This window comes from Schistocerca cancellata, chromosome 10 (genome assembly GCF_023864275.1).
Source record: "Schistocerca cancellata isolate TAMUIC-IGC-003103 chromosome 10, iqSchCanc2.1, whole genome shotgun sequence".
In the NCBI taxonomy this organism is placed as follows: Eukaryota; Metazoa; Arthropoda; class Insecta; order Orthoptera; family Acrididae; genus Schistocerca; species Schistocerca cancellata.
The window spans coordinates 23,419,431-23,491,519 of record NC_064635.1 but is presented as its reverse complement, the minus strand read 5'-3'; the positions used below and the strand labels follow the sequence as shown (position 1 = coordinate 23,491,519).

At 46.0% G+C, this 72,089-nt stretch overlaps 1 non-coding gene and 1 pseudogene across 1 annotated transcript; one reads left to right on the top strand and one right to left on the bottom strand.

The window, feature by feature from the left end:
- Positions 1–25,571: 25,571 nt before the first annotated feature.
- Positions 25,572–25,645, bottom strand: Trnat-ugu (transfer RNA threonine (anticodon UGU)). The gene has a single exon. It is a non-coding gene; the product is annotated as a tRNA-Thr (tRNA).
- A 22,392-nt stretch (positions 25,646–48,037) lies between these two features.
- On the top strand, positions 48,038–48,155 carry LOC126107166 (5S ribosomal RNA; annotated as a pseudogene).
- Positions 48,156–72,089: the final 23,934 nt, after the last annotated feature.

The following is a 72,089-nucleotide window of genomic DNA, read 5'->3' as shown; positions in this document are numbered from 1 at the left end:
TTACCTAGTATTTCGTTTGAGAAAGATTGCACGGCATCTTCTTCGATTCTGCCATCGCAGCGCATCGCCGACTGGACAAAAGTTTTGAAACAATGTCGGTCTCCCCTTCCGAAAAAAACGAATGAACTCCCCCCTGCGCTTTGGATGAAGACTGGTCTCTATACATCGTCCACTGTAACCCGTGCAGACTTTCCCTATATAACTTACACCTCGATGTTAAAGCAGCGAAAAATTGAGTCTTGAAAACTTACCACAAGATTGAAACTGTATGCCAGGTTGGATTCGAACTGCATTGGCAGGGAGTGCTCTTTTGTTGTTGCTATTGTTGTTGTTGTCGTTATGCTCTTCAGACCTAAGCCTGCTCTGATGCAGTGCCCTATGCTAGTCTCTTCATCTCTGCTTAACTATTGCAACTCACACTGACTTACCAAACGTCGTGGGATAGGCAGTTAATATCGCCTGGTGCCTCCTCTGACCCTGTGAACTGCAGTGAGATGCCATGGAAGTAAGTCTACAAGTACCTGGTACACCTCTGGAAGCAGATGACACCAAATCGTTGGCTGACCAGTAGGCAATTCTGCTCTGTCCACTTATGCAGGATCCAGGGAACGAAGCCTGCGTCCATGTTATCCGACGTATGCTGTATTGAGTTCAAAACTGGACTCTGGGGTAGCTGTCTCAGTCTTTTGGACCTTCCCTGCACGTTACTGCAACCTTTCGTGGAGACGTGGGAATGATGTGGAATCGCATCATCATCTTGAAACACAGCAAACCATCAGGGTCTTGGAAGGCCAAAAATGGGTGAAGATGGTCCTCGACCGGCTCAGCACACTAGGAGTCCCTTTGAAACGTCCCCTTGGAAAAATTTATACAAGACTGTGCTTAAACTGACACACAATATTTTTAGCGCTACGCAATCTGACTTTCAGAAATCCGTACAAAGCAATGGCCCTGATTAACATTAACCTGTACCTTTCACAAATCACTTACCTCACAAAAATCTTCGTTACTTGAACTACTGCAATACAGCGAGCGCCACTACTGCCAGCTAAATAAAAGATTCACACTACGGAAGGCACTAACTACTAATAGGGATAGTTAGCAAATGAAAGATTTTAATAGAGAACAAACAATGTATTTACCTTAATATCATCAAAAGTCATAATATATGTAATTTCAAAACTCCGCCATTTCCTTCCACACATCCACCACTGCTGGCGGCTCACCTCCAACTGCGCAACGCTACGCGCTGTTCACATCCAGCTGCCGCTGCCCAACACTACAATGGCAGACAACAATGCAAACTAGCCACAGACTGCACATAGCACAGCCAGTGATTTTCATACAGAGCGCTACGTAACGTTGCCAATAAGAAAACATAAACAGCCTACTTACATATCCCCCATGCTCCCCACAAAAAATTTTACAAATTATTTTGGGCAGTGGCCAATAATGATTTGATAAAATTTTTCATAATTACAATAACAAAGATATCAAATACACACACTTATTTATACAATGTTGGTCAAAAGCTAAAATTTTCTCACAGTCCATAAAGAAAGTCCAGATTGTTCATCACAGTAAAATTTCAGTGTTTTTTTTTTTTTTAAAGTCTGAGCAGTAAAAGACAATGCACACGGAAGTAGTGGATTTCCATGCAGTCTTGAAGAAGTAGTGTTGTCCTTCCAACTGAAAGACAGTGCTGACACTTGACATGCTGACAGGTAATGGGCCACAACAGAGCAAACCCACAGCAGAGTCATTCGACGTTTTGAAGAATATTGGTAGGAAGGTCATCACAGAGTAGACCCACTGTAGTCCTGGTAGAGATTACTGCAATGCAGCGAGCGCCACTACTGCCAGCTAAATAAAAGAAGCAAACTACGGAAGGCACTAACTACTAATAGGGATAGTTAGCAAATGAAAGATTTTAATAGAGAACAAACAATGTATTTACCTTAATATCATCAAAAGTCATAATATATGTAATTTCAAAACTCCGCCATTTCCTTCCACACATCCACCACTGCTGGCGGCTCACCTCCAACTGCGCAACGCTACGCGCTGTTCACACCCAGCTGCCGCTGCCCAACACTACAATGGCAGACAACAATGCAAGCTACCCACAGACTGCACACAGCACAGCCAGTGATTTTAATACAGAGCGCTACGTAACGTTGCCAATAAGAAAACATAAAAAGCCTACTTACACCTTCCATAACAAATGGGGGGTACATTTCATACCAAGAAAATGCGCCCCACACTGTAACAGAGACACCACTGTCTAGTAATACCTCTTCTTGGTTGGCAGGATCCAACGATTCGTGTGGCCTGCACCACACACAGTGCTTGCCACAGGCATGATGCAGTTGAATTCGTGGTTCGTCCGACTACATCATTGTTCCAGTATCCATCCGTGGCGCTGGTGCCCGTCTTCCGACGTGTCTAGCACATCGTGTGTTCGGATTGTGCTGTGATTTGCTGCGCTGTTGGCCTTCTGTCACTACTGACGATCCGTCTCAGATGTCGCCGATCACAGTTATCGTGGATGGCTGGTCGGCCTGTAGTACATCTGTTATGGACTGTGACACCCTCATGAAACCAATCAGGACACACCCCTGATATGGCTGAGCGTGTGAAGCTGAATTTGTGCGCCATTGCCGAAAGCAGAATTCCTATCCATTGGACACTGACAACCATACCCCATCCGAATGGTGTCAGTCCATGACGACGTTGCATGTTGCACAAATCACTTGCACAACCACCTCTCTGAAGGTCTCCTACACAATTGCAGCTGGCTCATCGGGCGTGTGGTGTGCATTCAACACAACTGCGCCATCTGTGCCGCATAATCCCGTGACATTTGCCAAGTCAGTGTACTTCCACTTGAGCCTCCTCACTGTATTCAAGCCTAGATCTTGCACTACTATATTTCTGCTCTCTCCCACTGATACATACTTCATTCCAACATCAAACTACCGATAGAGGTGGCGCACTGGTTAGCACACTGGACTCACGTTCGGGAGGACGATGGTTCAAACCTGCGTCCAGGAATTCTGATTTAGGCTTTGCGTGATTTCCCTAAATAAGTTGAGGCAAATGCCAGAATGTTTCCCTCCAGAGGGAATGGCTGACTTCCTTCCCCATCCTTCCTCAATCCGATGGGATCGATGACCTTGCTCATTGGTGTCCTCCCCCAAATCAAGCAACCAACCAACAATCATCAAACTGACGATTCCTTGATCTCTCTGGATTTGTCCTGTCAGCTATCACTTGATGTGGTCAAATTGTGCCATTAATATCGTCTTTCCCCAATTTGTTTCAGTATCTCTTCGCTATTTATCGTACCTACATATCCAACCTTCAGCGTGCTTGTATGGCAGGTCATTTCAGAATTTGCCATCCTCTCCTTTTGTGAACTGTTCACATACCCCAGAAAACCCCTAATTTATTGTTATATTAGAGGTATGACAAATTCTTCTTTTTGAGAAGCGCTTTTCTGTGTATTGGTTGACTGCATTTTAAACCTTCAATACATCGGCCTTCACGACTTTACAGATAATTTTAAAGCTGGAGCAATAACAGTGAAAATAGTTATACATGATTGTTTGACAATTCAAACAGTGAACAGTTTTTACAAAATACGTGTGTCAAAACTATTAAAATGTAACTGAATGAAACGTCCAATGGTCCGCTGTAGCTGTATTATCTATAAGAGGCATTTGGTTGCTTGACATAGGCCGACAAGAGCATATTTTAATCGGAAAGTGTACGGTTCGCGACTTAACACAGACATGAATTTCGCCATTGACAATGGTGTTTTTATCAATTGAGGGGGGCTGAAAACTACATAGCCACACCAACCTTAACTCTGCGCCATTCTGTGACGTATGGTTGGTTGGTTGACTGGTTGGTTGACGGGGAAGGGTACCAAACAGCAATGTCATCAGTCCCATCGGATTTGGGAAGTCTGGAACCGCGCGACCGCTGCGGTCGCAGGTTCCAATCCTGAAATTAATTACTTACAAGAAAAGCCTTTTTTCTGACAACTAAGAAAGAAGGTGAAGGACATGAAACCAATATTTCCTTTTCTAGTTAATAAAGTAAATTGCTCGGGCTACACACTCACGACTCGCCTTGACAGCCTTACTTCAGCTAGCAGTTCATCGCCTGCCTTCTAACCTTCACGCAACCTTCTCCTGCATACCTTGCGAGACCAGAACTCCTGTAGTGGAGACACGGCTTAGTCCAGAGGCTGGGGGGTCCAGTGTCTGCAGTCAGTGCTCCAGTCTGCGGCGGAATATCGCTTTCGCTTGTCAGTAGAAAGAGCTCGATCAGTCAGTGGGAACACTGACAGAGGACTTAATGGTCCTCAACTCATACTTCGGAAAATGGAGACTGAAGCCTAGTAGCAGTAACAGCGAGATTTGTGCATTTCACCTCAACAACAAACAATCTAACACTGACCTCAAGGTGCAATTTGATGCCAGTATTCTCCGTCGCAAAATGTACGCCGGGTATCTTGACACTCGACTGCACTGTGTCTTGTAACAAACATCTGGAAAACACGTCGCAGCCAAAATTAAAATTCGCAACAACATGATTCGTAGACTATCTGCTCGATCGTGTTGAAAGATGCAATCGCTATTCCCCGAATTGCTCTTCAACAGTGGGAAGCAAGAAGTTGCTTAAAACATCAGTGTAAGTCTGTGATCTGATAGTGCCACGTAAAACAACAACGGGTGCAAGCCCCCTCCATGAAAAACACGATGTAACATTATGTGATTGCCTTATCATTTTAAATCATTCACTAATCGAGCAGTCGCTCGGCAACAGCTACAGTTAGCAAATAATGTTGCGAGAATGTAAAAGGTGAACGACCTGTGACGTAACTTGTTTACTGTCGAAGCGCCGTCAGAGATGCAGTGAGTTATTGACTTTGAAAACCGCGGCGCGAAAAACGGACAGAAGAAGAACACTTTAACACATTTCTTTTTGAGGTACGAGATCTTCTCGATGAACAGTTACTCATTCTTCTCTTGTCTCTTGTAACTTGTGTCGGACGCGCATGTCTTGCCGCCGTGTTATTATCGTTAAAAATAATATTGTTTTAGTGTAAAGTAAATGTGTAATAATAAAAGTGCCTAGCAGTAGATTTATTGTGCGACGTGTATGTGAAAACGTCGAAGGAATTATTTTCATTACGAGAAGAGAAGTGCCAGTCAAAACGGCATCCATGTTAAATCCTTCATTGCAGTGTAAGTTCGTCTATTAATTGCCATAAATTCAGACTTAAATGGAACTGGTGTATGGACTATTTATTTAATATGGAATCTATGTCTCACTCCTTATTTAATTTTCTTTATGTTTCTGCCAAATAGAGAGTTCACAGTCACGAATTCTTTCGTCGAGTTCGGACGGAAGTTGCATGCGGCGAAATATTTTCTCCGTGCCATATTCTACTGGTAAATGCATGATAAACTACGGTCCCTTAGGAAATTCATGTTGAGCTATCCAAAAATAATTATATTTTAAATAGGCATTTACTCTCCTCTGCAATGCAACTTCCGACTGATCAGACGATCAAACAAGAAACAGCCGCACACGGTCGGCGTTCGCAAATATGTTTCCACCGCTGATTATAGCTATATGTTACAGCACAAAAGTAAACATATTGTTATAATTAGAGACTACGAACGGGTACATTTATAACTGTATGTTTATGTATACACATTACGTAAACATATCGTTATAACGACCACACCAAAACACCACCGCCTCCGGATTTTACTGTTGGCACTGCACACGCTGGCAGACGACGTTCACCGGGCATTCGTCATACTCGCACCCTACAGTCTGATCACCACAATGTGTACCGTAATTCGTCACTCCACACAACGTTTTCCACTGTTCAGTCGTCCAATGTCTACGCTCCTTACACCAAGCAAAGCGGCGTTTGGCATTTACCGGCGTCATGTGTGGCTTATGAGCAGCTGCTCGACCATGAAATCCAAGTTTTCTCACCTCCCACCTAACTGTCATAGTACTTGCAGTGAACTCTAGTACAGTTTGGAATTCCTGTGTGATGGTCTGGATAGATGTCTGCCTATTACACATTACGACCCTTTTCAACTGTCGGCTGTGTCTGTCAGTCAACAGACGAGGTCGGCCTGTACGCTTTTGTGCTGTACGTGTCCCTTCACTTTTCCACTACACTTTCACATCGGAAACAGTGGACCTAGGGATGTTTAGGAGTGTGGCAATTTCGCGTACAGACGTATGGGAAAAGTGACGCCCAATCACCTACCACATTCGAAGTCCGTGTGTTCCGCGGACCGCCCCATTCTGCTGTGGTGTCACCGCCAGACACCACACTTGCTAGGTGGTAGCTTTAAATCGGCCGCGGTCCATTAGTAGATGTCGGACCCGCGTGTCGCCACTGTCAGTAATTGCAGACCGAGCGCCACCACACGGCAGGTCTAGAGAGACGTACTAGGACTCGCCCCAGTTGTACGACGACTTTGCTAGCGACTACACTGACGAAGCCTTTCACTCATTTGCCGAGAGATAGTTAGAATAGCCTTCAGCTAAGTCCATGGCTACGACCTAGCAAAGCGCCATTAACCATTTCTAGAGAGAGTCTCACTTGTATCATCAAGAATGCTGTATACAAATGATGGATTAAAGTTAAGTATTCCAGCAGCTACGTACTTTTCTTTATAGCATTCATTACGTATCCTGTTTCAGACCTAACGCCAGCCGGCGTGTGTAAACGCGTGCCTTTCGGTTACCCGTCACTGTGGACTGGCTGTCTTGTCAGTCCACAACATCTGCTCTCTCAAGATGTATAATGACTACTGAGGTCTCTGATATGGAGTACCTGGCAGTAAGTGGCAGCACAATGCACATAATATGAAAGACGTATGTTTTTGGTTGTGTCCGGATACTTTTGATCACAAAGTCAGCAACTGGAACCAGTTAATTCCATAAATTATCTGAGAGTACGCATTAGGAGTGATTTAAAATGGAATGATCATATAAAGTTGATCGTCGATAAGGCAGATGTCAGACTGAGATTCATTGGAAGAATCCTAAGGAAATGCAATCCGAAAACAAAGGAAGTAGATTACAGTACTCTTGTTCGCCCACTGCTTGAATACTGCTCAGCAGTGTGGGATCCGTACCAGATAGGGTTCACAGAAGATATAGAGAAGATCCAACGGAGAGCAGCGCGCTTCGTGATAGATAAACTCCAGTGGAAGAATCTGCAGGAGAGACGCTCAGTAGCTCGGTACGGGCTTTTGTTGAAGTTTCGAGAACATACCTTAACCCGAGGAATCAAGAAGTATATTGCTCCCTCCTACGTATATCTCGCGAAGAGAGCATGAGAATAAAATCAGAGACATTAGAGCCCACACAGAAGCATACCGACAATCCTTCTTTTCACGAACAATACGAGACTGCAATAGAAGGGAAAGCCGATAGAGGTACTCAAGGTACCCTCCGCCACACAACGTCAGGTGGCTTGCGGAGTATGGATGTAGATGTAGATGTAGATGGTGTATTCTTACTACATGACTCCTCTAACCAGTGTATAGAATGGCAATTGTGGAGACTATAGAAGGAGAAAGTTAATAAATTTGTGTACATACTGAAGCGCCAAAGAAACTGGTATAAGCATGGTTATTCAAATACAGACAAACAGGCAGAACACGACGCTGCTGTCGTGTTGGCTAAGCCTATAGAAGACATCAAGTGTCTGGCGCAGTTGTTAGATCGGTTACTGCTGCTACAATGGCAGTTTATCAAGACTTGAGTGAGTTTGAACGTGGTGTTATAGTCGGCGCACGAGCGATGGGACACAGTATCTTCGAGGTAGTGATGAAGTGGGGGATTTTTCCATACGACCATTTCACAAGTGTACCGTGAATATCAGGAATCCGGTAAAACATCAAATCTGCAACATCGCTGCGGCCGGAAAAAGATCCTGCAGGAGCGGAACCAATGGAAAAGGATCGTTCAGCGTGACAGTAGTGCAACCCTTCCGTCTGTTTCCCAAACGGGAAGGTTTCACAGCACTGCTGAGAAATGTCAGTATATGCGGGAACGTCCCCTGTCTCGCATACAGACTTGAATCCCTCGTGTCACACCAGCGATGAGATCATCAAGCAAGGTGCAAGTTGCAAGCCTGGTGCCAGTTGTCCCATCCTTCAACAGAGATTATGGAGAAGGAACGCCAGAGCACGCGGTTGGGTCGACGTCCGATAATAGCGCGTTTCAGCAACACCGACTCAAAGGAAGGCCTCGGCGCTGGTTGGTGACGTCACGTCAGCTAGGCACGGCGAACGCCAGGTCTGTTGCAGGCGGAAACGCCTGGCCGTGCTTATCACTATGAATCTCTTATTTTTGGACAAACTGTTTGCTATTGTTTTGCATTCTGCAGTTTTATTTAGATGAAAGATTTTCTTACTACCGTAAAGCTACAAATGAGGATCATACTTCTGTATTACTGAATCCTGTCGAAACAAACGTAGAAAAATATGAGAAGATGCTTTGCCCCATTGCAAGCTTCGGAAATTTTACATTCAAATAACTATATTTACTTGATCCATTTTGCTATCGAAACTTACCCCAGCCCCATTACAATGAACTCGTTTGTTTTATTTATTTATTTATTTTCGTTTGACATCGTCACTGGAAATGTGAACTAATTTACATGTCGAACTGTTGCCAGTCATTAGATTACAGTCGTTTTCAGTGAAAGGAAACAAGATATCTTCATACATCGAAAATACTGCTGAGCTTAAACTTTTTTAAACATACACATTAGAAAAGATAAATATTCCCCTCTTACAACTGAAAGGAGAAACTTTATAAGATAAAAAAATTTTATTTGATAAAACAAGTATCTCTCTTTTGCCTCTTCTTCTGTCCCCCACCCCCTCCCCCAACGTGTACAATCGCAAGATATTTCATTAACATTCAGTGCTCCTCACCCCATAGTCAACCAAGATACCTAAAGAAGAGCACCAGTATGTTCACAGTTTCTTGTAAAAGCAACCCAGTACAAACGTAACTTCCTCAGATTTACAAAGAAGGTAAAGAAGCACGAATTCTGTTGCTGCTGGACCATGAAGTTGTTTTTGTATGTCAATCCTTAAAACAGGTGGAAATTTAAGTTCAGGAGTACACTATTTGTTAAGAAGTGTAATGAACTGCACAATTAATTGATTGCAGAAATCTCTCAGAACGTGTGTTGGTCAACTACCGCCAATAGTTTCACGTTTTCCTGTGTCAGAGAGGGAGACACCACCATTATGAGTACACTCAGTCGCAAAAGTATTCGGACAGCACGTAACGGCGCATAATTTTGCAGTTTCCCGCATGAACAAATACAGATTTTGTACTTTCTAATGTATTTGGGACTCTGGGAACGATGTCGCGACGTGAAACACGCGTCAAATACGAAGAATTGTTGTTGGACATGTGTCTGTTACGTAATATTTCCTGAAAACGGCATGGGAAGGTGCAACAAAAGTATTCGGACAAAGGCGGACAACGTGAGGGAATAGTTCATTCCGAGACGCACGGAGGGTGAAGCGACTGCAGTGTGTCCGACATTTCCGCGAGACGTTAAGCCGTCGGCACACGGACCGTGCCGTCGAACGTTAACGTTGAGCGTGCCAAGTTCAACGTGCTGCTGAACGCTCAGGAACGATGCGACTCCTCCATACGGTACGTGACCCCCAAGTGGTATACACGATCACAACGCACTCCAGCGGCAGTTGAGGGATGTTTCTAGTTCGCAAATCACACTGTTTACTCAACGGGCGCGCGTAAAATTCCCACGTTAGCTCTATTAAAACGCACATTTCCTCCATCGTCCACGAAAAGGAAAGTACTATGTCCAATCAATAAGGAAACAGGTTTATAAAAGTTCCATTACAAACAGTGTGGTACAAATTTGGAATACTTCTGCGCATAACATAAACATTATTTCATCATTCCCACATTTTAGTAAAACCCCAAGGTCAGTCTTACTTGATCAGTGTTCCTAACCAGTAGCAGAATCTTTGCAATACGTGATTTACGAAGCGAAAAAGAAAAAGGAGCAAAATATCTTTATACAAGTAACGCAAGCTGTCCTGTAGATTAAGCCAATCGAACAGTCGCCCCTCAAAAAAAGGTGAACTTATATTTACATAACATCAAATATTATAGTATATACTTATATTAAACTAATAATAAAGTATCAGAAGATAATAAAAACGCGAATGTTATGAAAAAAATTTGGAAGTGGCAAGACGCGAACCACCGCCCCATCAAAATAATCTTTCGGCAGTGACGCTAGGCACTACGCTACAACAACAACAACAACACACTGTAAATGACTATTCATAGCATCTTACCTCGTGCAGGAAACCTTAATTGTAGATATGTTACTAATTGAAGTTTAATTATAAAAAATTGTACCGAGAACAATGCCTTTTGGGTAGATCTTCAGTGTGTCGCTGGCTTCAAATACCCTACTCTCATAATACGCAAGTTACAATAATTCTTTTGTCACGAATATGATGTTTCTCATTATTTTATTGGAACGAATCACACAGTTAACAACGGTTTTTTTTAGTGATTCTCAATTTGCTGTTGCTCATAAACGGCATATATACATATAGGCTTGAAATGAATGCCAATATGGCGCCTCAAAACTCTGTACTGAAGGGAGGCGGCGTGCGTGTGACGTAGGTGGCGTTGTGTCATCTCATCGGTCAACGCTCAGACGCACGCTCAGAATATCTGACATGCCAGATATTGCTCTGCACGTTCGGAAAGACTCCCGAACGTGCTATTCCACGCTATGACGTCAGAAACTCGGCACGCTCAACGCTCAACGTTCGGATGCACGGTCCGTGTGCCGAGGGCTTTAGCGATGACTCGTAAACACGTATCGCGAGCCGGTGCAGGTCGACGATGGGACGCAGAGGGAAGCGTCCTACGTTCGAGCAAAGGCAACTTGTCGTTTACCATCACGCGAAGGGGAAACCTGCAGGGGAATTGCCGCAATAGTGAACGTATAGAAAAGTACAGCTCACGACATTATTAAACGGTTCGAGAAAGAAGACCGATTGGAATTCCGTTGCAGCACAAGACGGCCACGGACATTTTCACGTGTGATTGTGCAAAACGTACAACAGAATCCGAAAATACCGAGCGAGGTGTCGCAGTGGTTAGCACACTGGACTCGCATTCGGGAGGACGACGGTTCAATCCCGTCTCCAGCCATCCTGATTTAGGTTTTCCGTGATTTCCCTAAATCGTTTCAGGCAAATGCCGGGATGGTTCCTTTGAAAGGGCACGGCCGATATCCTTCCCAGTCCTTCCCTAACCCGAGCTTGCGCTCCGTCACTAATGACCTCGTTGTCGACGGGACGTTAATCACTAACCACCACCCCCCAGAATCCGAAAATATCTGCCATACGATTTGCAAGTGAGGTGGAGGGAGACCTCGGTATAAAAGTTCATCCCGAAGCCGTGCGGAGAGTACTACGACGATCGCAGTACCGTGGTCGAGTGGCACGGCGAAGGCGATTCATAAATGCAGGGAACCAGGAGAAACGTATGCAGTTTGCGAGGGAATACGCCGAATACGATCAGGCTTGGTGGAATCGGGTGATATCTTGCGACGAATGTAAATTTACACTATGGCAAAGCGACGAAAAGGCAAACGTGTGGCGAAAGACCATTGAAGAGCTGAATCCCAGGAACCTCAAACCAACAGTAAAGTTTGGAGGTGGGAGCACTATGGTGTGCGGATGCATGTCCGGCAATGGTGTGGGTGATTTAGTGTTCATTGATGATACGATGAACAAGGAAGCGTATTTGAATATACTGCGAGGACATTTGCAGGAGAGTGCACGACAACTAGGTATTTCGAACAACTTTCATTTTTATCAGGATAATGATCCCAAGCATACCGCGCATGTTGTTCAAATGTGGTTGCTCTTCAATTGCCCGAAAGTATTGCACCCCCCTCCCCAATCACCAGACCTTAACCCAACCGAACATTTGTGGGATAAATTGAAACGAACCCTCCGCGCGGACAACATCTATACGAAGGAGACCTTGAAAGAGAAACTGCGCCAAGTATGGGCAGATATAGGCGCAGATTTCACGAAAAAACTCGTGGAAAGTATGCCTAGTAGATTGGAGGAGGTATTGAAAATGAAAGGAGGACCCAGAAGGTATCGTCGTACAACTTATGGGCGTTTATTGGACAGTGTCCGAATACTTTTGTAGCAGCAGGGTGTGCAGGATGTTACATTTTTGTTGTTAATTTTTCTGTTATTTATGTTTTGGAAACGAAATAATACAATAATTCTTTTGTTATTAATGTTGTTACTCATATATAATTCTAATAAATACAGTTTGTTTAAAAAATGACCGGTATATTTGAAACGGCAATAAAAACTAAACGAGCAGCGATAGAAATACACCGTTTGTTGCAATATGCTTGGGACAACAGTACATTTTCAGGCAGACAAACTTTCGAAATTACAGTAGTTACAATTTTCAACAACGGATGGCGCTGCGGTCTGGGAAACTCTATAGTACGATATTTTCCACATATCCACCATGCGTAGCAATAATATGGCGTAGTCTCTGAATGAAATTACCCGATACCTTTGACAACGTGTCTGGCGGAATGGCTTCACATGCAATGAGATGTACTGCTTCAGCTGTTCAATTGTTTCTGGATTCTGGCGGTACACCTGGTCTTTCAAGTGTCCCCACAGAAAGAAGTCACAGGGGTTCATGTCTGGCGAATAGGGAGGCCAATCCACGCCGCCTCCTGTATGTTTCGGATAGCCCAAAGCAATCACACGATCATCGAAATATTCATTCAGGAAATTAAAGACGTCGGCCGTGCGATGTGGCCGGGCACCATCTTGCATAAACCACGAGGTGTTCGCAGTTTGTACCGCCACAAATTCACGAAGAATGTCCAGATAGCGTGATCCAGTAATCGTTTCGGATCTGAAAAATGGGCCAATGATTCCTTTGGAAGAAATGGCGGCCCAGACCAGTACTTTTTGAGGATGCAGGGACGATGGGACTGCAACATGGGGCTTTTCGGTTTCCCATATGCGCCAGTTCTGTTTATTGACGAAGCCGTCCACGTAAAAATAAGCTTCGTCAGTAAACCAAAAGCTGCCCACAGGCATATGGCCGTCATCAATCCTGTGCACTATATCGTTAGCGAATGTCTCTCGTGCAGCAATGGTAGCGGCGCTGAGGGGTTGCCGCGTTTGAATTTTGTACGGATAGAGGTGTAAACTCTGGCGAATGAGACGATACGTGGACGTTGGCGTCATTTGGACCGCAGCTGCAACACGGCGAACGGAAACCCGTGGCCGCTTTCTGATCACCTGCTGCACTAGCTGCGTGTTGCCCTCTGTGGTTGCCGTACGCGGTCGCCCTACCTTTCCAGCACGTTCATCCGTCACGTTCCCAGTCCGTTGAAATTTTTCTAACAGATCCTTTATTGTATGGCTTTTCGGTCCTTTGGTTACATTAAACCTCCGTTGAAAACTTCGTCTTGTTGCAACAACACTGTGTTCTAGGCGGTGGAATTCCAACACCAGAAACGTCCTCTGTTCTAAGGAATAAACCATGTTGTCCACAGCACACTTGCACGTTGTGAACAGCACACGCTTACAGCAGAAAGACGACGTACAGAATGGCGCACCCACAGACTGCGTTGTCTTCTATATCTTTCACATCACTTGCAGCGCTATCTGTTGTTGGAAATTGTAACTACTGTAATTTCGAAAGTTTGTCCGCCTGAAAATGTACTGTTGTCCCAAGCATATTGCAACAAACGGTGTATTTCTATCGCTGCTCGTTTAGTTTTTATTGCCGTTTCAAATATACCGGTCATTTTTGAAACACCCTGTAGTTATACATGATTGTTTGACAATTCAAACAGTGAACAGTTTTTACAAAATACGCGTGTCAAAACTATTAAAATGTAACTGAATGAAACGTCCAATGGTCCGCTGTAGCTGTATTATCTATAAGAGGCATTTGGTTGCTTGACATAGGCCGACAAGAGCATATTTTAATCGGAAAGTGTACGGTTCGCGACTTAACACAGACATGAATTTCGCTATTGACAATGGTGTTTTTATCAACTGAGGAGGGCTGAAAACTACCTAGCCACACCAACCTTAACTCTGCGCCATTCTGTGACGTATGGTTGGTTGGTTGACTCGTTGGTTGACGGGGAAGGGTACCAAACAGCAATGTCATCAGTCCCATCGGATTTGGGAAGTCTGGAACCGCGCGACCGCTGCGGCCGCAGGTTCCAATCCTGAAATTAATTACTTACAAGAAAAGCCTTTTTTCTGACAACTAAGAAAGAAGGTGAAGGACATGAAACCAATATTTCCTTTTCTAGTTAATAAAGTAAATTGCTCGGGCTACACACTCACGACTCGCCTTGACAACCTTACTTCAGCTAGCAGTTCATCGCCTGCCTTCTAACCTTCACGTAACCTTCTTCTGCATACCTTGCGAGACCAGAACTCCTGTAGTGGAGACACGGCTTAGTCCAGAGGTAGGGGGTCCAGTATCTGCAATCAGTGCTCCAGTCTGCGGCGGAATATCGCTTTGATTAAATCTGTGAAATGGCCAGTGTTTGGCTCACAAAATAATTTCATTTTTTGTTCTGAAGAAGATTCCATTACTGGAATCGAAACCTAAGTAAACGAGTAAAATTACCTTGCAACTGAAGGCGGAAAAAATTGTTTATTTGCTGTACATTTCACAGTTGCTGACACGCTGCAATATGTTAAAGATTTGTAAACTGGTATAAGCATGGTTATTCAAATACAGACAAACAGGCAGAACACGACGCTGCTGTCGGCTAAGCCTATAGAAGACATCAAGTGTCCGGCGCAGTTGTTAGATCGGTTACTGCTGCTACGATGGCAGTTTATCAAGACTTAAGTGAGTTTGAACGTGGTGTTATAGTCGGCGCACGAGCGATGGGACACAGTATCTTCGAGGTAGTGATGAATTGGGTGATTTTTCCATACGACCATTTCACAAGTGTACCGTGAATATCAGGAATCCGGTAAAACATCAAATCTGCAACATCGCTGCGGCCGGAAAAAGATCCCGCAGGAGCGGAACCAATGGAAAAGAATCGTTCAACGTCACAGTAGTGCAACCCTTCCGTCTGTTTCCCAAACGGGAAGGTTTCACAGCACTGCTGAGAAATGTCAGTATATGCGGGAACGTCCCCTCTCTCGGATACAGACTTGAATCCGTCGTGTCACACCAGCGATGAGATCATCAAGCAAGGTGCAAGTTGCAAGCCTGGTGCAAGTTGTCCCATCCTTCAACAGAGATTATGGAGAAGTAACGCCAGAGCACGTGGTTGGGTCGACGTCCGGTAATAGCGCGTTTCAGCAACACCGACTCAAAGGAAGGCCTCGGCGCTGGTTGGTGACGTCACGTCAGCTAGGCACGGCGAACGCCAGGTCTGTTGCAGGCGGAAACGCCTGGCCGTGCTTATCACTATGAATCTCTTATTTTTGGACAAAATGTTTGGTATTGTTTTGGATTCTGCAGTTTTATTCAGATGAAAGATTTTCTTACTACCGTAAAGCTACAAATGAGGATCATACTTCTGTATTACTGAATCCTGCCGAAACAAACGTAGAAAAATATGAGAAGATGCTTTGCCCCATTGTAAGCTTCGGAAATTTTACATTCAAATAACTATATTTACTTGATCCATTTTGTTATCGAAACTTACCCCAGCCCCCTTACAATGAACTCGTTTCTTTTATTTATTTATTTATTTTCGTTTGACATCGTCACTGGAAATGTGAACTAATTTACATGTCCAACTGTTGCCAGTCATTAGATTACAGTCGTTTTCAATGAAAGGAAACAAGATATCTTCATACATCGAAAATACTGCTGAGCTTAAACTTTTTTAAACATACACATTAGAAAAGATAAATATTCCCCTCTTACAACTGAAAGGAGAAACTTTAGAAGATAAAAAATTTTATTTGATAAAACAAGTATCTCTCTTTTGCCTCTTCTTCTGTCCCCCACCCCCTCCCCCAACGTGTACAATCGCAAGATATTTCATTAACATTCAGTGCTCCTCACCCCATAGTCAACCAAGATACCTAAAGAAGAGCACCAATATGTTCACAGTTTCTTGTAAAAGAAACCCAGTACAAACGCAACTTCCTCAGATTTACAAATAAGGTAAAGAAGCACGAATTCTGTTGCTGCTAGACCATGAAGTTGTTTTTGTATGTCAATCGTTAAAACAGGTGGAAATTTAAGTTCAGGAGTACACTATTTGTTAAGAAGTGTAATGACTTGCACAATTAATTGATTGCAGAAATCTTTCAGAACGTGTGTTGGTCAACTACCGCCAATAGTTTCACATTTTCCTGTGTCAGAGAGGGAGACACCACCTTTATGAGTACGCCTGCAACAGACCTGGCGTTCGCCGTGCCTAGCTGACGTGACGTCACCAACAAGCGCCGAGGCCTTCCTTTGAGTCGGTGTTGCCTTCAGTCGACCCCACTGTTCCCGGGAACAGGTAGCAAGGTGATGGCCGTAGCAAGGTGACGGAACGTGTTCACGAGAACAGCGCATCTGCAAGCGGCTTATCATCCATTACTGTACCACATCACTTTGAATCAGGTGTACATGTCGATGAGCTTCCCTGGTTGACAAGCTGTCTGCGTGTAACGTTATGATGCGGACCTAATTATTCGCTGCTGCTGTCCTTCGTGCCATGATGGATGTTCACTCCAATGTTCCACAGATATCTCTAGTTCTTCCTTACTTATATTTCATTTCAACTGAAATGTTGCGATCTCTTCGAGAGTGGTGTTCTACATGCAAGCAGTGCTCATGGTACCTGTGTGTGTGTGTGTGTGTGTGTGTTTACAGTCGTCAGAGGACACCTTCCGCCCGCTACAGGAACAGCCACAATAGCAACACACCTGCGCGGCGTTTTTGTTTCTGTGTATACATTTATGTGACCCACTGTTAGTACCGTTCAGCACCTGGAGTCATCCATCAGCCTCCTCTTTTGCGCCGTCGTTCTGTGCCTGCATCATCTCGTCTCACCACCCACGCCGGTGCTTTCGTTCAACACCCTCGTTGCCTTCTGGCTCGTCGTCGACGCCTTTCATCACTCACCTCGCCACTGTTATTTTTTCTCAGCGCTTGTGGCGGCTCCAGCCTTCGCCGTATAACACTCCTGTTTGCTACTGTTATACCATAACCTCAAAACTGGAGGCAATTTGCAAAACAGAATTATTTTGTTGGATTAATAATGGTATAAAGCAACAGGGCAGTGTTACCCTCTGACAGTAATTTTGCTAGGTTGACCGTGTTGTTCCTAACGGAGGTGGCTTATCGGAAATGAAAGTCAGAATTACGTAAATATTTGAATAGTAACAAACAAAATTTTGCCTAGCTATACTGTTTATAGAATAAGGGAAACGGTCGCCAGCCTAATTAGGCAAGAGAAAGATTAACGTTCTCGTTTAAGAAAGTAGATATAAGTAACTATAATGGACAAACACAACCTAGACTTAGCCACACGCGAGTGCAATGAACTCTGACACACACATATGTTTTAAGATTGAAGCTAACAGTTAGAGCAGCACAAACTATTTGCAAAATTATAACATATACCGAAACACACTATTACTTTCAGGGCTTACACAAAGTGAATGGTCTTTATAACATTACTATTAATATGCACTTCTAATACACAAGAGAGACAAACACTTAGCAATCATGAACATATAGTTTTCTACTATTGCAGTTTCCCACTTTTACTACAGCGAAACACAATGTTGACAAAATTGCGAGAAACTGACTCACCTTTTAGAATTTACTACAGAGAACAATGTGATCATTTACTTTATAAGCCTCAGTCTTAAGAACTTTTAATTTTGAAGTTGGCAACAGCACTTTAATAGGCAGTTTTAATAGGAATATTTTCAGCAAACAACATTTACTTTAACTCACTCTCTTGCCACATTAACTTTAACTTTCTTTTTACTATGTTGAAGAGGCATTAATGAGCAAAATACTGGGCTTTAATGTTCTTTTAGTAAGGACACTCGGATATCACTTTAGCTCAAACGGAGAGGAACCTGAGAGGTGTTATGATGAGAAAAAAATCAGGGTAGGTACATAAATTCAGATACAAATTACCTTATATTTGAGCACAATAACACATCCATTAAGCTGATACTTCACTGTACATCATTATAGTATTACGTTACAGTGACTGCGCAACGTGGTGGTAACTGCATGTTGGTAGGTGGATTCGCAGACAGAATTGCTGGACTCTGTCATTTCTTGGTGGCGACGACAGATACCAATTCCAGAATAGTTCCAGCTATTTATCCATCCATCCGAGGCATTGTAAAGCGGCAGGGAAAGCCTCTCTCGGAACCATCACGATATGCAACATTTACATGACAGTGCACAGTTTGGTAGCTCGTCTCCGACTCGTAGCTCGTCTCCGACTCGTAGCTCGTCTCCGACTGGCTATCAGTTCCACCTTTTCTACCTACCTAGGCCAACCACAATTTGTGCGCGCTACACAGTTCCGTTCCCGAGGGGAACCACTACACCTTTTACATACAGAATAACTAAGAACCCTAAGTGAAGGTCAGCAGTTTACATAACAGCAAACAAACACATTAAATAAAACAGAACATTTTCACATATTGACACTTCTACAAAAAATTATTCACACAAAATTACAATCATATACAGTAAGTTTTGTCCCCTCCAAATGGGACAAAGAATTTAAATTACAGATACACTACTTTCCATAGAATCAAATCACGACATCAAAGGTTTGACAAAGAAAAGAGTATACAATTTTTTGTTATCTGTTCAGTCAAACACATTTACAGATACTCAGTGTTATAACATTAAATAAAACAAAAGCAAAATAAATCTGTACAGCAGAAGAGGTATGGTGTTACAGCCGGTGAACTGCTACAGGCATTGTTCTCCATCGTGGAAAGAGCAAGGACCATCCCCAGCGCAGTCATCCTCGATTCTCCTTCAGCCGCACAGTCGCCACAATGGACTCTGCTCTTCCAGAACGATACGAAAGTCGAAAACGTTAAGAATCTTGCGCTAGAGGATGACAGTAAACTGAAAACGTGGCCAGTCACTGTAAACGACTCTGCCCACAAAGAAGAATTGCGTTTTCTGTACCCAAATTACTGACCGACTAAAGAAAATGGTCACTCGGTCATTCAGCTACTGCAGCACGCCACCTATCTAAGGCCTTCCAGGAGCAACAGAAATTTGATTCTCAGCATTTAATACACAGTAATTATTGACCGAATTCAAATATTTAAAGAGCTGTAGTAATCTACTCACTTGGAGGTATAATCTTAAGATAAAGGTTTAACCCAATAAGTCAAGTAAAATAGTTACCAGTAGTAATACGCTAATGTCGGAGCGCAAAAAGGGAGAATATATGTTTTTCTACAAGACTGAGAGAGAAGTAGAGAACCAGCTGCCTCTGTCCTCATTCCAACCTCCTCAATAACCGCGCGGAATTAGCCGAGCGGTCTGGGGCGCTGCAGTCATGGACTGTGCGGCTGGTCCCGGCGGAGGTTCGAGTCCTGCCTCGGGCATGGGTGAGAGTGTTTGTCCTTGGAATAATTTAGGTTAAGTAGTGTGTAAGCTTAGGGAGTGATGACCATAGCAGTTAAGTCCCATAAGATTTCGCACACATTTGAACATTTCCTCCTCACCAAAAATGTTGGCATGCGAACACATTGGCGCTCTTTTATCACATAAAATTTTAGATGTCTCCAACTGTCTCCCTTTTCTCCGGCTGATTTACAGTAACCCCATAGCCATGCCTCCTCCCCTCTCACTTTACACTGTCTCCTTTTATCTTTCTTTCCCATTGCCACTGTTTCCACCTTAATTCGGCGGCTCAAGTATTCTGGAGGTAACTTATATATACTTTCCGCTTTACCCAAATGTTTAAAACTTCTGTCGATAATGTGCCCTCTCCTGTATCTACGTATTTAAGTTCGCTGGTCGGAGAGCGCCCAGACCCTCAAGCCTATGTATCGCCTCTCCTCATCAGTATTTTTCATTCCCACAATTTCCTCTCGCTTTTGCTCTCATTGCTTCTATCTCTCTTCCTCTTCTAGTGCGACTCACTGACCATCAAAATCTTGTCCTTCTTTGGCTCCCTTTGCTTCTATGTTTCATTCTCTTACCCTCTCCCTTCACCCCCTTTCTCTCTCTCTCTGTATCCCTCTCTCTCTCTCTCTCTCTCTATCTCACCCTCTCTATCTCTCTATCTCCCTCCCTCTCTCTCTCTCTCTCTCTCTCTCACACACACACACACACACACACACACACCTTATCCCTCTCTCTCACCTTCCCTCTCTCACCATTCCTCTCTCGCTCTTTGCCACATTCTCTTTCCCACTTCCCACTACAACCGTCTCCTCTCTGACTTCCAATTTCACTGTCTCCTCTCTCTTCCTCCGTCACTGTTTCTCTGCTACTCTCTTTTACAACAAAACTGCGCGAATATGTTCAAATGGCAAAATGTTTGGTGAAGATGGTTCAAAATGTTCAAATGTGTCTGAAATCTCATGGGACTTAACTGCTAAGGTCATCAGTCCATAAGCTTACACACTACTTAACCTGAATCATCCTAAGCACAAACACACACACACACACACGCATGCCCGACGTAGGACTCGAACCTCCGCCGGGACAAGCCGTACAGTCCACCACTGCAGCGCCCTAGACCGCTGGCCGAATCCCGCGCGGCGGTGAAGATGGTGGAATGAGGACTGAGACAGCTGGTTTTCCCTGCTACAGACGGTTATGCTGCTTATACAAAAGCGAACTCTCAAGAGCCCCTTTCATGTAGAGTTTTAAGCAGGATCCCCCGTTTCATTTAGCGCTGAGGTGCTATTCGAATACAAGTGGCTCAAATGGCTCTGAGCACTACGGGACTCAACTTCTGAGGTCATCAGCCCCCTAGAACTTAGAACTACTTAAACCTAACTAACCTAAGGACATCACACACATCCATGCCCGAGGCAGGATTCGAACCTGCGACCGTAGCGGTCTCCCGGTTCCAGACTGCAGCGCCTAGAACCGCACGGCCGTACACTGCGAAGGCTTGTGCCCACTCCATGTGCTGCCCGTGCAAGAGCTGCAGCCAGGTGACTCAGTAGCACTCCGTCTTCGAGGCCGCAAGTGGCCCGTCGGGACCATCCGACCGCCGTGTCATCCTCAGATAAGGATGCGGATTGGAGGGGCGTGTGGTCAGCACACCGCTCTCCCGGTCGTTACGATGGTTTTCTTTGACCGGAGCCGCTACTGTTCGGTCGAGTAGCTCCTCAATTGGCATCACGAGACTGAGTGCACCCCGAAAAATGGCAACAGCGCATGGCGGCCTGGATGGTCACCCATCCAAGTGGCCGACCACGCCCGTCAGCGCTTAACTTCGGTGATCTCACGGGAACCGGTGTATCCACTGCGGCGAGGCCGTTGCCAGGTGACTCAGTAAGCAGACAATAATTTTGTGAACGGGTAGTTGTACACAGAGACGTCGTACAGACGGACAATAATTGATGTAGAAAAAGACCTAAATTAATTACAAATTACTTCATTCAACCCTTAAACGTCGTTACTGATATTCGAATTTAGGTTCTGACGTGTTCTATATGCGTGCCATCATTTGTAATGATTTGATGCATACGAATAGTAAAATTCCGCATGAGCCGCTGAAGTGTCGGAATATCGATTTTGTTGATGACCTCCGAATGGCTGTTTTCAGCTCAGTAATGGTTCTAGCATTTGTAGACTTAGAGAAAGTATCCATAATATGCGATGTGGCCGGGCACCATCTTGCATAAACCACGAGGTGTTCGCAGTGTCGTCTAAGGCAGTTCGTACCGCCACAAATTCACGAAGAATGTCCAGATAGCGAGATGCAGTAATCGTTTCGGATCTGAAAAATGGGCCAATGATTCATTTGGAAGAAATGGCGGCCCAGACCAGTACTTTTTGAGGATGCAGGGACGATGGGACTGCAACATGGGGCTTTTCGGATCCCCATATGCGCCAGTTCTGTTTATTGACGAAGCCGTCCAGGTAAAAATAAGCTTCGTCAGTAAACCAAATGCTGCCCACATGCATATCGCCGTCATCAATCCTGTGCACTATATCGTTAGCGAATGTCTCTCGTGCAGCAATGGTAGCGGCGGTCAGCGGTTGCCGCGTTTGAATTTTGTATGGATAGAGGTTGAAACGTCCCCTTAGAACAATTTATACACAACTGTGCTTAACCTGACACACAATATTATTTAGCGCAACGCAATCTGACTTTCAAAAATCCCTACAAAAGAATGGCCCTGACTAACCTTTCACAAATCACTTACCTCACAAAAATCTTCGTTACTGGAACTACTGCAATACAGCGAGCGCCACTACTGCCAGCTAAATAAAAGATTCAAACTACGGAAGGCACTAACTACTAGTAGGCATAGTTAGCAAATGAAAGATATTAATAGAGAACAAACAATGTATTTACCTTAATAGTCATAATATATATAGCAGTTCATGACAAATTACAAAACTCCGCCATCTCTCTCCCCACATCCACCACTGCTGGCGGCTCACCTCTAACTGCGCAACGCTACGCGCTGTTCACATCCAGCTGCCGCTGCCCAACACTACAATGGCAGACAACAATGCAAACTAGCCACAGGCTGCATACAGCACAGACAGTGATTTTCATACAGAGCGCTACGTAACGTTGCCAATAAGAAAATATAAACAGTTTACTTACAAGGTGTAAACTCTGGCGCATGAGACGATACGTGGACGTTGGCGTCATTTGGACCGGAGCTGCAACACAGCGAACGGAAACCCGAGGCCGCTGTCGGATCACCTGCTGCACTAGCTGCGCGTTGCCCTCTGTGGTTGCCGTACGCGGTCGCCTTACCTTTCCAGCACGTTCATCCGTCACGTTCCCAGTCCGTTGAAATTTTTCAAACAGATCCTTTATTGTATCGCTTTTCGGTCCTTTGGTTACATTAAACCTCGGTTGCAACAACACTGTGTTCTAGGCGGTGGAATTCCAACACCAGAAAAATCCTCTGTTCCAAGGAATGAACCATGTTGTCCACAGCACACTTGCACGTTGTGAACAGCACACGCTTACAGCAGAAAGACGACGTACAGAATGGCGCACCCACAGACTGCGTTGTCTTCTATATCTTTCACATCACTTGCAGCGCCATCTGTTGTTGAAAATTGTAACTACTGTAATTTCGAAAGTTTGTCCGCCTGAAAATGTACTGTTGTCCCAAGCATATTGCAACAAACGGTGTATTTCTATCGCTGCTCGTTTAGTTTTTATTGCCGTTTCAAATATACCGGCCATTTTTGAAACACCCTGTATCTTGCGATTTAACAGGAACAGAGACTCTGTAACGATATCTTCAATGATATCATAACAGACGTTGACTGAGAACCTAACTAGGAATCTTGTTTCCCAAGTGTCATGTGAGTTCTCCATCGCCCATGTATGACAACTGCAGGCCTTCACGATACCATTGCTTGTAAATGTAGCCTCATCAGCTAATAAAGTGTATTTTACTGGTTGACAGTTATTAAACTATACGAAATAAAAGCGTCGTAACTTGTGAACCATTTGCGTGAGCACGTTCAAAGTGCAAGGTTGGCCGCAGGGCATGATGGGAATTAGTATGCGCATGTACGGTTTGGCTTAGCGACGAAGCCCGCTTTCATTTGGGTGGGTTTGTTAATAAGCAAAATTGGCAAATTTGGGGGACTGAGAATCCTCATTTCGCGATCGAGAAGACTCTTCACCCTCGACGGTTGACTGTGTGGTGTGCAGTGTCCAGTCACGGAATAATCAGTGCGGTATTCCTAGATGGCACGGTGGCTACCAAAAGGTACGTGACGGTTTTGGAAGATGATTTCTCCCCATTATTCAAAATGACCATGATGTGGCTCATTCAAGACGGAGCTCAACCCCATCGAAGCAGCAGAGTGTTTGATGTCCTGGAGGAGCACTTTGGGGACCGCATTCTGGCTCTGGGGTACCCAGAGGCCACTGACATGGGCCTCGATTGGCCGCCATATTCTCCGGATCTGAAGACATACGACTCCTTCTCATAGGGCTGTATTAAAGACAAGGTGTACAGCAATAACCCCAGAACCATTGTTGTTGTTGTTGTGGTCTTCAGTCCTGAGACTGGTTTGATGCAGCTCTCCATGCTACTCTATCCTGTGCAAGCTTCTTCATCTCCCAGTACCTACTGCATCCTACATCCTTCTGAATCTGCTTAGTGTATTCATCTCTTGGTCTCCCCCTACGATTTTTACCCTCCACGCTGCCCTCCAATACTAAATTGGTGATCCCTTGATGCCTCAGAACATGTCCTACCAACCGATCCCTTCTTCTGGTCAAATTGTGCCACAAACTCCTCTTCTCCCCAATCCTATTCAATACTTCCTCATTAGTTACGTGATCTACCCATCTAATCTTCAGCATTCTTCTGTAGCACCACATTTCGAAAGCTTCTATTCTCTTCTTGTCCAAACTATTTATCGTCCATGTTTCGCTTCCATACACTCCATACAAATACTTTCAGAAATGACTTCCTGACACTTAAATCTATACTCGATGTTAACAAATTTCTCTTCTTCAGAAACGCTTTCCTCGCCATTGCCAGTCTACATTTTATATCCTCTCTACTTCGACCATCATCAGTTATTTTGCTCCCCAAATAGCAAAACTCCTTTACTACTTTAAGTGTCTCATTTCCTAATCTAATACCCTCAACATCACCCGACTTAATTCGACTACATTCCATTATCCTCGTTTTGCTTTTGTTGATGTTCATCTTATATCCTCCTTTCAAGACACTGTCCATTCCGCCATATTATTGCTACGTATGGTGGATATGTGGAAAATATCGTACTATAGTGTTTCCCAGACCGCAGCGCCATCTGTTGTTGAAACTTGTAACTACTGTAATTTCGAAAGTTTGTCTGCCTGAAAATGTACTGTTGTCCCAAGCATATTGCAACAAACGGTGTATTTCTATCGCTGCTCGTTTAGTTTGTATTGTCGTTTCAAATATACCAGTCATTTTTGAAACACCCTGTAGCTACAGAATATGCACGTTTCCTGATACAAGCCCTACCTGCAATTTTGGAAGACATGACATTGGAGCAACGACGGCAAATGTAACTGCAACATGATGGAGCACAGATTTACGGTACCAGACAACTATTTCAGTTTATGAACCACACATTTCCTCAACGGTGGATTGGCAGTGAAGGACCCATTAACAGGCCTGCCAGATCACGCGACGTAACCCCAATAGACTTTAAATGATAATTAATTGAAACCCTCAGCTGACGACAAGTGTTGTTGATATACCGTGAATGGGACAGCTGAAAATGTGTGCCCCGACCGGGACTCGAACCCAGGATCTCCTGCTTACATGGCAGACGCTCTATCCATCTGAGCCACCGAGGACACAGATGAATAGCGCGACTGCAGGGACTTATCCCTTGCACGCTTCCCGTGAGACCCACATTCCCAACTGTCCACAATCTACATACGTAATGTTTCTAAAAGATAGTTTGCCCATCCACTCGTTACTCGCGCCCACTTAAGTTGACGATTCCCGTAAGAGTGCGGGCAACCTGTGCGCACTCGCAGTCGCGCTATTCATCTGTGTCCTCGGTGGCTCAGATGGATAGAGCGTCTGGCATGTAAGCAGGAGATCCCGGGTTTGAGTCCCGGTCGGGGCACAAATTTTCAGCTGTCCCCATCGAGGTATGTCAACAACACCTGTCGGCAGCTGAGGGTTTCAATTAATTATCATTTATTCTAGAGAAGCTGGACGGTCATCAATGGTATCTGTTCTTTGGAGAACAGTTCCTATCTTCATACCAGTAGACTTCTATTTATAGGGGTGGTTTAAAGGTGGACGTGTGTGCCACGGAGGTGGGCACACGTGAACAACTTGTAGCTCGTATCACCGATGCCGTTTGTCCGCACTGTAGCACACCTTGACGACGTTCGAGATGCAACACAACACACTCTCCAATGCGTTGACAAATGTACTGTGTCGTCTGGGGGACTTTTTGAACTCCCCCTCCCCATGAACCATGGACCTTGCCGTTTGTGGGGAGGCCTGCGTGCCTCAACGATACAGACAGCCGTACCGTAAGTGCAACCACAACGGAGGGGTATCTGTTGAGAGGCCAGACAAACGTATGGTTCCCGAAGAAGGGCAGCCTTTTCAGTTGTTCCAGGGGCAACAGTCCGGATGATTGACTGATCTGGCCTTGTAACACTAACCAAAACGGCCTTGCTGTGCTGGTACTGCGAACGGCTGAAAGCAAGGGGAAACTACAGACGTAATTTTTCCCGAGGGCATGCAGCTTTACTGTATGGTTAAATGATGATGGCGTCCTCTTGGGTAAAATATTCCGGAGGTAAAATAGTCCCCCATTCGGATCTCCGGGCGGGGACTACTCAGGAGGACGTTGTTATCAGGAGAAAGAAAACTGGCGTTCTACGGATCGGAGCGTGGAATGTCAGATCCCTTAATCGGGCAGGTAGGTTAGAAAATTTAAAAAGGGAAATGGATAGGTTAAAGTTAGATATAGTGGGAATTACTGAAGTTCGGTGGCAGGAGGAACAAGACTTTTGGTCAGGTGAATACAGGGTTATAAATACAAAATCAAATAGGAGTATTGCAAGAGTAGGTTTAATAATGAATAAAAAAATAGGCGTGCGGGTAAGCTACTACAAACAGCATAGTGAACGTATTATTGTGGCCAAGATAGACACGAAGCCCATGCCTACAACAGTAGTACAAGTTTATATGCCAACTAGCTCTGTAGATGATGAAGAATTTGAAGAAATGATGAGATAAAAGAAATTATTCAGGTAGTGAAGGGAGACGAAAATTTAATAGTCATGGGTGACTGGAATTCGAGCGTAGGAAAAGGGAGAGAAGGAAACATAGTAGGTGAATATGGATTGGGGCTAAGAAATGAAAGAGGAATCCGTCTGGTAGAATTTTGCACAGAGCATAACTTAATCAAAGCCAACACTTGGTTCAAGAATCGTAAAAGAAGGTTGTATACATGGAAGAATCATGGAGATACTAAAAGGTATCAGATAGATTGTATAATGGTAAGACAGAGATTTAGGAACCAGGTTTTAAATTGTAAGACATTTCCAGGGGCAGATGTGGACTCTGACCACAATCAATTGGTTACGAACTGTAGATTAAAACTGAAGAAACTGCAAAAAGGTGGGAATTTAAGGAGATGGGACCTGGATAAAATGACTAAACCAGAGGTTGTACAGAGTTTCAGGGAGAGCATAAGGGAACAATTGACAAGAATGGGGGAAAGAAATACTGTAGAAGAAGAAGAATGGGTAGCTCTGAGGGGTGAAGTAGTGAAGGCAGCAGAGGATCAAGTAGGTAAAAAGACGAGGGCTAGTAGAAATCCTTGGGTAACAGAAGATATATTGAATTTAATTGATGAAAGGAGAAAATATTAAAATGCAGTAAATGAAGGAGACAAAAAGGAATATAAAGTCTCAAAATTGAGATCGACAGGAAGTGCAAAATGGCTAAGCAGGGATGGCTAGAGGACAAATGTAAGGATGTAGAGACTTATCTCACTAGGGGTAAGATAGATACTGCCTACAGGAAAATTAAAGAGACCTTTGGAGAAAAGAGAGCCACTTGTATGAATATCAAGAGCTCAGATGGAAACACAGTTCTAAGCAAAAAAGGGAAAGCAGAAAGATGGAAGGAGAATATAGAAGGTCTATACAAGGGCGATGTACTTGAGGACAATATTATGGAACTGGAAGAGGATGTAGATGAAGATGAAATGGGAGGTACGATACTGCGTGAAGAGTATGACAGAGCACTGAAAGACCTGAGTCGAAACAAGGCCCCGGGAGTAGACAACATTCCATTAGAACTATTGACGGCCTTGGGAGAACCAGTCCTGACAAAACTCTACAATCTGGTGAGCAAGATGTATGAGACAGGCTGCAAGAAGAATATAATAATTCCAATCCCAAAGAAAGCAGGTGTTGACAGATGTGAAAATTACCGAACTATCAGTTTAATAAGTCACAACTGCAAAATAACTAACGCGAATTCTTTACAGACGAATGGAAAAACTTGTAGAAGCCGACCTCGGGGAAGATCAGTTTGGATTCCGTAGAAATGTTGGAACACGTGAGGCAATACTGACCCTACGACTTATCTTAGAAGAAAGATTAAGGAAATGCAAACCTACGTTTCTAGCATTTGTAGACTTAGAGAAAGCTTTTGACAATGTTGACTGGAATACTCTCTTTCAAATTTTAAAGGTGGCAGGGGTAAAATACAGTGTGCGAAAGGCTATTTACAATTTGTACAGAAACCAGATGGCAGTTACAAGAGTCGAGGGGCATGAAAGGGAAGCAGTGGATGGGAAGGGAGTGAGACAGGGTTGTAGCCTCTCCCCGAAGTTATTCAGTCTGTATATTGAGCAAGCAGTAAAGGAACCAAATGAAAATTTCGGATTAGGTATTGAAATCCAGGGAGAAGAAATAAAAACTTTGAGGTTCGCCGATGATATTGTAATTCTGTCAGAGACGGAAAGGACTTGGAAGAGCAGTTGAACGGAATGGATAGTGTCTTGAAAGGAGGATATAAGATGATCATCAACAAAAGCAAAACGAGGATAATGGAATGTAGTCGAATTAAATCGGGTGATGCTGAAGGAATTAGATTAGGAAATGAGACACTTAAAGTAGTAAAGGAGTTTTGATTTGGGGAGCAAAATAACTGATGATGGTCGAAGTAGAGAAGACATAAAATGTAGAATGGCAATGGTAATTAAAGCGTTTCTGGAGAAATTTGTTAACATCGAGTATAGATTAATGGAGTATAGATTTAATTGTCAGGAAGTCGTTTCTGAAAGTATTTGTATGGAGTGTGCCATGTATGGAAGTGAAACATGGACGATAAATAGTTTGGACAAGAAGAGAATAGAAGGTTTCGAAATGTGGTGCTACAAAAGAATGTTGAAGATTAGGTGGGTATATCACGTAACTAATGAGGAGGTATTGAATAGGATTGGGGAGAAGAGAAGTTTGTGACACAACTTGACTAGAGAAGAAGGGAGCGGTTGGTAGGACATGTCCTGAGGCATCAAGGTATGACAAATTTAGCACTGGAGGGCAGGGTGGAGGGTAAAAATCGTAGAGGGAGACCAAGAGATGGATACACTAAGCAGATTGAGAAGGAAGTAGGCTGCAGTAGGTACTGGGAGATGAGGGAGCTTGCACAGGAATAGAGTAGCATGGAGAGCTGCATCAACCCAGTCTCAGGACTGAAGACCACAACAACAACAACTTATAGGGTAGATCAGTCACCTTTTCCACGATCATTCTGTCCACCACAGTGCATACACAGTATTTCGGTAAGTAATCTTTACATTTGTCTTCGTAAACATTCGTGCATGTGTATAGTTTTCAACCCCTCCAGTTCTGTTATGATCAAAAATATCATATTCAAATGTAGAATCAGCTGACCAGTTATGTGACACTCATCCGGCGTCAGCCTGTGTACAGTGTTTTATTTCGTCTCACAACATTTTTCGGATTTGGTCAGTTAGCCAGAAATTGGATCTATCCCCACAACAGCGCACCGTCGCGGTCAGGAAATAACGTTTTACGACAGTTGGAGCGCCTCTGGTCCAATGTGGATCACACAGTCCTTACTCCTCCCCACATTTCTTTTATAACTGGGACACTTGGGTTGGAGGCTTTGCTCTGCAGCTGGGTAACATAGGGAGAGGATCAGTCTGTGTCTACTTGTTACTCACAAATTACTTAAGTCACGTGAATTGAGTTCCCTTTGTTGACACCAATATTACGTGGCACCAGCAGAAACCACAACCAGACAGATATGTAAGAACTCTCATTACCATATTCTTCACCCATTTTGCTATTTTATGACTGGATAAACTATGGAGCATAGGGAGAGGTGCTGTCTATAACAAATTAAATCACTCTAGCTCTATTTGTTAATAATAATATTTCGTGGCACCAGCAGACACATCACCTAAGCGGATATGAAAGTACTCTCAGTTCACATATTTTCCTCAATTTTACCCCTTTTTACCGGGTTTTCCACATTTTTCGTGTTGTGTCCAATGAAGTAACGCCGTTCCCAATGTATTGTCGACGTCGTCATGCTCTCCGGCTATCACAATGGAGAATTACATATCACTCATACTGAGGCACACCTTACCGCTGATGAGTTCAGGGAGGCTTTCTCGTGTCTGCCGTGCTGATCGATGCCGGCCATCTCTCGGAGGCCGGCGCCGCCTGCGGACTCACCTGGGAGGCGGCGCAGAAGTGGGGGCTCGGCCTTTCGTCCCATCAGCCGTCCGGTCGGAACCCGACGAGATCGATGCAGCTGGCCACCGCTTAGCGTCCGGGCAGCTGCGGCTCCAGCTGGAGCAACGGCTCTCCACGAGGAAGCTCATTTCACGCGGCCAAGCAATTATGACCACTCTCCCCCGCCCCCCTCTCTCTATCTCTCTCTCACACTCTCTCTCTCTGGTAGGTTGTGCGCTGATAATCTTGTCGTTGAGCGCCCATGAGCCACACATACAGGGTGTTTCAAAAATGACCGGTATATTTGAAACGGCAATACAAACTAAACGAGCAGCGATAGAAATACACCGTTTGTTGCAATATGCTTGGGACAACAGTACATTTTCAGCCAGACAAACTTTCGAAATTACAGTAGTTACAATTGTCAACAACAGATGGCGCTGCGGTCTGGGAAACTCTATAGTACGATATTTTCCACATATCCACCATGCGTAGCAATAATATGGCGTAGTCTCCGAATGAAATTACCCGAAACCTTTGACAACGTCTCTGGCGGAATGGCTTCACATGCAGATCACATATACTGCTTCAGCTGTTCAATTGTTTCTGCATTCTGGCGGTACACCTGGTCTTTCAAGTGTCCCCACAGAAAGAAGTCACAGGGGTTCATGTCTGGCGAATAGGGAGGCCAATCCACGCCGCCTCCTGTATGTTTCGGATAGCCCAAAGCAATCACACGATCATCGAAATATTCATTCAGGAAATTAAAGACGTCGGCCGTGCGATGTGGCCGGGCACCATCTTGCATAAACCACGAGGTGTTCGCAGTGTCGTCTAAGGCAGTTTCTACCGCCACAAATTCACGAAGAATGTCCAGATAGCGTGATGCAGTAATCGTTTCGGATCTGAAAAATGGGCCAATGATTCCTTTGGAAGAAATGGCGGCCCAGACCTGTACTTTTTGAGGATGCAGGGACGATGGGACTGCAACATGGGGCTTTTCGGTTCCCCATATGCGCCAGTTCTGTTTATTGACGAAGCCGTCCAGGTAAAAATAAGCTTCGTCAGTAAACCAAATGCTGCCCACATGCATATCGCCGTCATCAATCCTGTGCACTATATCGTTAGCGAATGTCTCTCGTGCAGCAATGGAAGCGGCGCTGAGGGGTTGCCGCGTTTGAATTTTGTACGGATAGAGGTGTAAACTCTGGCGCACGAGACGGTACGTGGACGTTGGCGTCATTTGGACCGCAGCTGCAACACGGCGAACGGAAACCCGAGGCTGCTGTCGGATCACCTGCTGCACTAGCTGTGCGTTGCCCTCTGTGGTTGCCGTACGCGGTCGCCTACCTTTCCGGCACGTTCATCCGTCACGTTCCCAGTCCGTTGAAATTTTTCAAACAGATCCTTTATTGTATCGCTTTTCGGTCCTTTGGTTACATTAAACCTCCGTTGAAAACTTCGTCTTGTTGCAACAACACTGTGTTCTAGGCGGTGGAATTCCAACACCAGAAAAATCCTCTGTTCTAAGGAAAAGGAAAGAAGGAAAGCCGAAGTTTGAAATATAGTCTTTAACAAATCATTTACTCAGGAGGATCGAACAAACATACCGTCAAATGACCATCGCACAGACTACCGTAAGGAGGACATAGAAATAGGCGTCTCTGGTGTAGAAAAGCAACTGAAAGGCCTCAAAACGAATTCGATATGGAAATTACACCTGCAGCCGCCTTTCTCTCATAGAATTTATTTATGCAATCAGTTTCGGTGATCCATTACACCATCTTCAGAAACATTAACCAACGTAAATTGGGAGGAATCCAATATCTCGTGCAGCCATTACAAGAGACAGTATTAAACACCTGATGTCCGTAGCTCTTCGGTTTGCACGACACTACCAATCGAACTGCTGAAGTCTCTATAAACATCTACTACAAGGATGGACAAACAGTGTGAGAAAGAACAAATAGGTCGCTACGTCCGGATGGAATCCCAACTCGCATTTAGAGAGAGCACTCTACGGCACTGGCCCCTTACTTAGCTTGCATTTACCGTGAATCTCTCACCCAGCGCAAAAGTTCCAAGCGACTGGAAAAAAGCTCAGGTGATTCCAGTGTGTAAGAAACGTAAAAGACAGACCCGCAAAATTACAGACCAATATTTTTAACATCAGTTTTCTGCAGATTCTTTAACACATTCTCAGTTCGAATATCATAAATTTTTCGGAGGCAGGAGAGCTCCTGCACAACAATCAGCAGGGATTTAGAAAGCATCGCTCGCGCACAGCTGAGCTCGCCCTTTTCTCACATGATACCCCGCGAACCGTTTATGAAGCGTAAGAGACAGATTCCATATTCCTAGGTTTCCGGAAAGAGTTTGAGACAGTGCCCCATTGCAGACTGTTAACGAAGGTCGGGGTATATGCAATAGATCCCCAGATGCGTAAGTGGCTGGAAGACTTCTTAAGTAATAGCACCCAGTACGTTGTTATCGTCGGTGAGTATTCATCAGAGACAAGCGCATCGTCAGGATTGCCCCAGGGAAGTGTTGAAACGTCCCCTTAGAAAAATTATGAATGACTGTGCTGGTAAACTACGTTATTTGATTTTCAAACAGCTGAGCAAAACTCAACGTACTCAAACAGTTTTATCGTTACTAATCCTGATCATCACTAAACTGACGCACAATATTTTTAGCGCAACGCAATCTGACTGTCAATAATCCCTACAAAAGAATGGCCCTGAATAACAATAACCTATACCTTTCATGAATCACTTACCTCACAAAAATCTTCGTTGCTCGAACTACTACAATACAGCGAGCACCAGTACTGCCAACTGAATAAAAGATTCTAACTACTGAAGGCACCAACTACTGATAGGCATAGTTAGCAAATGAAAGATTTTGCTAGAGAACAAACTTTATTCACCTTAGTAATGTTCGAAAGTCTGCATATATATCTATCAATTCATAGCAACCATCTTTACAAACCGAGCGAGGTGGCGCAGTGGTTAGACACTGGACTCACATTCGGGAGTACGACGGTTCAATCCCGCGTCCGGCCATCCTGATTTAGGTTTTCCGTGATTTCCCAAAATCACTCCAGGCAAATGCCGGGATGGTTCCTCTGAAAGGGCACGGCCGACTTCCTTCCCCATCCTTCCTTAATCCGATGAGACCGATGACCACGCTGTCTGGTCTCCTTCCCCAAAAAACCAACCAACCATCTTTACAAATTTCCTTTTTCTGGCGGACACACGTCCAGATCGTCCACTTATAGCAGCCTCTCGAAACTCCGCCATCTCTCTCCCCACATCCAACACTGCTGGCGGCTCACCTCCAACTGCCCAGCGCTACGTGCTGTTCACATCCAGCTGCTCAACACTAAACAACCGAATATTCCAACAATGAGTCCAACCAGCCACACGCAGCGCAGTCAGCTTTTTTTATACAGAGCGCTACGTGGCGTTACCAACATAAAAACCTAAACAGCCTATTTACATAGTCCCCGTGCAGTCAGTGATTTTCATACAGAGCGCTGTGTGGCGTTACCAACATAAAAACCTAAACGGCCTACTTACAGTGTGATAGGACCGCTGTTATGCTGTACATACATAAATCATCTACGGGCCTGGGCGAGCAACCGTTAGCGGCTGTTTGCTGACGGTGCTGTGGGGTGCGGTAAGGTGATGAAGTTGAGTGACTGTAGGCCGACTTAGACAAAATTTCTAGTTGTGTGATGAATGACAGCTTGCTCTAAGTATAGAAAAATGTAAGTGAATGTAGGTGAGTAGAAAAAACAGTACTGTAATGTTCGAAAACAGCATTAGCAGTATTCTGCTTGACACAGTCACCTCGATTTCATAACGTTGCAAAGCGATATGAAACGGAACGAGCACTTAAGGAAGTAAGAAGGCAAGGTAGATAGTCGATTTCGGTTTACTGGGAGAATGTCAAAGAAGTATGGGTCATCTGTAACGTACCGAACACTTGTTTGAACAATTCTGGGGTACTGCTCGAGTGTTCGGTATCCCCAACACGTCGAATTAAATGAACACTTCGAAGCAATTCCGAGGCGGACTGCTAGGTTTGTTACCGGTAGGTTCGATCGACGTAAGAGTGTTGCGCACGTGCTTCATGAACCCAGGGAATCACTGGACGCAAAACGACGTTCTATTTGCGGAAGACTGTTGAGAAAATTTAGAGAAACGGCATCTGAAGATGACTCGAAACGATTCTACTGTCGCCAACGTACATTTGACGTCAGCTCCACGTAGAAAGCGAACTTACGCTCTCACGCAAGCACGTAGATACACTCCTTGCATATACATACACTCCTGGAAACGGAAAAAAGAACACATTGACACCGGTGTGTCAGACCCACCATACTTGCTCCGGACACTGCGAGAGGGCTGTACAAGCAATGATCACACGCACGGCACAGCGGACACACCAGGAACCGCGGTGTTGGCCGTCGAATGGCGCTAGCTGCGCAGCATTTGTGCACCGCCGCCGTCAGTGTCAGCCAGTTTGCCGTGGCATACGGAGCTCCATCGCAGTCTTTAACACTGGTAGCATGCCGCGACAGCGTGGACGTGAACCGTATGTGCAGTTGACGGACTTTGAGCGAGGGCGTATAGTGGGCATGCGGGAGGCCGGGTGGACGTACCGCCGAGTTGCTCAACACGTGGGGCGTGAGGTCTCCACAGTACATCGATGTTGTCGCCAGTGGTCGGCGGAAGGTGCACGTGCCCGTCGACCTGGGACCGGACCGCAGCGACGCACGGATGCACGCCAAGACCGTAGGATCCTACGCAGTGCCGTAGGGGACCGCACCGCCACTTCCCAGCAAATTAGGGACACTGTTGCTCCTGGGGTATCGGCGAGGACCATTCGCAACCGTCTCCATGAAGCTGGGCTACGGTCCCGCACACCGTTAGGCCGTCTTCCGCTCACGCCCCAACATCGTGCAGCCCGCCTCCAGTGGTGTCGCGACAGGCGTGAATGGAGGGACGAATGGAGACCTGTCGTCTTTAGCGATGAGAGTCGCTTCTGCCTTGGTGCCAATGATGGTCGTATGCGTGTTTGGCGCCGTGCAGGTGAGCGCCACAATGAGGACTGCATACGACCGAGGCACACAGGGCCAACACCCGGCATCATGGTGTGGGGAGCGATCTCCTACACTGGCCGTACACCACTGGTGATCGTCGAGGGGACACTGAATAGTGCACGGTACATCCAAACAGTCATCGAACCCATCGTTCTACCATTCCTAGACCGGCAAGGGAACTTGCTGTTCCAACAGGACAATGCACGTCCGCATGTATCCCGTGCCACCCAACGTCCTCTAGAAGGTGTAAGTCAACTACCCTGGCCAGCAAGATCTCCGGATCTGTCCGCCATTGAGCATGTTTGGGACTGGATGAAGCGTCGTCTCACGCGGTCTGCACGTCCAGCACGAACGCTGGTCCAACTGAGGCGCCAGGTGGAAATGGCATGGCAAGCCGTTCCACAGGACTACATCCAGCATCTCTACGATCGTCTCCATGGGAGAATAGCAGCCTGCATTGCTGCGAAAGGTGGATATACACTGTACTAGTGCCGACATTGTGCATGCTCTGTTGCCTGTGTCTATGTGCCTGTGGTTCTGTCAGTGTGATCATGTGATGTATCTGACCCCAGGAATGTGTCAATAAAGTTTCCCCTTCCTGGGACAATGAATTCACGGTGTTCTTATTTCAATTTCCAGGAGTGTAGTTCTTTTTCTCCCTCTCTGCCTCGGAGTCGAACAGGAAGGCAAGTCAGTGATAGTGCTATATGGTACTCTCCGCGGCGCACCATACAGTGGCTCGCGGAGTATGTAGATGTAGATACAGCAACTTCTGTTACTGTTTCTGGAAAGCCTGTAAGGTGTTGAGTTTACGGGAGGCTGTGGAACATTATTTTCTGTTATCTATCGGCGCCGACGCTTATCACCCTGTTCCTCATCAAGAATCTTGGAGGTCTTAACTTTAGGCGCTACGCAAACGACCTGACAAACACGACCCGAAACGGTTGGCCTTCCCGTTGTGAGGTGTAGTAGACAATGTCTTAGAAATTTGCGCATTTGTAGTCACATCTTCGCCGTCAGAGCTGAATGTTTGATATCGACTACTTAGATACTTTGCGTTCCCCTCCTATTGGGATAGATTCTCTTATAAATTTGCCCTAACTGGTGCTGATGCTGGGATGAAACAGTATCAAAGATGATGGAGTGACACAGTTTCACATCCCACATCGTCTGCTCTACATAGCAAGTGTTCAAGAAAGTTATACTGAAAACAGATCATCGCATTTTGTTTAGACACATTAAATTTTCTCGCCGTCCATTTCGAATATTGACCAATCTAAGGTGCAGGCTTGCGTACAGACGCTGTAAAATGCCCATTTTAAACGATACAAAACATAATACAGGGTGTTTCAAAAAGACTGACCTGATGATGTATGATAATAATTACGAAACTGGGTGGTGCCGGGAAGGAAATGTGTGTTGTCCGAGTGCGCGTGGCCTAGAGATTCCGTAAATCGCCGTACAGATGTCCATCGATGCGTCTTCTGAGTCAGAAGTAAGATGGAGTGCACTCAACAGAAGGTGTTTTTTGTGCTGCAGTTTTCGAATAGTGAGTTAGTGACTTCCGTCCAGAGAGCTTTTCGTCGGCGTTTTGGCATTGATCCACCTGCATACAAAAACATTCGTCGTCGATACCACCAATATGCAGAGGCAAGATGCTTGAGCAAAGGTAAAAGTTTAGGTCGACCTCACACGTGGAGAGGAAAACTCAGAGCCTGGAATGCGCTGTCTTCGAATACTGCAGAATTGGCTTTGTCCACAACTTCAGGAGGATTCTGACGATTTCATTTTCCAACGGAGCTCCACCATACTGCCACAACAAATTACGTCATTTTCTCGATGACACTCTGCCTCAGCCGTGCATAGGGCGAACGGGACCCCCGAGAGACTGCCCTGCTGTCTTGGCCTCCAATGTCGCCAGACACGACCCCGTGCGATTTTTTTCGTGTGGGGATATACGAAGGAAAGTGCGTTCATTTCCTCTTTACGTCGTGACATAGAAGAAAGGAAGAGCAAAATGACAGCCGCCATAGCCTCTGTAAAAGCAGATACACTGTGTAAAGTTTATGAAGAATTTAGCTGTCGTTGTCCGTGCTGAGGCTGGTGGGAACATAGAGCAATTGTTAACAGCACAGCTAAAATCTAAAGATTTTGCATTTTGCAATTCACGCCATGTTTGTACGAGGGGCGTTTGAAAAGTCCGTGAAAAGTCCAAGAGATGGCATCACCGGCGCGTATCGAGGTTATGTTTAGTTAGTAGCATCTTTGGAAAGAGCGCACACCAAGTCTCAGCCATATTGGATTATTTCTTTGTGTTTGGCATTTGTGTGAATCAAGGAAGTCGAGTGATTGTCAAAAAATGGACGAAAAACAATTTCGTGTGGCGATTAAACACTATTTTATGAAAGGCAAAACGCCTCAGGAGACTAAAGAGAAGCTTGATAAACATTACGGTGACCCTGCACCTTCGATTAGAACATTTTATAAGTGGTTTCAAAATTTTCGGTGTGGCCATATGGGCACAAGAGATGCTGAACGTTCTGGACGCCCTGTGGAGGTTACGACTCCATAAATCATTGATAAAATCCATGATATGGTGATGGATGACAGAAGAGTTAAGGTGTGAGAGATTGCTAGTGCTGTGGGCATCTCGAATGGACGGGTACATAATATTTTGCGTAAACATTTGGGCATGAGAAAGCTATCTGCAAGATGGGTTCCACGATTGCTCACGCTTGACCAAAAACGGAATCGTGTGAAGTGTTGCAAGGATGGTTTGTAGCTGTTCAGAAAGAAACCGCAGGACTTAAAGCGGCGTTTCGTCACTGTGGATGAAACATGAATACATTACTATACTCCTGACACCAAACAACAACCTAAACAATGGGTTACCAAGGGAGAATCTGCATCAAAAAAAGGTGAAGACCATTCCTTCGCCCAGAAAAGTTATGGCGACTGTCTTTTGGGATTCGCAAGGGGAATCCTCATCGACGATATGGAAAAGGGTAAAACTATTACAAGTGCGTATTATTCACCGTTATTGGACCGTCTGAAAACCGAGCTGCAAGAAAAACGCCAGCGATTGGACCGCAAAAATGTCATTTTCCATCACGACAATGCACCAGCACACACCTCAGCAGTTGTGGTCGCAAAATTAATGGAAATAGGATTCCAACTCTTTTCACATCCCCCCTATTCTCCAGACTTGGCTCCTTCGGACTACTATTTTTTCCCCAATTTGAAGAAATGGCTGGTGGGACAAAGATGTTATTCAAACGAGGAGGTGCTTGCAGCAACTAATAGCTATTTTGCAGACTCGGAAAATTCCTATTATGCGGAAGTGATTAACAAATTAGAAAAGCGTTGGACGAATTGTATAAATCTAAAAGGAGACTGTGAAGAAAAACAAAAAAGGTTGACCCCAAACACGGAAGTAGTTTTTATTTTTGAACTGACTTTTCATACGCCCCTCGTAGTTTGTTGTTATCAGTAAATATGGAGTTTTGAGATGAGGTCATTCTTTTTTAAACACCCTGAATTTTCCGTTACGAGACCGCATTACGACTACGAATTAAAACCGCGAGGTGGCACTGTGTTTTCTCGAGGCAGCTGCTGGCGCACCTCCTAAGTCAAACCTCCAGTCGGAATGACAGCACAGGCCGTGGGATCGACAGGGTCGATTGCGTGTGCGACTGTATGCGCAGAGGTCGACGTCAGAACCGCCGGTCGACAGGCAACTGCCACGATAGACATCTCGAGATGTCGAAAGCGGCGATGGGAATAACCGGCGACCTGCGAAATGGTCGGACAGGGAGACTGCGAAACTGAAAGACAAGAGGCAGTCGCAGAACTTTTCTCGGTGCTGGCGGGCTTCGTCGTGTTTTATAGCCGGTCCTCGAGAATGTTCCATTAATCTTCCGGAGGGCGGGCGAGCGCGCGCGGTGACGTGACAATCGATTAATCGATACTAATCTTGCGCGGGTTGTGCGCCCTCAGATGGGGTATCCCCGAAGCGGTCGACCGCCAGTCAAGGCATGAGGCTGTCAGTGGATTGCGCGGTTTTTTCCCCTCTGCGTGCGGCCGGTAGCGAGATCTTGCGATACGCCCCCCCCCCCCCCCCCGCCACTCCCAGCGGAGAAGGCGCCGCAAGATCATTGTAGGGCCGTTTTGCGAACAAAACCACCGCCTACGGCGCTGCACCCAAGACGTGCACAAAACTTTATTCCAAACAGGCCTACACTAAAGAACTTTCCAACGTCCAGAAGCCAACAGACCGTGATTGGTGAACACTATCCGCCAAGGGACCAACAACAGTCTACAGTGCGTCAATGTTAGTAGGTACTGCTCATTCCTTTACGTATTGTATGGCGTCTAACAATCAGTTTCTTACATACAGTTATACACTGAAGAAACTGGTCCACCTACTTAATATCGTGTAGGGCCCCCGTAAGCAAGCTGAAGTGCAACAACACAGCGTGGCATGGACTCTACTACTGTCTGGAGTAGTGCTGGAGGGAACTGACATCATGAATCCTGCAGGGCTGTCGATAAACCCGTAAGAGTACAAGTGGGTGGAGATCTCTTCTGAACAGCACGTTGCAAGGCATCCAAGATACGGGCAATAATGTTCATGTCTGGAGCGTCTGGTGGTCAGCGGAATTGTTTAAACTCAGAAGAGTGTTCTCGGAGCCACTCTTTAGCAATTCTGGACGCGCTACGTGTTACATTGTCATGCTGGAATTGTCCAAATCCGATGTGAATGCACAATGGACGTGAATAATGGATACTTACGCACGTGTCACCTGTCAGGGTCGTATATAGAGGTATCAGGGGGTCCCACATCACTCCAACTGTGAACACGCCCCACACCATTACAGAGCCTTCATCAGCATCAACAGTCCCCTACTGACATGCAGGGCCCACGGATTCATGAGGTTGTCTCCATACCTGTACAGTCCATCCGCTCGATACAATATGAAGTGAGACTCGTCCGACCAGACAACATTTCTCCAGTCATCAACAGTCCAATGTCGGTGTTGACGGGCCCAGTCGAGGCGTAAAGCTTTGTGTCGTGCAGTCATCAAGCGTACACAAGTGGGAATTCGGTCCCGAAATCCCATATCGACGATGTTTCGTTGAATGGTTCGCACGCTGACACTTGTTGACGGCCCAGCATTGAAATCTGCAGCAGTTTGTGGGAGGGTTGCACTTCTGCCACGTCAAACGATTCTCTTCAGTCGTCGCTGGTCCCGTTCTTGCCGAATCTTTTACCGGCCGCAAGCGATGTCGGAGATTTGATGTTTTAGCGGATTCCTGATATTCACGGTACCTCGTGAAATGGTCGTGATGGAAAATCCCCACTTCATCGCTACCTCTGAGAGGCACTATCCCATCGCTCGAGCGCCGACTATAAGAACACGTGCACCTCACTTATATCTTGATAACCTGCTATTGTATCAGCAGTAACCAATCTAACAAGTGCGCCAGACACTTCTTGTCTTACACAGGTGTTGCCGATCGCAGCGCCGCATTTCGCCTATTTACATATCTCTGCATTTGAATATGCATGCCTATAACAGTTTCTTTGGTACTTCAGTGTGAAACACTGGCCAAAAAGGCCGTTTCGCCAACAAGGAAAGATAATGACTTATCGGCCGACTGGAAAGAGAGAACTAAGTAGACCTCGTAAGAGGTGGATGGATGAAAGCTAGAGACTGGAAAAGGTGATTACCTATTTCTCTTTTTCCAGGTGGCCGATAATTGATTATCCTTTTCGTTAAACTACTGCTGCTTGTATACGTGATTTTTCTTTGTTTGTTTCTGTCCATGATTGGGACCACATACAAAAGTGGGTACAGCTAGAACTTTGTAGAATTTAATTTGTGTTCCTTTTCTAGTTTTTCTTCCCAACGTTCTTCCAGTTAATCCGCAGATAACTTGACTGTTGTTAACGTCCGTCTCAATGCCTTTACCATAGTTAAAACTAGTGTCATATTCTAGATAATTGAAGTGGGATACTTCTTCTAAAGTTTTCTCAAATTATTTTTGATCTGACTGGATTATTTCCTCTCAAAGCTATTACCTTTGTCTTGTTAGCAGATAGAATTAAGTTGTAGTATATTACATTTTGGCTCAATCTCTATACTGCTCTTTGTAGATTGTCTCCTGTTTTCTGTACAATTATCCGGTCATCACCATATAACAGAGTATCTAGTGGTGTGGTGAATCCTGTTTCAATTGCTAATAGTGTTTCATCTTTCCACTTCGTAACTAGGTCGTCAATACATAAATTAAATGAAGTGGGTGATAAACTGCACTCTTTTCGAACACCTTGTTTTATTAAAACTTCATCTGACATTTTCAAACCCGAAGCTACAACTATTTTTTGTATTTGTATAGAATGTGTATGTATTAATAAGACGTTTTGGAAAATCTTTTATTTTCAGTATTGTCGTCAAAAGAGGATTGTATTAAAAATAAAACATAAAATATATCTAATGTTTAATGGTGACTGCAATATATAAATATTAATTTAAAACCTACAGCGCGAGATGTCAGATGAGTTCCGACATTCATCCGCTTCAGTGTACAAGGGAGACTGATTAGAAGAATCACTCTTGTGACCCGTCCCAGAATATTAAAGTGTGTGGGACACGTACCAGTCAGGACTACGACGGTTTATTGATTGCATACAGAGATGGGCAGCGCGAATAGTTACGGGTTTATTTCACCCGTGAGAGGCTGCCTCAGAGATCCTGTAGATACTAAACTGGCAGACTCCTGAAGATAGACGTAAACATTGCCGAGAAGGCCTGGTTACGAAGTTTCAAGAATCGACTTTAAATGATGCCTCTGGGAATATACAACAGCCTCCGTCGGACTGGTGCTAGGATGGTATTTTGTCTCTCTAAATTCCCCCCCCCCCCCCCCCCGGACCAGCCATTGGTCACGCATGGTAAAGGGAATGTCTGTTGCACCAGTTCTGCTCACGTTTGAGGGATACACATTATTAATGCGGAGATACGTTTCCGCGCCAAATACGGCAGTGTGTCGTTCAAATTCTGTGGATCAGTCGAAATTACCTACCATACTCGCATTTCCGTGGGCTTTATATACGAGGTTTACAGTAATATCGCTTGCACGTGTAGGCTTTACTACATTACGAGTCTTAATTCCTCTTGGGAGGCCGCATAGCTGGAAACGGCGTCACCCACGTTTCTTTTAAAAGCATAAGGTTGAGTGGGAGGGGGAGGGGAGAATGTTTCTGGTTGGTCCAGAAAGAGAGGGTGGTGTGGAGCGATGTGCTTGTTGCTTAAAGTGTTAGCAACGTTTATTGTCAAATGGTCTCCTCTGGTGTGCGTGTAGGTGTCTCAGAGTTACAACTGGTTTATCCAGCTGTTCCATAGATTAATTATGGAGGGTCAGGGAGGGGAGTGCTTGCCGCTTAAACTGTCACGTTTTTCTACGAACGCGTCGGCGAATTACGACAGGTTTTGCTGTGGCGGGACGCCCTCTGCCTGGACAATTGAGCGTAATTTGCGTCAGCTACTAGGTTGGAGGTGATTATAAACACACTGTGCACATTTCTCTGCGACGCCTGCTGAGATGATGTGGAATAGTGTTAGGCAGACACGCGGAGCGCTCCCTTTCGCATCTGGTGGTTAAGACGCTACCAAGGGGTTCCATACCGTACCGGCACTGTACGGCGAATACAGGGGGGAGAGCTATGTCTTTATGCACCAGTCTTTGATGTTTCCACCCAAGTCTTGGGGCCGGGCGAAGTGGCCATGCGGTTAAAGGCGCTGCAGTCTGGAACCGCAAGACCGCTACGGTCGCAGGTTCGAATCCTGCCTCGGGCATGGATGTTTGTGATGTCCTTAGGTTAGTTAGGTTTAACTAGTTCTAAGTTCTAGGGGACTAATGACCTCAGCAGTTGAGTCCCATAGTGCTCAGAGCCATTTTTGAACCAAGTCTTGGGATCTGTTGTTGTTGTTGTCTTCAGTCCTGAGACTGGTTCGATGCAGCTCTCCATGCTACTCTATCCTGTGCAAGCTTCTTCATCTCCCAGTACCTACTGCAACCTACATCCTTCTGAATCTGCTTAGTGTATTCATCTCTTGGTCTCCCCCTACGATTTTTACCCTCCACGCTGCCCTCCAATACTAAATTGGTGATCCCTTGATGCCTCAGAATATGTCCTACCAACCGATCCCTTCTTCTGGTCAAGTTGTGCCACAAACTCCTCTTCTCCCCAATCCTATTCAGTACCTCCTCATTAGTTACGTGATCTACCCATCTAATCTTCAGCATTCTTCTGTAGCACCACATTTCGAAAGCTTCTATTCTCTTCTTGTCCAAACTATTTACCGTCCATGTTTCACTTCCATACATAGCTACACTCCATACAAATACTTTCAGAAATGACTTCCTGACACTTAAATCTATACTCGATGTTAACAAATTTCTCTTCTTCAGAAACGCTTTCCTTGCCATTGCCAGTCTACATTTTATATCCTCTCTACTTCGACCATCATCAGTTATTTTGCTCCCCAAATAGCAAAACTCCTTTACTACTTTAAGTGTCTCATTTCCTAATCTAATACCCTCAACATCACCCGACTTAATTCGACTACATTCCATTATCCTCGTTTTGCTTTTGTTGATGTTCATCTTATATCCTCCCTTCAAGACACCATCCATTCCGTTCAACTGCTCTTCCAAGTCCTTTGCTGTCTCCGACAGAATTACAATGTCATCGGCGAACCTCAAAGTTTTTATTTCTTCTCCATGGATTTTAATACCTACTCCGAATTTATCTTTTGTTTCCTTTACTGCTTGCTCAATATACAGATTGAATAACATCGGGGAGAGGCTACAACCCTGTCTTACTCCATTCCCAACCACTGCTTCCCTTTCATGTCCCTCGACTCTTATAACTGCCATCTGGTTTCTGTACAAATTGTAAATAGCCTTTCGCTCCCTGTATTTTACCCCTGCCACCTTTAGAATTTGATAGAGAGTATCCCAGTATTGGGATCTATTTGCCGTTATTACCACGGGTGGGAGATCTCTCGGCCACAACTGATATAGCGGTCATTTTAGGTACCAACCATAACTTTCTCGGCAATTGCTGGCCACTGTTTCCCCGATCTTCGGCGTTCGCGGCTACACGCCCACACGTCGGAGTGTGAGGCGGGGTGATCCAGCAGACGGCATGACTTTCGCTGGGGTTGTCAAAGATACTGGACGACTCACTCTAGAGTTGTGCTACAAATACAGTGTCTTTGGTCGGAGCATCAGAATTTTACTATGATGTCACATACTCCCGTCATTTAAGGTAGTGTTTGGCATACAATGCCTTTGGCTTACAGAATTATCTATGACTTCACTATTCCTACGCACGTGTTCGTTTCTAACACTAGTAATGGAGTGGTGGCTTAGCAATGATACACACTCTTAAATCGAGAGCAAAGCTAACAACGTCGTGATGTCGACCGGACGTGATGCAACGTCATGGCATCAAGCAAGCAACGTGACACGAGGCGTTGCTGTGGCGCGAAGTCGCAACACGGCACGACGCAGTGTCGGCACATTCACTATGTGATCAAAAGTATCCGGACACCTGGCTGAAAATCACAAGTTCGTGGCGCCCTCCATAGGTGATGCTGGAATTCAATATGGTGTTGTCCCACCCTTAGCCTTGATGGCAGCTTCCACACTCGCTGGCATACGTTCAACTAGGTGCTGGAAGGTTTCCTGGGGAATGGCAGCCCATTCTTCACGGTGTGCTGAACTGTGGAGAGGTATCGAAGTCGGTGACGCCTAGCACGAAGGTGCTCTATAGGATTCAGGTCAGGACTCTGTGCAGACCAGTCCATTACAGGGATGTTATGATCGTGTAACCACTCCGCCATAGGCCGTGCATTAAGAACAGGTGTTCGATCGTGTTTAAAGTTGCAGTCGCCATCCTCGAATTGGTCTTCAACAGAGGGAAGCAAGAAGGTGATTAAAACATGAATGTAGGCATGTGCTGTGATAGTGCCATGCAAAACAACAAGGGGTGCATAACACCACCGCCTCCGAATTTTACTGTTGGCACTACACACACTAGTAGATGAACTTCACCGGGCATTCGTCCTACCCACAGCCTTCCGACGGATCGCCACATTGTGTACCCTGATTCGTCACTCAACGTTTTTCCGCTGTTCAATCGTCCAATGTTTACGCTCCTTACAACAAGCAAGGCGTCGTTTGGCATATACCGACGTGATGTGTGGCTTATGAGCAGCCGCTCGACCATGAAATCCAAGTTTTCTCACCTCTCGCCTCACTGTCATAGTACTTGCAGTGTATCCTGAAGCAGTTTGGAATCCCTATGTGGATATATGTCTGCCTATTGCAGATTACGAACCTCTTCAACTGTCAGTCTACAGACGAGGTCGGTCTGCACGGTTTTGTGCTGTACGTTCACGTTTCCACTTCACTATCACATCGGAAATAGCGGACCTAGGGTTGTTAAGGAGAGTGGAAATTTCGCATACAGACGTATGAGACAAATGACACCCAATCACCTGACCACTTTCGAAGTCCCTGAGTTCTGCAGAGCCCCCCTTTCTGCTCTCTCACGATGTCTAATGACCGATATGGGGACCTTGCAGTAAACGGCAGCACAATGCACCTAATCTGAAAAACCTATGTTTTGGGGGGGGGGGGGGTGTCCGGATGCTTTTGATCGCATAGCGTAACTTGCCGAATTTGTTACACTGCGCAAAACTGCGGAAAATAAGTAAAACAGAGTAGTGAATATACAGGGTGTTTCAAAAATGACCGGTATATTTGAAACGGCAATAAAAACTAAACGAGCAGCGATAGAAATACACCGTTTGTTGCAATATGCTTGGGACAACAGTACATTTTCAGGCAGACAAACATTCGAAATTACAGTAGTTACAATTTTCAACAACAGATGGCGCTGCGGTCTGGGAAACTCTACAGTACGATATTTTGCACATATCCACCATGCGTAGCAATAATATGGCGTAGTCTCTGAATGAAATTACCCGAAACCTTTGACAACGTGTCTGGCGGAATGGCTTCACATGCAGATGAGATGTACTGCTTCAGCTGTTCAATTGTTTCTGGATTCTGGCGGTACACCTGGTCTTTCAAGTGTCCCCACAGAAAGAAGTCACAGGGGTTCATGTCTGGCGAATAGGGAGGCCAATCCACGCCGCCTCCTGTATGTTTCGGATAGCCCAAAGCAATCACACGATCATCGAAATATTCATTCAGGAAATTAAAGACGTCGGCCGTGCGATGTGGCCGGGCACCATCTTGCATAAACCACGAGGTGTTCGCAGTGTCGTCTAAGGCAGTTTGTACCGCCACAAATTCACGAAGAATGTCCAGATAGCGAGATGCAGTAATCGTTTCGGATCTGAAAAATGGGCCAATGATTCCTTTGGAACAAATGGCGGCCCAGACCAGTACTTTTTGAGGATGCAGGGACGATGGGACTGCAACATGGGGCTTTTCGGTTCCCCATATGCGCCAGTTCTGTTTATTGACGAAGCCGTCCATGTAAAAATAAGGTTCGTCAGTAAACCAAATGCTGCCCACATGCATATCGCCGTCATCAATCCTGTGCACTATATCGTTAGCGAATGTCTCTCGTGCAGCAATGGTTGCGGCGCTGAGGGGTTGCCGCATTTGAATTTTGTATGTTTAGAGGTGTAAACTCTGGCGCAGGAGACGATACGTGGACGTTGGCGTCATTTGGACCGCAGCTGCAACACGGCGAACGGAAACCCGAGGCCGCTGTCGGATCACCTGCTGCACTAGCTGCACGTTGCCCTCTGTGGGTGCCGTATGCGGTCGCCCTACCTTTCCAGCACGTTCATCCGTCACGTTCCCAGTCCGTTGAAATTTTTCAAACAGATCCTTTATTGTATCGCTTTTCGGTCATTTGGTTACATTAAACCTCCGTTGAAAACTTCGTCTTGTTGCAACAACACTGTGTTCTAGGCGGTGGAATTCCAACACCTGAAAAATCCTCTGTTCTAAGGAATAAACCATGTTGTCTACAGCACACTTGCACGTTGTGAACAGCACACGCTTACAGCAGAAAGATGACGTACAGAATGGCGCACCCACAGACTGCGTTGTCGTCTGTATCGTTCACATCACTTGCAGCGCCATCTGTTGTTGAAAATTGTAACTACTGTAATTTCGAAAGTTTGTCCGCCTGAAAATGTACTGTTGTCCCAAGCATATTGCAACAAATGGTGTATTTCTATCTCTGCTCGTTTAGTTTTTATTGCCGTTTCAAATATACCGGTCATTTTTGAAACACCCTGTAGATTTAAGTGTTAGCCAGTCATTTCCGAGGCAACGGCCTTGCCGCAGTGGCTACACCGGCTCCCGTCAGATCACCGAAGTTAAGCGCGGTCGGACGTGGCCGGCACTTGGATGGGTGACCATCCAGGCCGCCATGCGCTGTTGCCATTTTTTGGGGTGCAGTCAGCCTCATCATGCCAACTGAGGAGCTACTCGACCGAATAGTAGCGGCTCCGGTCACAGAAAACCATCATAACGACCGGGAGAGCGGTGTGCTGACCACACGCCCCTCCTATCCGCATCCTTAGCTAGGGGTGACACAGCGGTCGGATGGTCCCGATGGACCACTTGTGGCCTGAAGAAGGAGGGCAAGTCTTTTCTGAAGGTATTTGTCCGGACACAGCCATGTTTGGGATTGAAAAATGAACGATAAACAATTTAGACATGAAGAGAGTAGAAGCTTTTGAAATGTCCTGCTACAGACCAATGCCAAAGATTAGATGGGTAGATCACATAACTAATGAGCAGGCAGTGAACATAATTGGGAAGAAAAGTAATTTGTGGTGCAACCTGACTAGAAGAAGCAAGCAGTTGATAGGGCACATTCTGAGACATCAAGCGATCACCAATTTAACACTGGATGGAAGTGTGGTGGGGTAGAAATCGTAGAGGGAGACAAAGAGATAAATACAGTAAGGAGATTATGAGAGATGTAGGTTGCAGCAGTTGCAGATGAAGAGGCTCGGACAGGACGAAGTGGAATGGAGAGCTGCATCAAACAAGTCTCGGACAGACCACAGCAACAAGAGTAACTATCGTGATTTCATGATCACAAATCGCTGTCTCTGTACTGACACCATAGATAAGATTAGCCTGAGACTTCCTGGCAGATTAGAACTGTGTGCCGGAACGTGACTCGAACTCGGGACCTTTGTCCTTCTCTGGCAAGTGCTCCACCAACTGAGCTACCCAAGCACGACTCAAACCTCGTCCTCACAGCCTTACTTCCAGAATGAGATTTTCACTCTGCAGCGGAGTGTGCGCTGATATGAAAGTTCCTGGCAGATTAAAACTGTGTGCCGGACCGAGGCTCGAACTTGGGACCTTTGCCTTTCGCATGCAAGTGCTCTACCATCTGAATCACCCAAGCACGACTCACACCCCATCCTCAGAGCATAACTTCCAGAATGAGATTTTCACTCTTCAGCGTGTAATGGTACTTGAATTACGTAACCATTACGGCACCTCAACTGAACCCCTCGATACAAGCAATATTCTACTGTGTTTCTGTAGAATAGGTAACATATTTCTGAGACAACATTCAGATTTGATTTCAATAATGTAGAGGTATTTTGATATGTATTGCAATGATATTATTCTTATGTGTATTCTTTCTTTTGTCACTATGATCTTTGACGTACCTGTAACTCTGATTTTTGGGCGCGTACGCGATTATTAGTTAGTTGTTAGAGAGTCGGACCTTGAAGAAGTCAAGTCTTGGACGTCATGTTGGAACGACGCATATTGTCGTCAGCTTATAGAATGTGAACTTTAACAGTGAGGAAGATATTTTCAAGTATGTTTTGTATTCTGAAGTGATGTTTTGTGTGTTACGTGATATTGCAGCAAAAGTAATAAAAAACAAGTGTAACTTAAATGGCTCTGAGCACTATGGGACTTAACATCTGAAGTCATCAGTCCCCTAGAACTTAGAACTACTTAAACCTAACAAACCTAAGGACATCACACACATCCATGTCCGAGGCAGGATTCGAACCTGCGACCGTAGCGGTCGCGCGGTTCCAGACTGAAGCGCCTAGAACCGCTCGGCCACACCGGCCGGCAAGTGTAACTTAAATTCGGAGTGCTGAGTACTTTTTTACATCACCATTGTGCTAACTTTCAAAGGTTTAATCTTCAAGAATGGTTTGTGAAACTCATCTATAAAACTTTTGAATATCGCATAATAAAACTTAGGCCTCTTTGCATCCGAGCTTGGAATCATCACCACCTAGATTTTCGACGATTGAGCCATGATTTTACAACAAGACCAGCGTGGGAAACACGTAAAGATGAGTGCCTAGTTTATTCATTATTACATGAAATGACTTTATTAACTGTGCTCTAATGACACCTGCCACACAATAACTTTGTTGTTGCCCGAAAATGCAGTATTTAGCAGCGTGAGCAACACCACAATCATTATTAAATTTTGACCTTTGTTGTGGTAGGGTTGTTGGACAACGACCTTGCCACAGTGGAACACCGGTTCCCGTCAGATCGCCTCCTACCTTCCAAACTTTACAGAAGCTCTCCTGCGAACCTTGCAGAACTAGCACTCCTGAAAGAAAGGATATTGCGGAGACATGGCTTAGCCACAGCCTGGGGGATGTTTCCAGAATGAGATTTTCACTCTGCAGCGGAGTGTGCACTGATGTGAAACTTCCTAGCAGATTAAAACTGTGTGGGGACTGAGACTCGAACTCAGGACCTTTGCCTTTCGCGGGCAAGTGCTCTACCAGCTGAGCTACCCAAGCACGACTCACGCCCCGTCCTCACAGCTTTACTTCTGCCAATACCTTGTCTCCTACCTTCCAAACTTTACAGAAGCTCTTCTGCGAACGCAGGTACTGGCAGAAGTAAAGCTGTGAAGACGGGGCGTGAGTCGTGCTTGGGTATCTCAGATGGTACTGCACTTGCCCGCGAAGGCAAAGGTCCCGAGTTCGAGTCTCGGTCCGGCACACAGTTTTAATCTGCCAGGAAGTTTCATATCAGCGCTCACTCTGCTGCAGAGTGAAAATCTCATTCTGGAAGATTAGCCTGTTTAAAACAACAAGAGCTGAAATACGAGGGCTGTCCAGAAAGTAATTTACGATTGATCGCGAAATGGAAACCACATTGAATATCTGAAATATTTTATTTGTAATAGATAGCTACACCTCCCAGCTACTTCTCTATGTAGTCGCCGTTCTCACTGGCACATCTGTCATAGCGTTGAACCAGCTTCCCAATGTCCTCATCGTAGAAGGCAGCCGCCAGTGCTTTCCGCCAATTCTCTACGCTGGCCTACAGCTCGTTGTCTGTGCCAAAATGTTGTCGTCATAGCCAGTGGTTCATATGAGCAGAGATGACAATCAGAGGGAGACAATTACGGGCTGTACTGTGGGTAATCAAACATTTCCAATTGGAAACGATGCAGGAGCATCTTCATTGCCCCTGCAGAATCCGGGTCAGAATTGCCTTGAAGAAGAAACAGCACGACAGTTATGTAATGTTGGCTGCATAGCTTCAGGCGATATTTCTCACCAGGCCCTCGTACTTGGCGGGACACACTATTTTCTAGACATCTTTACGCGCTCACTCTGAGCTCAGAAATGAGCGACGTGATGCTACCTGCGAGGTGCCGGGGCTAGCACTAAATTCTTCTAGAATCTACATATGTAAATGATGCTCTAAGCCCCCCCCCCTATTCTAACTCCGACTTTTGCTGTTGCACAAGGATTAAAAAATATACGTGAACTGACTCTAATCAACCCTGCCAGTGGAGTAGAAGAGAGTTTGGCACCTGCAATAATTTAATTTGATAAATAAGTTAAATAAACGAAAGTTCATTAACATAGTGAGGAATGATAGGGTTGCTCTACCGATTAACAGAATGAAAGTTCTGTCCAAAATAACAATATGATTTATTAAGACTAAACACAAAATAATAAACAAAAACACATGAAACATTTACAATACATCAAATTGGCCCAAATTGGATACTCAAACGAACGCTATGAAGGTGAAGTTGTCCCTAAACTAGATTGTGGGGTTTAAGACGAAGTGGTATGTGGAGCCAATTCCTTGCCACTCAAATCTTAAGAGAGACACACAGATAACCCAACATTAATTGCTGCTACTCAAGACAGAACAAAGTTAGAAAAAGACGAACAGGCGCGCTCTGCTGAGCTCTGATTATCACCTAGGGAAATCCCTATCTGCCGGTGCTGCGGACATACATTACCAAACTGTCTTCTTAACTGCCAGAACACGATCTGGCGTACCGGAGGCGATGGCTGGTTGCTTCGACATCCTCGACCGAAAGGGGAGAGCCGACTCATTAGAGCACCCGTACAGGCCGAACACACAACATTCCCGCCCTCACGACAGTGGCCGTGGTTAAACGTTCCAATCAGCAACTCGGAAACCGGCGGAAAATTCCATTCTATTGCCGGAGCACTACCATTCCACCAATGGAGATTCTTGGCGCCAATTTCTGCGCTGATTTTGCTACGTCACGGAGCTATGCCCTGAGCAAGCCAATCACAGTTACTATTTTGCAGAAAGCGCGGGAATTTTCCCGCCACAACTGCCTGGGTACACAAGTCATTCCCACGCCTCGCTGGTAGCCCGCCAGAAAGTGTTTTCGCCAAGTTTCTGCGAAGTAACGGAACCTCTAGCCCAGCCGCTACTTCAGGCCCCTGCGGGCGTGCCTCTTGACAATGTCGGCGTCTGCAAAGCATTCACTCGACTTCCTCACACCCGTCGGCTTAACGCTTTCCAGAGATCAGCAGAGCCCGCCTGTCACCGGACCACCCGGGTGACGAGAGACGCTGCGTGGGAAGTCCGCGTGTGAAGGAATAGCGACTTTTCACTGCATGCAATTAGAGAGGAAAATCGTAAGATAGAAATATGAGAGTGGGCTCATGCCACCTCTCAATACTAGAGACACTGCCCAACACAAGTGTGCAAAGCTTTATCGGATTTTCAAAGTCGCTTCCATTTCGCGATCAATCGTAACTTACTTTCTGGACAGCCCTCGTATTTCCATAGCTTGTCGCGTTAGAGGGAACATAAAAAAAAGAAGATTGGAATGTACGCCGATATATCTGGGCAGGTACGGAATGAAGAAATGTGGCCACGGCACAGGGACTGGCGGGAGGGTGGGAGGGAGCAGCACTCGAGTGACGGCCGCGGACGTGGAGCACGGCTGGCCCGGCCGGCTTTGATGTCGCCGCCAGCTGCTGGAGTGGACGTGGAGTGGACGCGGCGCTGTTTGATTGCGTTCACAGCGGGCGGCCGGTGACCCGCGTCCACCGGCGCTGCCCGACTGCCGAATCCAATCGGCGGGCCGTCTCAATTTGGCCGTCGACAGCGCCTCGCCGGCCGGCAGACACGGCAGTCGCACGCATTCGGCTTCGTCACACCTGGTGCCACCGACGTTATTACATTTCGTTTCTGGTTTCGTAGGTTGCTGACAAGAATGACAGACAGAAGAATGGCAGAGTAAATTCCCCATTGGATGAGGGATTCCGCCTGATGCAAGACACCTTTGGACTGTTGCTTTACTCAGACATGTTTCGCCACTTTCTGTGCCATCTTCAGTGGGTTACTTCATATCCTTTCTGCAAAACTGTTATTACATATTAACATTTTGAAAAAAAGTTTGTTACAAAATATTTACATTTGTGAATGAAGTGGTTGTTGTCAAATATTCTACGTGGTTTCCAGAATGAGATTTGCACTCTGCAGCGGAGTGTGCGCTGATATGAAACTTCCTGGCAGATTAAAACTGTGTGCCCGACCGAGACTCGAACTCGGGGCCTTTGCCTTTCGCGGGCAAGTGCTCTACCAATTGAGCTCCCCAAGCACGACTCACGCCCCGTCCTCACAGCTTTACTTCTGCCAGTATCTCGTCTCCTACCTTCCAAACTTTACAGAAGCTCTCCTGCGAACCTTGCAGAACTAGCACTCCTGAAAGGTAAGAGACGAGATACTGGCAGAAATAAAGCTGTGAGTACCGGCCGTGAGTCGTGCTTCAGTAGCTCAGATGGTAGAGCACTTGCCCACGAAAGGCAAAGGCCCCGAGTTCGAGTCTCGGTCGGGCACACAGTTTTAATCTCCCAGGAAGTTTCATATCAGCGCACACTCCGCTGCAGAGTGAAAATCTCATTCTGGAAACCTCCCCCAGGCTGTGGCTAAGCCATGTCTCCGCAATATCCTTTCTTTCAGGAGTGCTAGTTCTGCAAGTTTCGCAGGAGAGCTTCTGTAAAGTTTGGAAGGTAGGAGACGAGATACTGGCAGAAATAAAGCTGTGAGTACCGGCCGTGAGTCGTGCTTCGGTAGCTCAGATGGTAGAGCACTTGCCCGCGAAAGGCAAAGGCCCCGAGTTCGAGTCTCGGTCGGGCACACAGTTTTAATCTGCCAGGAAGTTTCATTCTACGTGGTTTGTTTGCAATTCACAGTTGAGGTTCATATTGCTGGGATGATGCAAAGCGTGTTGTTTAATACGAGGTGCGACAATAAAGTAATGAGACTGATCTGAAAAAAATATTGCTTACCGTTTTAGTCAAGTTTAGTGTTGTCTCCTACAATGTAGTTCCCTTCTGATCACACACACTTTTTCCAGAGCTTCTGCCATTGATGGTAACATTTCTGGAACTCATCTTCTGTAATAGCCTCCAAGACCCTCGTCACAGCTTTTTGGACATCTTGTGTGTCCCTTGACCGCCGTTTCGACTCTTGGAAATAGAAAAAAGTCGCATGGAGCGATTTCTGGTGAGTAAGGTGGCTATGGTAGTACTAAAATTTGTTTTGAGGTTAAAAATTGCCGTACTGACAGAGCAATATGGGATGGCGCATTATCGTGATACCAAGATCTTGTTATTATTAGACTAAACGTTTCTCGTTGATGTTCTGTTCTTCTGCAATCGTTTTCACGGATGATCTTCGATCAGATCGTATGAGTTCACACAGCCTGTCCAAGTTGACATCCGTCCGTGAGGTTGATGGTCGTCCACTGCGGTCTTCATCTTCAACATTCGTTCTGCCTTCACTAAACATTTTATGCCAAAGAAAAACTTGAGCTCTTGACATAACCTCTGAAGCTTAGCATAAGTTGTCATCACGTTTTCAGCCAATTTAACGCAAAAAGAAATTGAATACCTTTGCACAATATTATGAAGTTCCCTTTCCGTGACAAGAGACATAAACACGTGTTAACTTATTACAGCACAACTCACGACTGAGCAGTTGCATCGATGTGCCGCTTGGACTAGAAGCAGCTTATGGACCAAGGTCAAAGATACTGTGCCTACACAAGCCTGCAGGGTTGTCACATCTTGCAAAGAAAATCAGTCTCATTACTTTATTGTCGCACCTCGTATGTCTAAAGTTCTGGTTTTATAGCTTATTTGGGAAAAGGGTGGATGCATGCTTTAGTTTACATACCTTACATGAAACTAATGAATATTTATGTTAGTAGCTGTACGTCTATCTACAAATAGCAAAACGGAATTTTTATTTTTGTTTATTATGCAGTTACGAGCGAAAATGAGTTGTATCGCGTTCTTTTGCCTGTTACTTACGGCTTTCTATCCCTTTTGTCGTTTCACAGGCATTTTCTGCGATTTTTCGAACCTGCACAGTGTTTTAGCAGCAATTACATGTTGTGGATGTGTAGTATTCATTTGTTTCGTGGCATGTTTGTCAGTCTGATGCGTGCAGATCTGAAGTATTGTTGATGGTGTGTATGTGTGTGTGTTTTCAGAGCTGGGACGGAGTGGGAAACCCCCCTCCCCCCCTCTCTCTCTCTCTTTCTCTCGTCCTCTCAGCACTGAACACAAACCTGTAAGCTGTGGCGCTACGGTCACGAGCAACCCATAGCGGCTCACCTTCACGCATTCCTTCTTATATATTTTGTGACCAAAGCCCTTCTGGCTTGGTAATTATTTTATATGTGATATGTAAGTAGCGCCTTTGTCTGTTATTGTTAGTCAGTACTTACACTTTTTTATATAAAAATGTCTTTTCCTATAAATTTGTAACTATGTTATAGGCCTTTTGTTTTCATTCTGATGAAGCCACTCTTAGAAGTGTTGAAACCTCGTCAATAATACTAAAAATAATAGTGACTGAGGGCTCATTTGTTTCAATTTTATGTTACTGAGAATATCTGGGATGCCATGTGACGTGCTGTTCAGAAAAGATATGCACCCGTTCGTACTCTTACGAATTTATCGACAGCCCTGCAGGATTCACGGTGTAACTTCTCCCCCAGCACTACTCCAGACAGTAGTCGACTCCATGCCACGTCGTGTTGCGGCACTTCTGCGTGCTCGCGGGGCGCTACACGATACTGGGCAGGTGTACCAGTTTCTTTGACTCTTCAGTGTATTCACAATAGCAGAAAACATATGAAAACTTTATAACTGCGTTAATTTTTTTTTTTTTGAAATAGCTCTCCTGTAAAATTTGTCATGTCGATGTACGCCACTGTTGTTGCCTTCTTCTGTGCGGCCACCCACTAATGTTCGTGTTTCTGGCTGTCTTTTTGTTGCAGGTAAGCGCCCAGCCCGCCGCCCCTGCAGCTGGGAGCGGTCCGTCTGCGGCGGCAGGCAGGTAGGTCACTCGCCACCACAGAGCAGCAGCCGTCTGTCCCGGCCCAGACGCCAGCGGGTAGCAGGTAGGAACCAGACGCCGGGCCCCGGCTGGGCCGTCCCGTCCCGTCCCTGACGGATGGCCGTCGTTAGGTCTGCCGGCGCACACATCAATCCCCGATGACGTCACCAGGGACGCGCCGAGGAACCGCTACGCCACGCAGTTCCGTCTGGTGCGTCCTCCCTCTCTCCACGAGCGGTCCTCGTTCCCAATCCCAGAGGCTAGAATGAACTCGCTGGGACTGCAAATCCCCACACAATCCTGCCCTAATGAAGGTTCCCTCTTTGCTACAAGTATGTTCACCCAAAAGATAATTTCGCAACGCGATCTCGAAAGATGTCTGGTTTACATAGCCATCTTTCGTGTCTTCCATTTATTTACATGTCGATTGCTGGTGAACACTTTTGCCTTCGTACTGGTAACAAACTGATCGATGTTCGCGTTTTCTCTGCTACATTGGCTACACTTAGGGCTTTTCCTGTGTTATTTCGTGCGAGTTTCTCTCGGTCAATGAATAGCTACTTGGACATGCTAGTTTTTTAAATGAGGAAGTGGCAGTTGGAATGTAGTAGTCAGCTGGAGTCTAGCAGTCAGCTGGAGTCTAGCAGTCAGCTGGAGTGTAACAGTCAGCTAGACTGTAACAGTCAGCTAGAATGCAGGAGTCAGACGCAGTGTAACAGTCATCTGGAGCATAGCATTCAGCTGGAGTGTAGCAGTCAGCTGCAGTGCAGCAGTCAGCTGCAGTGTAGCAGTCAACTTGAGTGTAGCAGTCAGCTGGAATGTAGCAGTCAGCTGGAGTGTAGCAGTCAGCTGGAGTTTAGCAGTCAGCTGGAGTGTAGCAGTCAGCTGGAGTGTAGCAGTCAGCTGGAGCACAGCATTCAGCTGGAGCACAGCAGTCAGCTGGAGCACAGCAGTCAGCTGGAGCATAGCAGTCAGTCGGAGTGTAGCAGTCAGTCGGAGTGTAGCAGTCAGTCGGAGTGTAGCAGTCAGTCGGAGTGTAGCAGTCAGTCGGAGTGTAGCAGTCAGTCGGAGTGTAGCAGTCAGTTGGAGTGTAGCAGTCAGTTGGAGTGTAGCAGTCAGTTGGAGTGTAGCAGTCAGTTGGGGTGTATCAGTCAGTTGGGGTGTATCAGTCAGTTGGGGTGTATCAGTCAGTTGGGGTGTAGCACTCAGTTGGGGTGTAGCAGTCAGTTGGGGTGTAGCAGTCATTTGGGGTGTATCAGTCAGTTGGGGTGTAGCAGTCAGTTGGGGTGTAGCAGTCAGTTTGGGTGTAGCAGTCAGTTTGGGTTTAGCAGTCAGTTTGGGTTTAGCAGTCAGTTGGAGTGTGTTTGTTGTTGTGGCTGTGAGCAGCCAGACAGTGACAGTCAGGAAGTGGTCCCTACAAGTCGTATGCAATGGTCATACAGTTGCCTGATGTACTGTGGTTTGGCACTGCTGTGGATAGAATGTGTGACGATGGTAAGATGCACTGAAAGGGGGAGGGGGAGGGGGGAGAGAGAGAGAGCTATGCATGAGTGCAGCAGTCACTTCTTGTTGACGATGTGAAAACAACATCCACCACTCCCATCTATTTGTCTGCTCAGCAACTGATCACATACTCCAGCTGACTGCTACACTCCAACTAACTGCTACTTTCTAGCTGGCTGTACTTTTTCTTTACGACTTGTCGTGTTACACTAGAGCAGGGTTATTGCATAGGTTCCCTTGTGGAGTGTGTAGCAGACTGATGTTAAGAGCTACGATCAATATGTCGGAGATATTGATCCGTGTGTGAACTGAATTTAACTTGCGATCAGGTTTAGTAAGTCGGTAATTCATTCACCAAATACATCTTGCATTTCGTATACCATTCTCGAACGTGAATTAACTAATTGATCTTTATACAACTATGCCGACAGGTGTTTGTACATTATCCAGGTGAACTGTGCAAGGCTTCCTTAAATTCTGAAATACAATAATAATCATAAAGTTAGCGCAAATCTCATTTCATCATTTCAAATTCGCACTTTTAGTAAATTTAATTGACTGAACCATCAGTTTCATCAGGCAGTAGAAGAGAGCAAGTGTAAGGCGTAGCCCAGTGCTTACGTGGAAGTACTTCAACTAAATATTCTCATACCTAATCCAAGTCAGTTTTATCAATCATAACCGATTGTGCTCGTTATAGGTGCCCACAAACCACTTTATAGATTACTAAATTATTTTCAAGTCAGATAAGTTAAATCGCTTGGGGTGATCGACATTTTATTCACTTCATTTGTGGCGCTGCGTGGTCTTTTCCATAAATACAACATTTTTGTATATGAACACGTAAATTTGAGTTTCTGCCTTCGTAATCTAGGTGACACTAAATGAAACACAATGTTCTGTTGTTCTGTATAGGTAAGGGCGTTTAGAACCACAAGTGAGAATAGTCAGATTGTGTTTTGTTAATCGTATTATTCAGTTTTTAACGAAGTTACACATAGGGTGTAATGGTTTTAAGTGTAAATATGCTCCTATGGGGTACATTGATGTGTACACACATCAGTGTTTTGGTTGTTCTTTCTCTGCACCGGACGGTCTTCGCACAAACACATCAGAGACTTGAATTGTTTCATGGCCTCTTCATGGTCATTACTGCAGCATTAATTGGACTACGCCTGTCAGTGTGGATGGGCCGTTTTGCGCCCACGTGTCCACACTTCAACAACTGACCTGCTTCCCTGGGGAAGTATTAAGGGATTTCTACCGAGCGTGGTGGCGCAGTGGTTAGCACACTGGGCTCGCGTTCGAGAACACGCCAGTTCAATCGTCGTGTGGTCATCCTGATTTAGGTTTTCAGTGATTCAAACAAAATGGTTCCCCTGAAAGGGCACAGCCGACTCCCTTCCTCTTTCTTCCCTAATGGGGCCGACGACCTCGCTGTTTGCTCCCCTCCCCAAAACCAACAAAGCGACAGTCGATGGCTTACTCTTGCCACAAATACATGGAGGTACTACCAACATAAAAACATACAGCTTGTAATTATTAGTCTGCAAATGAATTAAATACTGATCTGATGATGTTCAGTACACCGTCTTCAGTCACCAGTAGCAATATCTGCGCTTATAATCACTACACCCTGGGTTTATATATGTGCGGGTAGAGGGTGTCTTGAGGGAACAAAGCGAGGAAACAAACGTCATGTAACGACCCTACAGAGCGTCGAAGTTATAAGTGTCAGAGCCTACCAGTAGGGCACCCCTCGGGCTACAAAGGTGACTTTCTACTCTTCTGAATTTAAACACTTCCGCTGGCCACTAAACTCCCCAGAAATAAACGTTACTGAGAATATCTGCTCCCCTTCGTACTCTTACGGATTTATGGACAGCCCTACAGCATTCATGGTGCCAATTCCCTCCAGCACTACTTCAGACATTAATAGAGTCCATTGTAACTAACCTGTTTCTACGGGTTATTACGTTATTATTGGGAATGGAAATGCTTATTGCTTGTGAAATTAACGTGAGAAGATTAGGGTCACCACCGACCATACAACTAATCAAAGGTTAGGCCGAGTCGGAAAATAAATTAATTTTATCACAGACCAAAACTCATAAAAATGCATATGTTGTGATGTCGCTCATAGGGGATGCGATGTAATTAATAGTATTTCCCGTGCACTGTTCACGAGAATCAAACATTTAAAATAAAATAGCAACAGACCTGAAAATAAGACTTAATCTAAAGCATTTGTTTTAAAATAAAAAGGGAAACTAATCACTGGGCCTGTGCGTAAGGAAACGCGTTGGATGTGCTAACGGGAAAGCTACGAGGTGAGTGGCTTAGGTGCAAAAACGTAACCTCGGAATACAAGAGAAAATTGTGGATAAAATTATTTATTCCTAAGATATGGATGTGAGGCACGTAGACAATACCTGATAACATTAATTCCTAAAACATTAAAGAAAAGCATTGATATATTCACCGTTAGAATCTACACCTAAAATCATTGGTGTGAACCATTCATACAACTGCTGTTGCCCGATAACTGATCGCAATAACTCGTGAAACGGTACACGTTTCGCAGTACACCCGCGTGCCCACGTGGTTTGTGGAGACGCAATTTCTAGGTATCGTGGCCAATTTGCAACAATATCACATCACGCAATCATGAACAGTTAACGTTCTTTAAAACAAACATGAGATCGGACAGTTAGTGATGACGATAGCCCAACAAACTCTCATGTTCAACCACGTGGTTGGATTCCCACGGACGAAAGATACATAAAGCAAGGAAAACTTACGAGAAGGCAAAGCTATAAACATTTAGAAAAATGAAAGCTTATACAGGCACAGCTGAAGGCAAACAGACCTTCATACAGAAGCGAGTGCTCACTTCTTATCAACACCTTTGTGTGTGGCGCTCTTCCAGTGGATCCAAGTCTGCTATAGAAAATTACTAAAAGAAAAATCTGCCAAAGTTTTGCATTCCTTGCTGCGACAAGGTAAAGCAATCTTTCAGAGCTGAAAAGCGAGACCAAAAGCCAACAGCTGTCCCCTCGCCAAGTAACAGCGCGCCACGCGGTCAGCCAAGCTCACCCTTCTTCGACTGGAGCACAGCTGTGGACGCTTCCCGTACCGGCGGCACACTGCCTCCACTTTTCTTCTCCAGCCTTCTCCACGTTCCGCATGGCCCGGGAAGCCCAAAAATGCCATGTCCGCCACCAACCTAACGCAGGTAGATTTCTCACAAGTAACGCAAACCTCTTTGTCCACTTGACCACTACGAGAGTTGGCTATTCTGTACAACTGCTGCTGAATCTGTATGACTATCGCAGACATTGGCTCAAATGGCTCTGAGCACTATGGGACTTAACATCTTAGGTCATCAGTCCCCTAGAACTTAGAACTACTTAAACCTAACTAACCTAAGCACATCACACACATCCATGCCCGAGGCAGGATTCGAACCTGCGACCGTAGCACTCGCGCAGTTCCACAATGAAGCGCCTAGAACCGCTCGGCCACTCCGGCCGGCATCGCAGACATTCTGCACCAGACTGCGCCACCGTCTAACAACGTGACGCACAACCACATTATTCAGTCAAACCACTATGAGAGTTATGAGAAAAGAGAAACAAGGAAAAGAAAGAGAAATGCCAGTGAAAGGGGCTACCGGACTAATGAAAGGTGGCTACAGGACCCTTTCATCATCCCATGACGTATTGTGGCATGTCTGAGTGTTCGCGGGGGCACTTGATGATATTAGACAAGTGTACCAGTTTCTTTGGCTCTTCAGTGAAAAAAATCAAAATATTAAATTAAATAGGGAAAGAAAATAAAACTTATTTCGTCCACCGATCGCTGCTTTTCTCGGCTGGTAATAAGTGGCTGAATACTATAAAAAATGTCCAGTATTCTCCTACTGATTCCAGTTTTTTGAAACTCTGCTGAAAAACCTTCTTGTAATCGGGGATCATATCACTATTGGGGATATACGATTAGTCAGTGTTAAAGCATGATACGGGGGTCACTCCAAAACGTATGCTCACTATTTTTTAAATCCATCTTTTATTCTACATGTTTGAAAGTTCTGCTGTGTGTAGATACATCCTGTAGGAACAATATTTTCATTTCTCCACATAATTTCCATCCCTCTCAACTGCCTTACGCCATCTTGGAGCCAGCGCCTGTATAGCCGCACGGTAAAATTCTGGACCAGCCTGTTGGAGCCACTGTTTGGCAGCGTGCACAAGGGAGTCATCATCTCCAAACCTTGTTCCACGAAGAGAGTCTTTCAGTTTCCCAGAGAGATGATAGGTAGTCACATGGAGCCAGGTCAGAACTCTAAGGCGGGTGTTTCAGTGTTGTCCATCCGAGTTTTGTGATCGCTTCCTCCGTTTTTTGACTGACATGTGGCCATGCATTGTCGTGCAACAGCAAAACATCCTGCTTTTGCCGATGTGGTCGAACACGACCCAATCGAGCTTGAAGTTTTTTCAGTGCCATCACATATGCATAAAAATTTATGGTGGTTCCACTTGGCATGATGTCCACAAGCAAGAGTCCTTCGGAATCGAAAAACACTTTAGCCATAACTTTTCCAGCAGAAGGTGTGGTTTTGAATTTTTTTCTTGGGTGCATTTGCATTATGCCACTCCATTCATTGCCTCTTCCTCTCTGGTGAAAAACGATGGAGCAATGTTTCATCACCTGTCATTAATTCTTCCAAGAAATTCATCTCCACCATTCTCGTACTGTTCCAAAAGTTCGCTGCATACCGTTTTTCTTGTTTCTTTGTGAGCCACTGTCAACATCCTGGGAACCCACCTAGCACAAACCTTTTTTAACGCCAACACTTTCACTATTCTGCAAACTCTTTCTTCCCGTATCCCAATGTAGCGTTACATTTCGTCCACTGTGCTGCGTCTGTCAGCAGTCACCAATTCGTTAACTCTCTGCACATTGTCTGGAGTGTGTGCAGTACGAGGCCTGCCGCTGCGAGGACAAACCTCAATATTGCCGTGCCCGCTTTCATCACGTAAGTTGCTTGCCCACCGACTAACTGTACTGCGATCAACAGCAGCATCTCCGTACACCTTTTTCAACCTCTTGTGGATGTTTCCCACTGTCTCGTTTTCACAGCACAGGAATTCTATGACAGCACGTTGCTTCTGACGAACGTCAAGTGTAGCAGCCATCTTGAAGAGATGGTGTGACGGCGCCATTCACGGGAACAGGTTGAACTAAGTTTGAAAACAAGCGGGAAGGATGTATCTACACACTGTAAAACTTTCACACATGCAGAATGTCAACTGTATTTTTACAAAAACAGTGTGCATTTCTTTTGGAGTGACCCTCGTAACTGAGGATGAAGAACTCTGTTTTTCTTGTTAATTTGTCCGTTTTCTAGGGCTAGAAGGAGATAAAGGCATATTATGTAGACAATGGCAGCACATCAGGTACCTCCTACTTTTATTTTTTCCTACGGACGAACTGTTGTTAAGTTTTTAATGTATTACTGTTACCGCAATCTCCTTCCTCTTTTACTATGTAATAGACATGGCAGACAATTCTTTTACAGCGATTGAAGGGTTGTACTTCATTGATACTTTATAAAACACAACGTCAAAGGTATCAGCCTGCATTATAGTCAGTACTAACAAAACCTACGCTTGCATGATCTGGCGCAGGCAGCAATAAATCCGCTACTGCTTGCTCACACTACCCAACCTAAATACAGCAGAGGATTTTTTCCCATGGCTTTTGCATTGGCATTTATTTTCCCTTTGTCCTTCAAACCGCTACCCTTCGTTCAAGTTCTGACCCAATCTATCTCCAGATAACAAGACGTACGCAAACATCGCAGTGCCCATATCCTGCGAGAGTTCACTTAGTGAAAATTAATCAATATGCAGAGATGGCAGCAGACCTTTTGTGTTGGCCATTAAGCACATTTTGCAGACTGCACCTACGCTCGTATCTTAAGCCGCGACACACTCCAGTGCCGTGCCAATTCTTATGCCGTGTCCTTGTTACACGTTCCTGCTCACATTGTTATTATAAGAACACCAAGGCAAATTTTATGAATAAGAAATAATCATTTCTAAAAACGTAATTCGGAAACGAAAAATTTTAGGACTGCTGTTATGCCTAATTCATATTTCGGTTCTTTTACTCGGTTAGTAGTAAAAAATAAAAACGAGACCAAACAAATACTGAAAAATACCGGATATTCACAGCTAAAATACAGGTGTTGATTTTAACCGGTTAGTTTTTCCCATCCCTAGTTGTTCGCTTTAGAGTCCAGAAAAGTACACTACTGGCCATTAAAATTGCTACACCAAGAAGAAATGCAAATGATAAACGGGTATTCATTGGACAAATATATTATACTAGAACTGACATATGATTACTTTTTCACGCAATTAGGGTGCATAGATCCTAAGAAATCAGAGAACAACCACCTAACCACCTCTGGCCGTAATAACGGCCTTGATACGCTGGGCATTGAGTCAAACAGAGCTTGGATGGCGTGTACAGGTACAGCTGCCCAGGCAGCTTCAACGCGATACCACAGTTCATAAAGAGTAGTGACTGGCGCATTGTGACGAGCCAGTTGCTCGGCCACCATTGACCAGACGTTTTCAATTGGTGAGAGATCTGGAGAATGTGCTGGCCAGGGCAGCAGTCGAACATTTTCTGTATCCGTAAAGGTCCGTACAGGACCTGCAACATGCGGTCGTGCATTATCATGCTGAAATGTAGGGTTTCGCAGGGATCGACTGAAGGGTAGAGCCACGGGTCGTAACGCATCTGAAATGTAACGTCCACTGTTCAAAGTGCCGTCAATGGGAACAATAGGTGACCTAGACGTGTAACCAATGGCACCCCATACCATCACGCCGGGTGATACGCCAGTATGGCGACGACGAATACACGCTCCCAATGTGCGTTCACCGCGATGTCGCCAAACACGCATGCGACCATCATGACGCTGTAAACAGAACCTGGATTCATTCAAAAAAATGATGTTTTGTCATTCGTGCACCCAGGTTCGTCGTCGAGTAGATCATCGCAGGCGCTCCTGTCTGTGATGCAGCGTCAAGGGTAACCGCTGCCACGGTCTCCGAGCTGATAGTCCATGCTGCTGCAAACGTCGTCGAACTGTTCGTGCAGGTGGTTGTTGTCTTGCAAACGTCCCCATGTGTTGACTCAGGGATCGAGACGTGGCTGCACGATCCGTTACAACCATGCGGATAGGATGCCTGTCATCTCGACTGCTAGTGATACGAGGCCGTTGGTATCCAGCACGGCGTTCCGTATTACCCTCCTGAACCCACCGATTCCTTATTCTGCTAACAGTCCTTGGATATCGACCAACGCGAGTAGCAATGTCACGATACGATAAACCGCAATCGCGATAGGCTACAATCCGACCTTTATCGAAGTCGGAAACGTGATGGTACGCATTTCTCCTCCTAATACGAGGCATCACAACAACGTTTCACCTGGCAACGCCGGTCAACTGCTGTTGGTGTATGAGAAATGGGTTGGAAGCTTTCTGCATGTCAGCACGTTGTAGCGATCGCCACCGGCGCCAACCTTGTGTGAATGCTCTGAAAAGCTAATCATTTGCATGTCACAGCATCTTCTTCCTGTCGGTTAAATTTCGCGTCGGTAGCACGTCATCTTCGTGGTGTGGCAATTTTAATGGCCAGTAGTGTACTTATCGCGCGACGCTCCACTTTACAGACGGTCTGCTCCAATTCTCTGTCCCTCTTGCGGCTCGGGAATTTCAGTGTGTACCGTGTCTGCACACATGTCCCCGCGAACAAACAAACGATTAATTACGTGACTATAATTTTTCGCGGTCATAATTAGAACTTTATGACCGTGTGTCGCACGCACCGTTGCCTTGTCGGTGCCTCCATTCGCAGAAACGCAGTCCGGACCTGTCCTTGGGGAGCAGGCATTCGCCCGGCCTGTAACTGCGGGTCCGTCCCCTATGAATATTTCAGACGGCGCCGCCGCTTGCTTGCTCTGGAACGAAACCGCGGAGTCAATTAAGAGCTGACCGCCCCATTTGCCACCAGGGCAGCCGCGCCGCCATATTAAGCCAGCTGGCCCGTTCTGCTCTGTTCTGCCGTACTGCGCTGTATAAACACCGGCGGCAACCGCCAGCCTGCGGCAGCGACTGTTTGCTTTGCTCTCGGCTGCGGGCGAAGTCGGAACGAAATTTGCCGCTGGAGGTAGAATTTCCACGCGGCGCGAGGTTCTGCTTGAGCGATTCGCTTTCCAGCGGTAAGATGCAAGTAATTCAGTGTCAAATTAACGAAATGCGTACCAGGGTTTAAATAAACATCTTAATATACGACAGAGACTTGAGGTAAAATAATTACTTAAATACACTCCTGGAAATGGAAAAAAGAACACATTGACACCGGTGTGTCAGACCCACCATACTTGCTCCGGACACTGCGATTTTTTTTTTTTTTTTTTTTTTTTTTTTTTTTTGTGGTGCTGAAGTCTGATCAACTTCGTTGATTTTTACTTCTGTAGGGAATGGAAGGGGTAAAAATTTTCTCTTTATTTATTTATTCTTCTTTCAGCTTTTGTTTGGGCACACAGAAGGGTCCTTTAACTCGCTGCTTTTGGTGTGTATTTGAAAACATGTGTGGAGAAGTGCTAAAGGACGATATGTCCTTAAATTATGGAGAAGTACGTAGGGATATCATTTACGGAGGCTCAAATACTATCGCCTTCGGTACTTTATATTTGTGGTTGCGTAAGGGTTCTACCGTACCTACGGTGGTGAGTTGTGGTGTACTGTCACGTATCATGTCCAACTTCCGAAATAAGGTTCGTGCCTTCTCCTTGACCTTGTCTGAGAGGTAAGATTCGCTTAAGGCTCGATGAATGTCATGATTTCGGATCCACCATTGGGCTCCTGTGATCCATCGTAGGCATCTGCTTTGTACAACCTGTAACTTCTTGTAGTTAGTGGCACACGTAGTACCCCAAGAGGTCGATCCATACAAAATAGATGGTTCGACTGTGGCATGGTACAACTGGAGTTTCGTGCGTTGGCTGAGGTATGAGCTCTTCAGAAATGGGAGGAGAGCTCCCAGCATTTTGAGACCAGACGTCTTCTTCTCCATAATGTGATGACTATACAACAGTTTGGCGTCCAGATGCACTCCCAGCTATTTTACAGTTGTTGCCCAGGGGAGTGGCTGGTCTGATATCCGTAGGCGTTCATTGACGATGGGTCTCCGACGTGTGAAGACAATAACTCTGGTTTTCTCTGCGTTGACCGTTATTTTGTTCATGTGGGTCCAGTGGTCCACTAAATCTAGTTGGCGCTGCATCCGTGTGACGAGGTGGTCCATTCTGGTGCCTGCAGTCAGGAGCGCTGTGTCGGCGGCATAGAAACTGGCAGTAGCATGTGGCACCGTCGGGAGGTCGTTAATGTATAAATTAAACAGCAGTGGAGAGATGACCGATCCTTGTGGAAGTCCTTCAAGGACAGGCCGTGTTGATGAATTCTTGTCATCAATGCGAACATATAATCTGCGATCCTGAAGAAAATTGTCGAGAAGTTTTAAATAGCAGTCTGGTAGGGGAGTGGTACGTCGGAGCTTGACGATCAAGTTGCGTCGCCATACTTTATCGTAAGCCTTCTCGATATCGAGAAAGACTCCAATAGTATGTCGTTTCTTGTTGAAATTGTCTTGGATAGATTCCGTGATGCGCAGTAGTTGTAACTCAGCCGATAGCTTCGCCTGGAAGCCAAACTGCTCCGGCCGGATGATGTTGTGTGCCACAAGGATGTCCAGCATGCGTTTCAGTAGGACACGTTCCAGTACCTTTCCCAGTGTCGGCAGTAAACTTATGGGTCTGTAGCTGTCAGGGTGTGAGAGATCCTTGCCCGGTTTTGGTATTGGCACTATTCTGGCAATCTTCCATGCCTCTGGGAAGTATCCAGTCCTGAGGCAGCTGTTCACTATCCGGGTGAAAAGCACAACAGGCTTTCTCGGGAGGCGTTTCAACTCCGCATTGCTGATTCTATCTGCTCCAGGTGAGGTGTGTTTGCTATACTTGATAATCCTCCTAATTTCCTCCGGCGTTGTCAGCCGGGGCATAGCGGTAGTCGGGGCGTCCCGAATAGCTTCCCATTCCGCCGCTGTGTCCTCCTCTGCACGGTGGAGTGCATCATCTCCATCCTCCGTGGGGGGCTTAGTCATCTGTTGTTGGTATGTATCCGCATACAGCTCCGCTTGCGCAAGTGAGTCGTACAAGAGGCCATGGGGTCCTCGAATTGCCCTTTTGGGGGGCTGTTGTTGTCTGAGACTTTTAACTATTCGCCATTCATCTTTGGTGCGTAATAGAAAGTTGTCCATTTTGAGTTCCCACGTATTTTGCTTCCAGTCCTGAACCTTCCGCCGGAGTTCGCGGGTTAGTCTGTGAGTCTCCCGTCTATCGTCCGGCTGGCGGTAGCGGACCCATCGTTTCCGAAATCGATTGCGCCTTGCCTTAAGTTCCTGCAGTGGTGGTGGAAACTCGTCATAATTGACTTCTGGTTGCAGGTGCTCCGTGAGTGCTCGTTGTTTCGCATTGTTAATCTTCTTTGTGAGTACTGCGACTGCCACATCAATGGCTTCTCTGGTAGTAACAACCTGGGTTGGTCGCACATTGTTGTTGAGGTACGCTTGGAACTGCTGCCAGTCGTAAGTTCTTGTCGTCGGCAGTGGGAGTTGCAAAGTAGCCCTCTCTATGAGTCCTAACACCGGTCTGTGGTCCGACGAAAGATCATCCAGCGTCCGCAGATGGAGATTCGGGTTGATGTTCTTGATTATGGCGATGTCTAGAACATCAGGGTCTTGTGTCTGGACGTAAGGTATCCTCGTCGGTTCCCGTGGTCCATGGACGGAAATATGTAAATTCTCAGCCAGTGCAAACAACATATGTCCTTTTGGGTTAGTCTTACGGGAACTCCAGGCAACATGTTTACTATTAAGATCCCCTCCAAGGAGGATCTCGTCGTAACCCTCTGTAACGGAGTAAAGATCTTCTGGGTGGAGAGGCTTCTTTGGGCTAAGGTAAGCCGCAATACAGGTAATGTTTCCGAGCGTCGTGTGGATTGTTACTGCCGTGGCCTCTAAAGTCTGGAGTGGGGGTAAACGTTCTTGGTGGTGACGAATACATTTTTTGATCAGAACTGCGGTCCCTCCACCCCGTTGGTCCCGTCTGTCCGTCCGGTAGATGTGCATGTTCCTCAAGCGGAGGTCGGTTGACTCGCGGAGATGTGTTTCGGAGACAAATGCTACGTCTATCTTGTGGCGATGTAAGAAGTCCGTGAATTCTATTTTCTTCAGTTTCAGGCCGTTGGCATTCCAAATGCAGAAGTTAAGATGCCTCGTGTGATGCCGTCTATCCATTTAGGGTGTTTGAAAAGCTGTCAGTACGCTTTCTACAAGCGAGAGGATAGACGTCAGCTTCTGCTGGAGAGCGGTGAGTAGTTGAAGAATATCTGTTAACGCTGGTGTAAAAGTGGTCGACCAGGCAGATGGTGTCTCCGCTGGTGTTGGCGTCGGTGGATGGGCACGTGTTGCTTCGGAGTAAGAGCGCTGTTGTCTTGTCTGTCGGAGAGTCACTCTGGGTGCCGGTTGTGGTCGAGAGGCGATTGTTTCCACAGGGAGAGGTGCCGCTTGTTGTTGGGTGGCCGGAATCGCTGCCATGGCCGAGTTCTTAGCAGTTATAGGCCGTTGTGGGGTCGACTTCTTTGGTGTCCTTCTAGTATATTTCCGTAGGAGTTCTTGAAATTTTGGTCAGCCACGGAAGGTCGCTGGATGTTCTTGTTCACAATTGGCGCACTTTGGGGGCGCCGTCCTAGGATGGGTACAATTCGATGATTTATGGGATCCACCACAGCGGACGCAGCGTGCTGGCATGCTGCAGTAGTTCGCTGTATGCTCGAAACGTTGGAAATGTCGGCACTGGACTGGTCCTTCTTTACTATTATTGGTTTCTATTATCACTCGTGTGTAGAGCAGGTATTTGACATCATATATCTTGTCACTGTCTTTTCCGGATGGGAGGGTGACTCGGTACACAGGTTGCGGTATCAATTGTTTCGTCTTCTCGTCGCGTTCCTTAAATTGGTAGACTTGTAGCACGTTGAAACCTTTTTCCTTGAGGGCATAGTAAAGTTGTTCTTCGGTAACTTCCGCCGGAAGGCGTTTGACAACTACTTTCAGTTCCCTGTCGTCTGGTGCTTGATGCGTAAAATAGGAGAAGCTGTGGTTCGTGAAGTATTTTATTGCACGCCTTTGGTCTTCGAAGGACTCAAAGTGGTATTTGATGCGGTCCTTTTGGTATATAGCTTTAAGGGTGCCCTCTAGAAGTCCGTTGAGCGTTTCATTGAGGTGAACGTAATCCTTTGTGTAATAAATTGTGACTGGGGGCACTTTGCGAAGCACATTCTTGTCTCTGTCCACGGCTTCTGCGGCATTAGAAGTTTGTGCCTGCGGCTTGTCGGTGGTTGATGGAGGCGCAGCTTGAGGTGTCAGTGGGGCGAATCGGTTCGTTGTGGGGATGGTCTCCGTTCGTCTCTTAGCTGGGTTGGCTAAGTCCTTGGCTAATGCGTTGCTTCTGCGCCGTTTGTTGTGTACGAGCGTAAAGTCCCCCTCTGCGTGTGGGGAGTCGTTGTCGTTTTCTGCTGGAAAGGCCGCTGCCATCTCCGCGTCGTCGACCGTTTGGTGGGAGTGCTGTGATTCGACATCTGAGTCCATAGGTGGAGATGCCAGACAGGTCTCGTTATCCTGCTCTTGCGTTTCCCGTGAATAGCGGATAAGGCGTTGTATGCCCTTCAGCGTTTCTTTCTCCTCCTCCCGAAATATTTCGAGTCTTCTGGCGTAGTCCTGGCGGTCGTCTTCATTGCTGCGTCCGTCGTGATGTGATGTATGGCCGACGTCCGAATACGGTTTCGTCGTGCGGTGTGTAGTCTTCTGCGGTCGAATAGCGCCTGTCGATCGTCGTTCTATCCTGTCACGAACCGGTGCCGTAGCCTGGGTCGTCAACCTGGGATCCGTCCTGTGTGGAGCGGCCGCTGGGGCGTCCGGCGGGCCAGGCCCAACCGACCGACCAGCGGCCGACTCCGGCGCGTCCGAGGCGGCTGACCCGGCCGCGCGCGCATCGTCCTCGCTCTTCGGCATCGCGAACTGGTGTGGACACTGCGAGAGGGCTGTACAAGCAATGATCACACGCACGGCACAGCGGGCACACCAGGAACCGCGGTGTTGGCCGTCGAATGGCGCTAGCTGCGCAGCATTTGTGCACCGCCGCCGTCAGTGTCAGCCAGTTTGCCGTGGCATACGGAGCTCCATCGCAGTCTTTAACACTGGTAGCATGCCGCGACGGCGTGGACGTGAACCGTATGTGCAGTTGACGGACTTTGAGCGAGGGCGTATAGTGGGCATGCGGGAGGCCGGGTGGACGTACCGCCGAATTGCTCAACACGTGGGGCGTGAGGTCTCCACAGTACATCGATGTTGTCGCCAGTGGTCGGCGGAAGGTGCACGTGCCCGTCGACCTGGGACCGGACCGCAGCGACGCACGGATGCACGCCAAGACCGTAGGATCCTACGCAGTGCCGTAGGGGACCGCACCGCCACTTCCCAGCAAATTAGGGACACTGTTGCTCCTGGGGTATCGGCGAGGACCATTCGCAACCGTCTCCATGAAGCTGGGCTACGCTCCCGCACACCGTTAGGCCGTCTTCCGCTCACGCCCCAACATCGTGCAGCCCGCCTCCAGTGGTGTTGCGACAGGCGTGAATGGAGGGACGAATGGAGACGTGTCGTCTTCAGCGATGAGAGTCGCTTCTGCCTTGGTGCCAATGATGGTCGTATGCGTGTTTGGCGCCGTGCAGGTGAGCGCCACAATCAGGACTGCATACGACCGAGGCACACAGGGCCAACACCCGGCATCATGGTGTGGGGAGCGATCTCCTACACTGGCCGTACACCACTGGTGATCGTCGAGGGGACACTGAATAGTGCACGGTACATCGAAACCGTCATCGAACCCATCGTTCTACCATTCCTAGACCGGCAAGGGAACTTGCTGTTCCAATAGGACAATGCACGTCCGCATGTATCCCGTGCCACCCAACGTGCTCTAGAAGGTGTAAGTCAACTACCCTGGCCAGCAAGATCT